This window comes from Psittacula echo, assembly GCF_963264785.1.
Source record: "Psittacula echo genome assembly, chromosome: 3".
NCBI classification, from domain to species: domain Eukaryota; kingdom Metazoa; phylum Chordata; class Aves; order Psittaciformes; family Psittacidae; genus Psittacula; species Psittacula echo.
Window position 1 is genome coordinate 45,135,323 of NC_137736.1, and position 65,957 is coordinate 45,201,279.

Consider the following 65,957-nt stretch of genomic DNA (forward strand, 5'->3'; position numbering starts at 1 on the left):
CTTATGACAAGCATACCCAAAGCTTAAGGCTAGCAAATTAACTGCCATGTTGTCAGCTGGATGCAACAGCATATGCTGGGTGCAGTCCCTAAACAGCATGTTCATGCAGTATGTCAGGTACATGTTACTGCATGCTAAGCTACCTATACTCTGTGGCTTTGGTGTACCCTGTTCATGTGTCGGCATGTAGAGGCCAGAGACTGTCTCTGCTTTCATTAGCACTGCCAAGCTTCAGCTGCAGTCTTAGGCATGCTCAACCATTTCTTCGTTTCATATAGCCAGAGGTCTACCTGATCCCAGCCACCACAGCAGTAAACACGTACAGGGCTTCACTAAGTAGGTCAAGATCTCTAAGAAGTAGACTTGAAGTCAGCAATAAAGGCAACCAGCCTGGCTGAACAGAGAGCTTTGGCTGGAACAGGCTGATCAGGGAAGTGGTTGAGTCACCATCCCTGGACTCAATGATCTTAAAGATATTTTCCAAGCTACATAATTCTATTATTCGTTAAATGGATCTCAATTATAACTTCTTAAGACACATGGCTATCTGAAAACCAACTCCAGAAATCGTGAGCAGGTATCTCCTCTTTCCCTAGTATTTAACTATTATCTATACAGCAAGAATTTTAAAATTGTAGAGAAACATTTTACTACGTGACACAGGTAAAACTTTTAAAAAGGATCCCACCCTTCTTAAAAATAGACATCAGTGCATGTTCCATAACAGAATACAGGGGTTTAAAAAAACTCCATAAGGGTTTAAAAAAAGAATTGTCAAAATCTTCCTGCCTTAAAAAGAACCTTCAGTCATCCTTCCACCCCACATAAATAACCAGTGGTCATAAAACAGCAAAACACTCGAGTATTACTTGAGATGCTAGTCATTAGGAAGCATTTCGCACGATGTCCCACTGTGAAGCGTAAGAGCAGAATTTGGACAAACCAAGGAATAAAATATTTCTTTAAAGAAGCTAAAGCATCTGTTTTGGCAACTAAAGATCAGTTAAATAGGGAAGTGTTAGCAGCTACCAGAACAACAACAAAAAAGCAAGCTTCACATGTACTGACCTTTATTCTCACCTACTAAAACTGTTGTTTTAAAATTCCACTGCTGCTTGTCTTTCTATATACAAAGACCATTCACTAAGATGTTTCCATTATGCACCAACAAAATACTTTTGACTATGGGTCTTTCAACGTAAATCGCACTAAGGCGCTGCACAGGCAATACAGCACAATGTGTTGTGCATTCATCATCAAGGTCATAGAACTTCTCCTCTCAGGTAACATACAACGAAGTTATCTGTGCACTTTGAAGTCACACAGAAATAGCCTGTAATAGCTGTAGCAGTGCTTTATTTTTGGTTTTCATACATTTGCCAGTTCTCACCAGTTTTCCCAATTCCACAAACTGAAGACAGCAGAGATGCTACCAGTATCTTTCTGACTTTCACACTTCCGTGCTCACAATGACAACCCATGACAGCTAAATCCACAGTTCCCTTTCCTTTAAACTTCATAAAGTTTGTGTTTATTTACTTGGGTCCACCCTAAACACTCCTTGATCTGAAGTTTCCTTTTGGTCATAACTTGATTTCCAGCATTCTTTTCCTACTAAAACACTTAGGAGCCATCTTGCAATCAAAACAAAAAAGAACAAACAAACAAAAAAAAAAATCCCTTCAGAAGATAAACTAGGCAGTGTGACCAACGCTCCTTTTTTTTTTATGCCCACAAGTGATCCCCAACACATTTTTGTGCTGCGCTGTTTCTGGTTCCTCCTCCTGGCTCATTCGCAGAGTTCCTTCCTATCTTAACTTGCTCCTGCATCTTTTATTCCCTTGACACTGTACAGAAGTATTTCTCATTCTTCCAAGTTGCGAAGTGCATTTCACCCTGCTCTTTCCTTCCTACTTTCTCTATTTCTACCTCTGAAGCTCAAGTTCACTAAAATATATGACCACTGTACAAACTCATTTGCATGCTTCCGCTGTTCCCATTCCACATTTCTAACAACTTGCTTCCTAAAGCAGTCCACGTTTCAGAAAGGCACTTCTATGTTGCTCGATGCTGCCACTAGTCGCTCCTGCACTCGCTTTCTTTGGTACTTCTCTCACTTGCTCCTTCAGCATCTCTCTTTAATGATTCCAACTACTCCTTTTTTCCTCTGTGGACAAGGTTTGTCATCTTCCTCCTCTCATTACCCTCAGGCAACATCTGCAGTCTCCTATTCTTAAAATAAGAAATTGAGTACTCTTCGTCTCACTTGTCCCCTTGTGTTGTTCCCTTCACCAAGCTGTCAACACCTCAAACTCAAAACAGTAAAAATAAAGCAAATGATACCTATCTTCCCTACTGTGCATGTAGGCGATCTTAAATTGCTCTGTATTCTACACTCAAAGTTTGTATCTAAGGCTTCTTCCCCCCTTAAGTTAAGCCTTCCCAACTCCTTTTTCCAACTATGAAGGCCTTTGCTATCACTGTACCTAGGAGAGATGTAAACACTTCCCCTTCCCAGTCAGCTGGAATTTATGTAAATCTCTCTACAATCTCTTTTAGAAGTCACATTCTTCCATTGTCTGACATGATTCATCTTTCTGAACCAGACCCCAGAGCAACTTCCTTCAGTGTCCACCCTGTCCATGTCCTTCTCCCTCCTCCTTAAACTTGTGCCAAAACTTGCATTGTTCTTAACATCTCAATGTCTCACTTATTTCTCCTATCTTTTTCGTATGCCATCAATGACTCACACTGCCACCCAAAGCCAACCTGCCACTTTAGAACTAAAACTTATACTTAGAGACCTCTAAAGAATCCGCACCTACAGTACTCTCCAAAAAATTAGCTCTTTCTAGATAAGTATCATTGAAGCCTCAAGTGATTCCCCCATGGCAAAAATCAGCATGCTGTTCCATACTACAAAGTATCTTATCTGAGCATATATGTAAAATAACTAAATTTATTAATCTGAGACAGAGAAAGGTACTCAATAAAAGGACCATTAAGTAACTTTTTTTTTTTTGTGACAAGGTGACAAGGAAAAGAGATTGCCATTGTAACACTGTAACTGACTTTCCATGTATTTAACAATTCAAACACACAAGTAATAATAGCGTACCTTTATTTTAACACGTGCACTGCACTGATGCAGTAGATACAATGCCATCAGTCTTCTCTTTGCACAAACTATTATCGATCAAGCTTTGAAATAGTCAGATCACACTTCAAGGTGGCAGCAGCATTTGGTGCAAAGAATTATTAAGAAAACCCTAATGGCAACCAGATCTCATGAACTATTTGCATACATAGTGCAGCAATCATAGCTATTTCCCACTTTCCTTAAACATGGATAATCAACTGTAGCAGTTTGCATTTGAAAATTCTAATACAGAGTCTTTTTTTTCCTTTAGAAATCTACACTACAACAAACAGACAGTGTATATATATTTGCTCAAAATCAATTCAGCAACTTAAAAAATATAATGTTCAGTGTTTACTGAATTGCTTTATACTGCATGTATCACTTAGAGAAAAATCCTACATTAGAAAAGTTTACAGAAAAAAAATCCCTCCAACTCTCTTTATACTTTATCAATTGAAAATGAAAGATTTGCAAGCACTGCTGCCTTTCATCTATGAATATATAATTCAGGTCCCCTCATCATTCTGGGAACTGATCACAGAACATCCTTGCACACCCAGCATCTGTGTTCTGGGAGCCTTGTGCAACAATGCTAAAGAAAGTGCTAGCCTTGGTACAGTAAGCCAGCAAGCATATTAGGTCACCTTCCAGTTCACCAGTTTCTTCACTAGACAACAACCCCCCCACTTGTGACCAATTTCTACCATCTATCAAGTTCACTCAGGAACATATATGCCGTAAACCCCATCCCAGTGAATGCTCATGTGCTTAATTTCACTTACATGAGTAAACACAGTAAGAATCAATGGGAATATTCATGCTTGCAAAGTTAAGGGTACATGTAACTGTTTACAGGATATCTGCTATACAATATACAGATCGCAGTCCTGTATCATAAATGAAGGGTCACTACTAAGTAATAGGCAATAATATCAAGGTATTTTCTGGGAGGTATACAACAGAGCTAAAACATTCGGGGAAATGCAAGATACTTCTCCTGCTTAGAGGGAGGCTCTGCTCTTTGGGAGTACTGAGGGATGCATAAGCTGTAGGGCACAGAAGAACTGCACCTCATGTACATTAACGAATTAACATTAAATGCAATAACATACAACAGTAAGACTGAAGAATACTTCCATTGGCTCTCCAAACTGAAAGTATTTTAATGGCACAATTATATGTCAAATGAAGAGAAAATGTTTTCAAGTTTTCCAGTATCTGGAAATCTACATAAGATACTTGATTTCATGAACAGTTGATACATGTTGGACACGGTAAAATTCTTCTTTATGTATGATTTAAGAATACAGATCTTAGTAGTAGGTTGCTTTGTTTTGTTTTCATTAATAGTATCTTGGGTGGGTGTGGGGGTGTGTGTGTGTGTGTGAGCTCAACTCCCTCTAACAAAACAAAGAAAATGTTCATAGTAGGTGTTAAAGGAAAAAAAAAACAATCATTATGGCCCAGAATTAAAGTGTTTAGGGAAATAGTGCACTTTTTATTCTATCTTGGAAATGCACAGAATGGTTACAGTCCTTCCTATCTCCCTTCAAGTGGGATCTTTTAAACACTGAAAGCAAAGGTTTAGTCAATACATTGGACATTCTTCCAAAAATATAACTTTTCAGACAACATGAGAAAGAGAAAAATGCCTTATCTTTCAGAACAAAACTATAATGCAACCCAGCTTCCATTGATTTTTATACTGCAAGTGGACCTAATTCAGCAAGAGCCCCACACGACACTGTCAACCTGTGGCAATACAACCAGGACTTACCCTACTGAAGTACACATGCTTGCCTCGAAACATTCAGTACTGATGCACATGAATCTAGATCGTACCCACATTTCTTTGTCTTCTAAAGCAACCTTTCTTTCTTCAAAAACCTAGTGCTTCCCATAAGGTTCAGGAACATATGCCCACAAGAATCTCATTACACTCCATTTCTTGCATTTTGTGTGGTGGGATGGAAAACCAGCTTTAACATGCATGCTGATAGTTCAAAGTGCCTCTATAACCTACTGTTAAATCCCTATCAAAAATCTAAATTATCAATATGGCAGCAGCTAAAGAATTGCATGAGGTGAAAGGTCAAAGCTTCTCCTGCAGAAGAGATTACAGCAAATGAAACTAGAGTGAATAAACAAAATTAGAGACTACCTTTATTCCCTTGCAATGAAGGGTTTGGGGTATTCTTTCAGAAGATTTTTTTCCTTATTTAGTTACACCGTTCTCTGTATGGAAGCACTGCAATGTTAATTTTTAAAAATCAAAAACCCCCTCCATCCTTAAAAAGCACCATAAAAAAAATCTGGTAGAAAAACCAAAAATAACCCACAAACAAACTCCATGGACCACCCTTCAGGGGTGAAATGCTAAAGACGTCTTTTTTAATCAGTTTGTGAAGATCTACAAAAAAATAAAAAGGATCACATTCTAAAGGTTCAGTGCATTCAGCAGCTATATAGGTTTGCTGCTTATTCATCTTTAAGTTGACTTTCAAAAATAACACCCTAGCTCATCAAAATATACATTTTCCATTTGCTTTTAAATTAAAATAATAATAAAAACATTTAAAGAATTCACAATCAATAGTATGACTAAGTTTCAGGATCATCTACAGCATATAATTTAAAGGTTCAAGATGACAATACGCAGCACGTGGCAGGCCTATGTGCTCCATGCAGCATGTACATTTAGGATAATCTCAAATAATCTTGATGCTCAGATGTCCGTTTGTTTCTTCCAAATAGTGTAGAACACCCATCTGGAGAAAATAAGAAGTTAAGGAGAAGAAAAAAAAAAAACCCTCAAAGTTTGTAGTACACAGTTAAAAAGGAAGTAGGTTTTTTTTTCCACTTATATTTCAATTCTGAAAACTTCTGGTACCTCACAAAGATGCATTAGGTAAAAAAAATCTCAAAAGGCAAATCTCCCAGGATCCTATTTTTGACTCAGCAGATCAAAAGAGCATCCTGTTTCCACTGCAACTTAAATCCTTTGCAAATCCCTGATTTTCAACTCCTGCTGCAGACTTTCAGGTGGTACATTTTTCTGCATTGCAACCATTGAACAAACTACAGAAATACTTTGAGAAGAGCAATCAAAACTTTCATCAGGAGTTTACCAAGTTGGGATCGCTCTTGCTCATCTTCTCAATTGTGAAGTAGCAAGGAAAAAGACATCTAGCTACCTAATTTGTGAATCCCTAACAGACAGTCAGACATAAAATTAACTTTGAGATGTTCAGCAGCTGAACAATAGGTGCCCAGGTATCTTACTGGGCAAAGACTTAAGTGTCTACTGCCTCTTAATTGCCTCAACAGGGGTTCTGCTGAATGCTTACTTAACAGATGCATCTAAATTGTGCCTAAGATTTTCTCTAGAAGCTTCTATGGTGTTTGCCTTAGGTACCTAAGGAATTTCCAGAAAGCAGACCTTTATGTTGTCCAGACTGAGCCAGAAGCAAATACAGAGCAACTAGCAGTCGTATCAGCTCTTGCCATGTGTCGTGGTTTAAGCCCTGGCTGTAAATTAGAATATGGGCATAAGACAGCAGTCAGAGCTACGTAATTCCATCTGCTTCTGGAGAAGCAGATGAGGGGATGAGACATGAATATAACTTTTTTTAAGAGTACAGCAACAGCTGCAGAGTAAGGCCCAGATTTCTGGAATTTATAACTTAGTAAAATCGGAGAGATATATGTTCTTCTGTTTACACAGTGAGGTCACACATGCTCCAAATGGGAGCCTCCATGTTCATCATAAGGTCTTGGTGGAGACTTCAGAAACACATATGCTTTCCTTAAAATAGAGCTAACTTTTATGTCAACAGCTACTTGAATTTCAGATGACTCCCACAGCAACTCTGGCAAACACCAGAATTTCAAGTAACAATTACTCACAATAACAATTCTTTAAATAGGCAAAACAAATAACAATAAAGTGATAAGCCAGCTTAGTACTTTGGCTAGTCAGGTACCCATGCAGGTTAACTTCTGGTCAGGTTACAGAAATGAATATTTGTGTAAGTGAAAAGATTTGTTCAAATGGCTCAAGAGATTTCGGGCACTTAAATGAATGTCACAAATGTGTCACATTCTTCAGACAGAAATAAAACCCTCATTTTTAATTACCTGTCACAATTCTACTGTAAACCATCACATCTTTCAGTCATCTAAGAAACAGCATTTAGGTATAAACTTCCATTCAGATAAAGATTCCCGAGTATGTAAATTTCAAGAAAAGGGTAAACCTGTACCTGAAATGCACTAAAGGGCTATCAGAAGTCCAAGGCCAAATTAAGCTAGAATACATACTCTGGGCTATTCTGAAGTCATCAAGATGACTTCTTTAAGATTCCGGTACCTATACCACTATATCATTGTTCATTCATTCAGAAAAAGCAAACTTATGAAGTTTGCCCCATTTCTGCAAAAAACTGTTTTCACTTTCAAGTGCTGTTATACTTTAGTGATCAGTTTTAATCAACCTATTGCTAAAAATATTTTGTATTAGTTATCTTACTAGGAATATTTATTAAAAAAAATAGCATTTCTACTTAAATTAAGTTAGAAACATTTTGCATACTTCCGAATAAAAAAAATGCAGTAAGTATTTTGAAGACTTTCTGAGGATGCATACTTCAAATCACATACATGTTGCATTAAGGTCTGGCAGTTGTAAAGGCAAAAATAACCAGTTTTTCTGAAACTGAAAGCTACAAGGGCAAGTATCTTTATATCCTCTTTCACTCTTCCATTTTCATATTAAAAAAATTAAGATCAAATCTGAGTCTCACTGGAGAGATGAAAATAATGAGAAACAGGAGGAGCTTGCTACAGTCAGTATGGAATACAGAACAGCAGGCTACAGCATTGAACAGCATGAAGACTGGAGACAGAGAAGGCAAAATGAACACACAGAAGAAAGACTGTGGCAGTTTCACATGTGTAACGTATTATGAATAAGCAGATCCTGGAAAGATCTCTCCTGTCAAGAGAGGGACAGCCACAGCAGGCATTACCCTGCAAAAGCATTTCCTGGGAGATCACACAGAAGTGGTAAACACTCAAGGCAAACGCAGCCAGCAGAACCACTGTATAGCAGATCAAAATGCCCCTCTAGAGCCAATGCCTTGAAGCTGAAACCCAGCTTCTTGTATATTTGCCTGCCACCCACAGATTTTTAGCAATGCTAACTAGTAACGATTGTTAAGAATCACTTTTTTCTTCCATTAAAAATATGCAGGCTGAGCTATATGTATGTTCAATAGATCCAAGCATATTTAAAGATCTGGGTCGTGCTAATCTGTATTAAGTGAGCCTGGGTGGGTTTTTGGGGAGGGTGAGGGAAGATAGCCTTGCCAGAACTCCCAGGCAGCATTACCCTCATCCTGCAGTTTATCCTACATCACATAAACAATACACTTGGAACACTCAAAAATGTTAACAAAAACATATCTTCAAAGATCTTCAAAGGTGACAACCATTTCACCAGTTGTGAATTTATGGCACCTTTAAAAAAAAAAAACAATTCCTGCAATTATCCTCAAAATAAAACTGCAGTAGTTCACTTACTATGAAAAAACATTAATATTGTTTAAATTAGAACTGCCTTCTTGCACTCGAGTTCATTACCTCCAAGCAATCTAGGCTTGCTCAATTTATTAATACACTCCACTCTTTTTCAGTTTGTAAGGATACAATTCCATGTAGGAGGGAACACACACAGTTTCTTTTGAAAACTCCACAGGACAATAAAGCCTGCTAAGCTGTTCTTCATACAGAGTCAAGGCATCGGTCAGATTGATACAGTTTCCCTGAAGAGAAAAAGAAAGAAATGTCTCAGTTACAATCAGACAAATAAGCAAAACTGCACTGAATATATACATTTTGACATTAATGTAAGGCTCCCACATACTTCAAAACCAGATACATGCTGTTCTTAATATTTACAAGGCAAATTCTGAACAGCTTGTCTTCATTGTGCCTACAGCAAACAACAATTTGTATCTTATCAAGAAAGTAAGTATGGGGGGATATTATCTATCTTCTCATTAGCAGCAGCAACCATTACATTATGGCTTCCAGTTAAAACAGACCACCATGTGTTGTTTACCTATATCATCTACTCAAAAACCATTTTCTTTATGATTGCTTAAATGTATCAGTAAACAGTATTACAACATCCAGATTTTCTCAATTATTTAACATTGTCTGATTCTTACAACATTTAAATGCACTATAAAAACCACTACAACCTATTAATTTTAAACAGAATCTTCCACAGAGCAATATGACAAAATCAACCAGATTACAAAGTATAGCCTGCAGCCGCAGAACTTCTGTCCTGCATGTATCATGCTTCTGAAAAGGAAGTGATTCCCAGGATACTTTTTTCTTGGACCCCCTGTTACCTCATTTAAAAATATTACTTCTTCTGAGCAAAATAAAAATCAGTGCTTATTTTTCTCTAACAGTGCAACTATGAAATACAAGACACATTGAATTCATAACACTCCCAGAAAAATTATTACCCAAATGAATCATTCTTGGAATACAAACAAATCTCAAGGATAATGAATGGTGAGGAATTAATCCCCCCACCAAACAAAACCCAAACCTCCTCCTAATTACAAACACAACTTTATCCAAAGCTAAGTATTTACGAGCATAAGAGTTACTGCAACATACACCTGGGATGCCCCCACAGAGAAAGCTTTAATTAGAAAGTGGCTATCCATAACGGATTTGAAGATTTAGTGGTAACAGTGAGCCCACAGAACACTAAACTGAACACACTACCCAAGCGAGTGTGCAAGTTTTTAATTAAAAAGCTTCTTGTCGAGTTTCTTGCGTACATAACTGAGTAGGGTAGCTGATACTTTACAAGTTATTTGGACACTAATTTAAAATGGAGTAAAGATAAGAACAGTCACCACTGCATGGTCTACAAATTAATCAGCTGTTGTTTTCCAGGTACAAAACACTGAATAAAGACCCACTAAATATGAATATACTGTTGCTGTGGCACAATACAGAGACAAGACACTCTGGGATTCTGATCAAGGGTGACAAGATGTTAGCGGCCCTTGGCACACTGACAGCCAGATGAATTATTTGTGGTCTTCTACCTCCACCACTTGCATGAGGAACCTTCAAGCTCAACCTACAGGCCCCAAACACTATTCCCAACCATGCTGCACACTACACACAACCAGCAAGTTTTATGATAATGATGAATCTACTCTGACCACACAGCATGCACATATCTGGTCATACATGAGGCAGGCTGAGACATCTTCAGGAGATGGGTGTCCCCATCCTTCCCTAACGGTTGGGTTTACTAGCTTATAGTATAAATGCCTTTTTCTTTGGCCAGGCACAAAAGCTTACCTTCTTTTTCCGATTTCTAGTCAGTAGAAACAGAAGCATTAGCTAGCATTTCTCCAGTTACTTTCAACATAAAAATCCTCAGCTTTCCCACACATTTTAACCACTTCTAGTGGAGGAACACCACTTTACCACAGAAGACAAAAACAGGGAACACAGCTCCTAGTAACCTAGTATACAAGCCAGTGTTCCCCCAAAATGAGTGCAAGAGACCCAAGGCACAAAAGTTTGCTATTTATCTCAGATTACAAGAACATTAGTATTGAGGATATAAGGAAATGCATAAGACAGAAAGAGATCTAGTTAAAGAAATAAAATAATAAAAAAATAAAAAGGAAAACAATCATTCACTAATACAGCCAACTTCTTGGTTTCTAGATGACTCTTCCTGTTCATGACAGGACAAGCTAAAAGCCTTCCACCCATAAGCACTGAGCAGAGTACTGATTCTGATCTCTACAAGCCCTGAACTCTGCAAGAGAGAGAGACAAGAACACAAAGCCTAAAGGAACAGACCCCATCTACAGACCAGCAGTGTTTCCCCTCTGCTCTGGATGACTTCTGGAAATGTTTGCGCATTCACACAAATAATTTTGTTGGGGCTTTTGCTGTTGCTACTGTTCCCTCCTTCTCCCCTTTTATTGAGTGACGTTTCTTGTCCCTTTCTGCCCTTAGATGAAGTGTGTAACTGGCATCTGACTGTGAAAGAATGCAGATGGTTCAACCAAGAAAATGGAGCTGGACCCAATTAAAAACTATAGCTCTCTTACAGTCACAGCTTATTCAATATTTTAAGATCTCTAACTTGAAATGAAAGTCAAGTCCTATAGGAACAAAGGGTTTATTCAACACTTCCAAAATGCCTGCACTACCCATGTTTCATATAAGCTCACTGCTCTGCTAACACACTGTGAAGCTTTCAACTCCAAGAGAACAGTTTTTAAGAAAGCTGTGTTCTACTGCTTAACTTTTCAGTGCTCTCAGACGTTTAAAAATGGCCGTAAAATAATGAAGTGCACACAACTAAAAGTTAATTTTCACAAAGCAAGGAACTAAGATGAGTCTGGCCAACAAGTACTACCTGTGCTCTTAAAAACAATGTACAACATGTAGAGTTATTTGAAATCAGTATGTCTGAACAGCTCCAGCTACACTTTTTTCACATGGTATCAGATAATAACTAGAAACAAAGTCTATAATACACATTCTGACTTCAGTATTTAAACTAGCTTTTCCCAGCCTCTTTTTATTGGTAGGATTTTTTTCCACATTGTATTTAAAACATTTCTATTTCTAGAGGATGTGAGAAGAGACTTTAGTCTATTACTGTTCCTCACAATGAATTTTTTGCATTGTGCTTAAGTTTTCACAAGTGGAAAATTCCCATACGTAGCATTCCTAAAAAAAAAAAAAAAAAGAATTCTTGAAAGCTCTCTCTCAAAAGAACTTGCATAGAATGTGCATTTGATTATCATTTTGGTCATATTTCACAAACAAACGTGTACTTGCTTATTTGTTAAAGGAAGATGGTATGCTTTTTATTTACTATATCATAGTTGGTTTTGGGTGTCTGAAAACAAAAGTGGTTTGTAAGAAGTTAAGAGACGAACACTAACTGAGCGTAACTGCATGAAGCACAACAATGAACAGGCTGCTGTAATACTTGTTTAGTAACCTGTTATTATCCAGGGGGACTATAGCAGTTATTTGGTTCAGCCGCCCTTTACCAAACATGTAATTTTGTTTCAACATCAGACTGAATGCAAAAGAAAACTAAAAAACAACCTGTGTGTATAATTTGAGTCATAAATAGAAAGCACTGCTAGGTAATTTATGGTGCATACCACTATTACAGAGGAAGTTTAATGGGATACACAATGAGATAAAAGTATCTACAGTTTCCCAGACTATCACTTCAGTGTTTCATCCTTTCTCCTATTTCCAGCAACAAATCACTGCAGCATGGAAAATTAATTACAATAACAATGAGCATGCCAATAAGCAGTTTTTACTTTTCAAATACACAACCTCCCAAACTCCAAATCAAGATCTTACCTAAAGGTACGTACAGTGTTGATAACAATATCACACACAGATGTTTCTGTATCACTGAAATATGATACATGGAACCAAGCCCAGAATGCAATACAGTGATCAGTCAGATAACCTATGTTAATTTTAACTCCTCCTACCTCATGAAAATAGTTATGTGATAAAGCAATAGAATCATAGAATGGTTTGGCTTAGAAGGGACCTTAAAGATCCATCCAGTTCCAACCCCCATGCTATGGGCAGGGACACTTTCCACTAGACCAGGTTGCTCAAAGCCCCACCCAACCTGGCCTTGAACATTGCCAGCGATGGGGCAGCCACAGCTTCTCTGAGCAACCTGTGCCAGCGCCTCACCACTCTCATAGTGAAGAATTTCTTCCCAGTATCCAACCTGAACCTACCCTCTTTCAGTTTAAAGCCATTCCCACTTTACCTGTTACTACATGCCCTTGTAAAAAGCCCCTCCAGATTTCTTCTAGGCCCCTTCAGGTACTGGAAGGCTGCTATAAGGCCTCCCTGGAGCCTTCTCTTATCCAGGCTGAACAACTCTGATTCTTCTCAGCCTGTCTTCATAGAAAAGGTGCTCCAGCCCTCTGATCGTCTTCATGCTCTCCTCTGGACTTCCTTGAGCAACTCCACATCTCACTTGTGTTAGGGGCCGCGAGAGCTGGACACAATACTCCAGGGTAGGGTCTCATGAGAGCAGAGGGTAGAATCATCTCTCTTGACAAATATATGTTTTGTTCTAAACAGCCACTATATACTCAAACAATAACTAATATTGAACAGTTAGTAAGGTTTAAAACTGATGACTTACCAATCACATTTTTTCAAAGGGAAATAAACAAAAATCAGACTTTTCTCCCACACTGTTCAGTCAATTTGCAACATATAAAAAACACTACAAACTCCTCTGCCTGCCTCCCTTAATCTTTGTTCCATGTCAAGAATCTTGACAGATAAGAATTATTTTATTCTCCTTAACAAGCATCTCTCTCACAAAAGTATTTGAGGTAGTTTAAAACTTTGAGATTAGTCAATTTGTATTTATAAGGCCTTGCTTATATGATCAGTCAATTTAAAACTAAACTCTCAGTAACACAAGGAAATGAAGAGTCTGTCCCTTGGAGTCCCAAACTGCCAAGAAATCACACAGGCTCATACAGGGACCTGTATCCATTCTTCCTCCCTCCTTTCACACTGCAGTCAAGGAGAATCCCTCTTTGGAAGTACATGCTAATTAGAAAACCCACGCAGCAGCCAAAAAAGGGAATGTAACTATGGAACAAGAGTGGTCTGGACATTTAGAGGGCAGGACCATGCTGTATTAGAGGGTAGCCAGGAAGTGACAACTTGGTGAAGGGCCGCATATGCCCGTGGGAGACATCTGATCCCTTGCACCAGTGGTTAGTGCTGTTTACTGCAACCCAAACCCATGAGTGGCCTGAGACTGTTTCTATCCTGTCTGGGTTGGATGACCCAGACTAGGAAGGAGCAAATTCCTGTTCAGAGGTATTTTTAAAGGTTCCACTTCATAAACAGGCTAAAAATGATAGCCTGCTCAACCTCAAAAGATTAGATCAGCAGAGCAAAAACTTAGCATAGAAAAAGGCCTTTTCCTAGCTACGTACAATCCACTGACAGAGACAACATGACCACTGGACTAAACTGCACTAAAGCATAGTTTCACAGCTTTTGGGACAATATTCATGTGCTACTTTAAAGGTGCAGGATGGTGACAGTTCAGAAGAAAGCTACACATGTATCACGCTAGTATAGTATCTAAGCTTACACATACTCCATTTAAGTTAAAAAAAAAAAAACAACCAAAAAAACCCCACTTGAGCAATATAAGATCATACTGGCTTTTAGAAGGTCCAACAGAGTTGAAATAGGACCTTGGGATACATCAAGTTCTTACATCCTCACTGACTCCCACTTTTCTTCCCTGCAATGGTTGGAAACCTGTAACTGCCTCCCCTTGCAGAAGGCAACACTGAGCACCTCACAGACCCAGACCTGTATTACATTACTAAACACTTGAAAGCACCAACTTCAGAAGGAGAAGGAAGAAATATAGCAAGTCATGTGACCCCTCAGCATCAAAATAGTGGTATTACGTTCAACAGTAAGTTTTCACAAGCAAAGTAAAGACTTAAACTTATAGACTTTAAGACTTAAGTCTTAAACTTATAGACAGGGCTGAAAGTTCTGCAGGCTAAGGGCCCTAAAGGTCATCCCTCTCTGTCCAGGTCCTGTGTAGGCTACAATACTCTCAATATGGACCACGCAGCTAAAAACACAGGCATGAAAAGCAAGGCTGCTATTTATACAAGCAAATTGTTGCTCTCACTGTGATTACTGTTTGTGGCTATACAGAGCAAGTATGAAGGTTTTTTCCCCCACAATATATGTAAGTACAGACTCATAGCAGCAAAGAGTAAGACCCATAAAACTGCCCTTTCTATCTTTCCAGTGGTGAAACAAGCAAAAAGTCCCTCCTTCAATCCTAAAACTGGCCACATATGTTCCTGCATCCCCTAAGAATACGAATAAAGAATCTGAAGAAACTTTCACAGGCAGAATCTCTCTAAACTGCCAGGCAATATTAGCTACCAGCCTCCACCTAGTGGTTAAAGTATATTCTGGGTTAGCATTCACAGACTGAGGATCACCATGGCATCCCAGGGGGAACAACCACCTGTGTCACAGTAACATGCCAAAAAAAATAATTATTTTGATAATTTCAGATAAATTATATCTATCTAGAGTTAGACAGCTCTACACCCTGCCTGCTGTCAATTTGTGTGCTGAAAAGAACATTTTCTAAAACTTGTGCAGAGCTCAAAGAAGAGGTGATGAGCATTTCCATTTATTTTTCTCCAGCAGTGGCATTTAGAAAGTCAGGCAGCAATACAGCAAGTGAAAGGCTGGCATTCTGTGAACAGAAATTCACTTCTGGGTAAAGCATTTCTTGAGCACTGAAATAAATTACATTCTCACAAGATGCACAAGGTAACCCCTTCAAGGTGAACTATCAGAGGAAAGGCTACAAACTACAGAAGTTTCAAAAATCTACACAACATAATGCCAAGGCAGAAGCGGCAACTGTAGCTACTCGGCAGTAGCCAGCAGGACAATGACTCTTGCAGCTTCTCTCCTGTGAGACACTCCCATCATCACAAAGGTCAGGCTTTAACAAATCGGTGGACATTTCCCCCCAGTTGCTTTTCTTGATGACATTTAACATATTCTACACTTCAAGTAAGCTGGGAAGGAGGAGGTGGGAGGGAGGGTGAGGATAGGAGCAATAGGACAGTTGGAACAAAAGTAACTTAAATTCCCAGTGTTAACACACAGAAGTAAAAGCCCCAGACATTTAACAGCTAACACAACATTAGAGAATTCAAAACCATCTATGAGTTCCCAGCATGTGACTAATCTCAGCTATGAAAGTCTGTAGCAATCACGTTTCAACTTCTGTTTAACCCAATCCTCTGGATATTCAATTTCAACTAGTTTTATGCAAAACTTACAGGAAGTTGTAGATAGCTGATTTTATTTAAAGCACACCTAAAAGTTTATTTTTCCTATTATCAACCTCGTAAGTTCTGAGGGTTTTTCTCTTTGTTTTTGTTTTCAAATCAGGCCCAACTGGGAAGAAGCTACAAGAACCAAATGGGCTGGGTAATGTATCAGTAGATATACTAAAAAATTATATGTTTGCCCCAATATTAATTTTGCCTTCTCAGCACCCTCAGGAAGACAAAGCTGCCAGAGTACACTATTTCTATACTCCAGCCCTTTCACTGGCTACCAGTTAGCAACAAGTCCAAATACAGGTCACTTCAGTTTTAATACTGTTTGTTTTCCATCCTGACATGTCACACCTTGTTGCTTTGGGATTATGAAACTGATAGTGCAGTTTCACAACAGCTTAAATCTGCCAGAACCAGTTCTACTGCTACCCTTTCTTCCTGTGCAAGCAGAGATGCTGGTGAGTTACCTCTTCCCATCAGGACAGGACAGGCAGCAGAGCTGCACCAGTCTCAGCCTCTGCCGGTTTAAGCTGAGACTGAACAACCTCCCTGTACCCTGGCCACAGCACAGCCATCACTCCACGTTCCAACACAAGCTTCTTCCCAGAGTCCCTCTGCAAAGTCTGACAACTACCAATCTACAGACATACGTTTACGTATGTTCTAATAAAGTCAGCTAGTCTCACTGTGTATGTTACAAGTATGACAACTGCAACACAAATACTTGCTCTGTCCAAAAGCTGCAGTGCCCTTTCAATATGAAAGTCTGCCATAAATATTTCCACTATTACAATAAACACAAAAGCCATTACTATTTACAGTATGATACAAACCATATTACTCATAGCTTACATTTCCACCACAAGATAATTTACCTTGCCCATACAACTCAACAATAAGCATTTTAAAATAAACTAGCACATTAAAGTTGCCAAAAACCTCCTTCTATGCATTTTGCTTTTCTTTATAAATCTGTCCCAATTTTACAGTAAACCAGTTCCTTTACACACCTCAAACTATATGCTGATAGGAACAGAGCTCAAATGCGTAATTTTAATCAGGTTATTTCAGAGCTTACCAAGATTATTTCAAAATGCTGTACTGATGTTCCGTGCATCAGAAGACTAGTTAGGGTACAGGTATGACAAAAGAAATACGGGTTTGGAGACTTTTATTTCACTCGTCTGCTGTATCTCATCACATTTTTGTAGAATTGCACACAACTTTGTGGCATTCTGAATTCAGGATTGCATACAAGAAAAGTGTCTTCAGATGAAAGCTATACCACAATAATATTACCCATGAGTAGCAAGTACACAATCCTTAATAATTTTTTTTTTTAGTAGAGTTGCATTAAAAACTTCATACACAAGGACAAAACCTTATTTATGACTATATATAATACTTCACAAAATGCCAAGTATTGTAACCACCATTCAATTGTTCAAAACCTGTTTCACAGAAGACAAACCAGTGACTTACATTATGAGTGGATAGCAAACAAAAAAGAGTACTTACTCCCAAATGACTAGTTTTCTCATCCCATTGCACCTATTTCAAATTCTTACACCTTTATGGATGACAAATTTTCATGTCTTACACTCTAAAGCCAGAAACATTAGCTTAAAATCCTTGTAGCTGTTTATAAAGTACATCTGTTCTCCTTTTCCAAGAACTGCTTACAGCTAAAATATTCTGTAGTATGCTCAGCTGATTCTTGAAATTATGCTGTTCAATTCAAAGACACAAGTACTACAAATTCAGCTGAAATGATGAAAAAAGACGAGTCAGTCAGACAAAGTCCAATGAGTCGTTAAAAGTAGAAAGCCAGCTAGTAGCTTTTTTTTAATATATATATATACACACACACCTGAAACATGCAGACTGTAAAAAGATATTGCTGTGTATCTATTACATCCAGGTTCATACCTGTGTGAAGTATTTTCCATCTTGTTTCAAAACCTTCATTGACAGGTCAAGAATCAACCGCAGAAATTCCCATGTGGAATCTGCAAGACAGTATGATTTAAAACAGAACTGCACATTATTGACTTGTTCCCTATTACATATTCAAGGCTTGCAACGTATCTACCGTTTAAAAAGTAGCTATCCTACATCTTAAAAACCAAAACTTAAACCAACAAGAAAATGAACAGTTAAAACCCACACACAACCTATACACAACGGAAATAATGGCAGAAGTGTATGTTTTTCTTGACAGTAATTTTCCAGATGCTTCCAAATTTACTGGAGCGTGAACTTCCCAAATACTTCCTCAAGAGTTACATGAGTTCATATATGAGTTTAAAAAAGATCTAGACACTTGCTAGTTTTTTCTTAACATTCAAGAAAAATTCATGAAGAACAGATGTGCTACTATCATTCTTTGCCTCTCAGATTGCTATTAAAAAAGGCAAGAATCAAGTGTTTTTGCTGCAAGCTGCCAACTATTACACAGCAAAAAGCCAGAAACATGGAAAATCCTCAAAGTTTAAGAAAATAAATTAGAAGATTAACCTTCTTCTGGAGATGTGGAGATTGGAACAGCTGTCAGATCATTAATTACGTAATCGAACATCCTTCCTTCTTTGGCATACCTCTTCAATACAGGAATACAGTCTTCAATCAGAACCTGTAAGAATGAAATACTGTAGCTAGTCCTCAAAATACCCTAAAACTGACAAGTAAAAAGGAACAAATGTGGATTCACAGGAATTTCTTGTTAAATATATAGTTATTAAATATATAGTTAAATAATGCATTTAATTTTAGGCTCAATTTTCAACTTCTTATATAAAAAGGAATAGCAGTTGTAGGAATTACAAGGACAACACTGGCAATAAAGGACTGATTTTCCTAGCTCTGGCACTGACTGCTGGGTGACCACTGTTCTATTTACCAAATGGTAACAACAATTAGCAGTCCCCTGACATAAAATAAGGTATTTGTATGAAGGGCCACATGTGAAGTACCATGTTACTTCTCTGTTAATCTTTCACGTGCCTTTTTTTAGCTCACATCTGTAAATAAGTATGAGAGCGCATTAAGGAGCAGTAATGAAAACAAAAAAAAGATTTCCTGTGAAGATGTCAGATTACATCTGGACTAGTTCATAGTGTCTGTCAGATAAAGCACTAACAGACAAATTCAGATATTCTCAACAGCAAAGGACAATGAACTTACACACGCATTTTTCTATCTTTTCATCGGTTTAAGGAATGATGTTTAACACTGCATCCTTTCTGCTACTTCCTCTTTATTTGTAAGCTAGGCAATAAACAGGCTCCCATTTCACATTCCTTAAAAGCTGTATGTAATTATTTTTAAAAGAGTTTGAAAATAGAGTTACAATATTTTGACACCAGTACTTATTTCCAAAGGAGGAAATTCTTCCCGGAATTAAGAAAAATCAGAAAACTTTTCCCCAAAACTTTACTATGACAGGCTTCAAGTCTAGGTGCAACTGTATTTAAAGCATCACTTCTAATGAAAGAAAACAAAAACATTACCTGATAGCACTCTCCATTCAGATTGTCTAAGACATCTCCACATGTTTTACGCATGTATTTTTTACACCCATCGATCACCATTTGGTCAATGTTTGAAGCTGGTTAAGGCATTCTACATTCCAGAAATAATACAGGTAACAGTTTCTACTTCTTCAGAAAGAAATTCTCAAAAAAGATGCCATTCAAAGGAGTAAGAGTAAGATGTGTATCTTGGTATACATATTGCAATAGCCAGCCTTATGTATTCACCTCCAGATTCAGTTAGATGCTTAGGAATGCTTATTTTTATTTTTAATCACTATTTCTGATGCTTTAGGCTACCATTACTGTGAAAGCTTGAAATGTGAACAACAGGATGGTGTACTTAAAAACCCCATAAAGCTAAACTAAGTTAAGATTTTAACCTATATTTTCAAACCAATTCTTTTTAGTTTCTAACAAGGGAATCCCAAAACCTAAGGTGACCATATGGCTAACAGTGGTTTATATTACAAACTATGTGAAATACAGAATGTTGAAAACCTGATTCATATCAGTATGTTTAAGACAGGCCAAGAGTAGGTCATTCTGCCACCAACACAGTTCACTGAGTCCTGACGTTCCTTTTTTGCTTCTAGGTTAACTTTTTTATAGCATTCTTTAGAAAAACAGAAGAACCCAAGAAGGCAGAACTCAGCCGAAATCACAGACTTGACAGACCTGTCTTCTGTTATCAGAGAAAATATCAGCCTGATGACATAAATGTTTCTTTCCAGTTCTATGTGAATTGCCATTCAAGAGTTATAGTATGGATTGAGAACCAGAAAGGTGTTACATAATGATGTAAAATATGTAGTCACTTGGTCTCTCTAAGCTGACAAGAAGAAATTTCATTTTAAATCCTATCTCCTCATGAAAATCTGAACCTGACAGTTAACTGTGCTCAATGCTAGGACGTCAGCAGAAAATGCAGGCTGAAAATGTTGAAATCAATGCTCAGTCATTTGTCAAAGGATATCTCTACCATAGTAACCATCTTTGGCTTCAGTTTGACTATCTCATATAGTATACCTCCATCACCACCTCCTAGGATTAGCACTTCTTTCCCAGTGTAGTCTTCCTTTCCGCTGCCCATTATGGCTTGAGTATATGCCAGGTCACTCTCTGCCAGATCTGGATGAAAGGAAGAGAAAGAGTTGGACAGAAACATTACATCTTTAATTCTCATTAATTAGTATAATAAAGACCAAAGCAAGAGCACCTACAGAAACAACTTAGCTCCCAGAGACAGTCGAGGTAACGAGAGGTTGGTGATTTAACAAAGCTAGTAAGATCCTCCTTAAAATCCCACACAGCATTAATACTGGGACAAACCCAACAATAGCCACTTCACATTAGGAAGTACTGCATGGCAAGAGAAAAAGTTGTAGAGCAAAAACTGCCAGCATTTCAGACATTCGTCCACACTTGATACTTCAGTGAGTTTTTACCTAGGACTAGTGCTGCAAGAAACAAATCACGAGCTTTTTGAAAGCACACTCTGGACACCAACTAAAAAGTGCAACCTAGATGCACCCCTGTAGATCCCTGCACAGAAGTATGACTTAACACGTAACTGCCGAAAAGCCCTGAAGCATAGTTTCTAGTTGACTCACTCTTTATTCACTCCAAAGCAGGCAATAATGTTCCAAAGCTGTAGTAACACATCTGAGCTACAAGGGCAAAGCTTTGTGCAGCAGCACACCATGAAATACCCTATCATTCTGGCTGGCAATCAGCACTTTATTTGTAAGCGTACGATAACAAAATGACACAAAGCAGTATTTTAAAATCCCATGGAAGGTAAATAAATAATGGCATACTTCCCTTTCTATAAGGAACACTGTGACAACATTCAAACAAAACCTCATCTCCATATGAAACTGATAAGTTTCTGGGTAGAAGTATAGAATGCCTAGTTTGGTGATTTCAAATACAATTCTAACTGAATTAGAAAATATCTTGCTAATGAAATTCAGTAACAACACTTCAACTGCCATCTTCACAGAAACCCCCGACAGCTGCAGAAAGCTAAATGAACAGTTAGAGGTATTTCTGGTGATTTTGAAAAGCTATAGTCAAATTTCTTAATTACTCTGCCATTAGCCTGAAATTAGGTATTCTATTCCTAGACAGCAACATGCCTCATTTACATCAGTCAGCACTTCTCAACATAAGTCCTGAGAGAATTAAGCATACCCCTCCTTGATGTCTAGATTTTCTAACAAGCTGCATTCTTACCCAGTCTGAAAGAACAGTAGCTTCTCCCAAGTTCACTTTCAAAATTACAAAGTTGGGCAGACACAGAGTACCACATATATAGACATTCCCATAAGGCTGCGTTATTCTTCTCATTAACTTAAGAGTTTAACTGAGCATTTTGAAGGAGACAAAGTCAGATGATGTTCACCTACAAAGCAGCTAAATGGTTTAAGATACAGCTGTCCTGTACCTCATCAAGTAATTCCTCGAGAGAATCAAGGGAACAGCAGGTTTATACAGACACATCTGCCCCCCACCTCCTACTTCTTCCTATTTCTTTAGAATTCCACTGTATTTTGAAGGCTGACAAAGTAGCTTATTTTACTGTCAAGGATAAGCCCTCAAGAGGTTGGACTTGCAACAAACAAGTAAAAGCTCAAATGAAAGGAGTAGAGTAAGCTCTCCCAGACAACACTGACTTCTACACTCACGACAACTTTGGAAATTTTTTTTGTATTCTAGATTTTACATTGCTCAGATTTTCTGATTAAAATGCTTTATACAGAGAAACATATTTTACTTTATACAGAGGAGCATATATGTGGGTACATGCATGTGTCCCTGCCCATGGCTATTCTATGATTCTATGAATATAGCTTCCAGCATCAGAACCATGACTGCTAGTAATCTATTAAAACTGTCCCATAGTGAGATAGAAAACAACACTTCCTACATTTTCACAAAAAGATCCTGAAATGAGATGATACATACTGACATCCCCACTGAGGATAAGAATATTCCCAAACTGTTTTGAATGTAAGATTTTAATATTTTGAAAGGGTGAATCTTCATCATAAACAACTTCATCTATGTCGTACTCCACCAGGCGCCCATCAGCTGTGGGCCAGTATCTATCGATGACACCTCCCCTCAAAATGGCTGGCAATCTACAAAGAAATAATAAGAAAAAGTATTACAAAACATTTGAGAATGTTTATTAAAAAAAAATCCCTCTAAACATACTGTGGATTCACCATAATAAATACTTAGAAGAGGGATCTAAGAAAACTTGCAAGATTTAACACTCAGCAGATAAGCTTACCAGCCATATGTTAAATATACATAACTTGCTAAGGCACTGATGAAATATTATATGGTTCTTCTTTATGTACAACTTCTACAACATTTACATGAATGTCTCTACCCTTAGAGAGGATATTTACATAACATGGCTAGAAACTGATAAAATACAAAAGCAGACTTCAGACCAAAAAACATGACAAAACCTCTTCCCATCTTCAGCTCAGCTAAGAACGCCATTTCTTTGGGTTAGTGGACCTCACTCTCCTAAAATTGTACTGAGAGTCATTTTAAATACATACACAAACACAAAAAGTGATCTATTACAGTGTTTCAAACCAAGCCAGGTGACCCTGCAGGTTTGTAAGCACAAACCCTGGTGTACGCTGACAGTTTGTGTTACTTTCACAAAGCAGTTCAAGCACCTGCATAGATTGTTTTGGGTTTGTTTTCTGTATGGTTTTTAAATTCCATATAGAGGTATCTTTTTCCAAATCACTACTTCACCTGTAAGGACAAACTACATTTGAAGTGGCAGTGAATGATCAAAATGATTACATTCCATTTCAAGCAAAATGTTCAGGCACAGAGTTAATGAGATTTCCCACACATTTCAAAGCTAAAAGCCGCCTTTCCCCACCCAGCAGGGTGCAGCAGAAGACCAGACAGACGAGATGGTTTTAAATTCACTAGTGATTCTTAGAGAGCATTTCAGAAATATCTTTTACCCTCAGTGAGCCGCCAGATGGCAGCACATGGGGAAAACAAGACCATCTATTCACTACATCAAAACAACTAAAAGGCAGGAAGAACTTTCCCAGCAGCATTAATTCTAGAGCAGCAGTGTGTGTGAAGCTAACACGAGAAGGATGCAAAGACATTTACTTTGACGGGTGTGTGACAAGATCCATACCAGATCCATTGCTGTAGGAGGTTCATCGTCCTATACCAAGGTAACCAAATTTATCTAGATCACTTTAGGCGGACCTTTTTCCTGATCCATTTTTAACAAGTTCCTATCCAACAAACTCTCAATATCGTATTTCAGCATTAAAATACCTTCAGAGAGTGCACTTCTCCCCAGTATACACATACATTTGCAGACTGTGTGCAGGTGAGGATTTACCAGTACAAATAAAGCAAGACAACTACCTTTCTTCTACACACAACTATATTACACCTTGAATATTTTCTGTGTGTAATTACTTTTCAGATCACTACCACTTCACTTATGGTCTTGTACAGCCTTCAGATAACCTTCTACTGCAGTACTGCTTCGCAGTTTTCCCATTCCGTAGTTTGCTCCTTTGCTTTACAGAATCTTGTTGATTTTACACTGCTTTTTACTTTTCTTAAAGTACTTCCACTTCTGTGTTCTTTAAAGCACCTGCTACCCTTTCCAGCAAGTGCATGCCTGCAGTAAGTGCTCTTTGGCTTTGAGTTGCCAGTCACTGCCACTCACCAGGAAGACACCAACATGAACTGTGTTCTTCCAGATCCTGGGAAACTCCAGCATGAATGAACGCTGTTTCAGCAGCAGGCAACAAATCACAATCAGCACCCGTACAGTTCAATGTACAACTTTGTATTCAAAATCAACCAAAATGACAGAAGGCTTGCAAAGCCTCCCTCCTTCAGCTATATTAAAACATTTCTATCTTCTTGACAGGGCCCTAAAGCACAGAGGTTCCACTGGCATTTTTGCCACATGTGCCCAAGGCCAGCACCACAAGGCACAGCAGGGACAGAGCTGTCAGAGAAAAAGCTGTGGGAAACCTTAACAAGGAAGGGCCTTTTCTATGGGCTTGAGCTTTGTTTTAGCTCCAGCCCTCACCCCTGATCCTTGCCCAAGCTACAGTGCAGCTCTGTCCATACCTGCCCAAGTATTTCGCCAGTCCTTGACACCTACTACCTCAGTCTCAGAGCTGCCTCAATACTACAGCCCAGTCTGGCAGTCACAGGGCTGGGGCTGACCCCGGCCATCATCACCAGCCCTGCTCACCTTGTCCACAAGCTATGGGATGTGGCCTAACAGGTACAGTTCATGCCCTGGCCTATCCCCCTGACACCTTTGCACTCCAGCCCTTCCAGCGCAGTCTGCATTCACTTCCAGATTCCATTTTCTCCCACCATTTCATGCAACCACTGCAGCAAATTAAAGAAATAATCCTTGCCCAAAGCAACAATACTGAAGATGAAGCTTACCAATATGAAAAACCTCGCATGATCTTCAATTCTTCAATAAAACAATTTTAAAATAGTGGGGGGAAAACCACATATGCATGAATACATCCTTCAGGCTATTCATCACAGTACAACAAAGCATAATTTGCTTATTATCTTTAGCAACTATGCAGACAAGCCACATATAGAAGTAGACGTCTGAACTTACCGTTTCACCCTTTTTATGTTACCATGAAACAATTCTTTCATTCTCTCTTCTACTTTGTTTAGAAGCTGAAAAAAAATGGCAAACAAGAGGTGGAAATATAGGCAATCATTTGATGTAAAGTATCTGTTAAATTAGGCTACTTGGAAGGCAATAAGTAGGAGCACCTGTACTGAAAGACTGTCAAATGTAACATTAGAAGCCTATGAATAACTAGCTGGGCACCTTAGCCTTATTACTAGCAAGAATGTGCATACTGTAGCAGCTGTCATCACCGCATTTAGTTCCCTTACAGGATAACAGCCAGATCTTTCAGGCACAGCCAAACAAGGAACATGAGAACCCTGTAAGTTACATTCCTGTCAAAGCAGTGGCCTATTCCCTTGCAATGTCCAATTTCTGGAGCCTTCAGATCAGGGAAGATGAAATTATTTTTCTCCATGGGGAAGAACTTACTGTATAGAGACTCCCAATATGTCAGATTAGAGAAGGAAAAAAAATAATCCATTTTACCAGGTTACAGGTTGAGGATCACTTCTGCTGCACTACCCTGGGTACCTGAAGAGACCTGAGCCCTAGCCAAGGCTGGTTATGTCTTTACAACTCTTACAGCAAACAACACCAGGCCTGGGACATGCAAAATAGAGTGTGTGCATTCATATGTGTATGTAACTATAAAAGGTGTAGTGAGGATGAAATTCTTCACAATGAGGGTGGTAAAATACTGGAACATGTTGCCCACAGATGTGATGGATGCTCCACCCCTGAAGACATTTAGGGCCAGGCTGGATGTGGCTCTGGGCAATATGATCTAGTTAAAGATGTCCCTGCTCACTGCAGAGGGGTTGGACTAGATGACTTCTGAAGGTCCCTCCCAACCCAAACTACGATTCTATACTCATCTGTAAGCACTCAGGTTTGAACTAACTAAAATATAACTAAATATACTTTGACAAACCCGAAGACAAGGGGCTACCCATGCAGTTTGAGAAACCTAGTAAGATAAGCATCACTCATACCTGATCAACTTCCTCTCTTCCTTTTGTATAATCACTGTAGCTCTGCAGATCCACCAACACTAATCCATGAGGGTGAATTCTCAAATTGGCGAAACTACAAAATAGAGATATGATTTTATTATTAAAACTTAGAATGAGTAAAGAAAGACTGAAATTGGTTATATTAAATTCAGAATGCATGTTTCTTTTTCCAGCCATCTGTAACTGTCAGCAGGGCCAGCTCCGGTCTTCCTATGCAAGTCACTAAGTAGCAAAGTTGAAAAAGCATACCAGTCACTACATAACTAATAAAATCAGCAGGCAGCAAGGCAGCTCTTTAAATAAGGCTACTTCAGTTGTGTTGGTTTTGATTTTTAATTGAAATCAAGCATCATGAAAACAGCTGAACATTTTCCTTCTCTCTGCCTTCCTTCTCACTCCTTGGGGTTTTGTTTGTTTTTTAACTTTATAGGTACTATACACAGAGTTCACATTCAGAGCCGAACAAAAATTTCTAAGTGAGAAACAGTAAGTGTTCTGGAGCAAACCATGGCTTTGACTGGCAAAGAAATCAGAGCAGCAAACTTTCATTGATGAATACAGATGCAAGATAGACAAAACTCCTACTATATATTGTATTACAGGAACATTTAAAGACCAAAGAGCATGGATGGCTTCACCATGCAACGTGTTGGCTGGACAAAGAGAAGACCTCAAGGAACTTGCAACGAACAAAAAAAGATAAGGACTATGAGGAAGGACACAAGAAAATACAAAGAGTAGCAGAGGTGATATTCTTTTCATACTAGGGAGGGGAGAAGACAATAAGAAACAGGCTACAAGGGCACTACACAGACAGACAAAAGGGGAAGTATACACTGAAAGAGGAGAGCAGAGGGGATAGGAACAGCTGAGCAAAGCAAGCAGGGTATTCAGGGATGGAAATTCCTTAGAACAACACAAAAGAAACCACAGGTAAAGTTGTATATAGTTCTTCGAATGCCCCTTTCTTTGTTTATCTGCTTTCATCACCCCATTCAGCCTCAAAGGCAAACCACAAACCAGCTCCTGTTGAGACAAAAAGTTTAGGTGACCTCTTATCTCCCCACCATTCCCACCTTTCTGTGTCACTTCCAGAGCTCCCTGACTAAACTGTCAGTCTCAATGTGAACACCATCTTTCTCGTGGTGGTTGAAGTTTGACGAGCAAACACGCTTAGCTGCAGAGAGAAAATACTAAATATCCTGTGTTATCTGAAAATTATAAATTTTTGTAACTAAAGTGGTCATGTTGTGAAAGGGACTGAAATGATTCAAGAATAAAAACACTCATGCTGGCTTTTGGGCAGCAGTGATCTGTAGCTGTGATGTGTTTAGCAGTTGACAGAGAAGCTAGAATGTCACCCGCTTCTCTACAAAAGATGAGTCTGGAAAGTCTCAGGCTTTCTAGAAGACTTAATGCATGGATCTTGCCTTAAGGAGGAAAGATTCTTCTACCAAAACGCCGTCAGAATACCGTGCTCACAAAGTGACCCTCCCCACACCTACCCAGCGAATGTCCACTAGGTGTCCTCCCGACAACTGTTTTTGATTAGGAACTACAAAATGCCTGTGCTCCCCATGGGCACTAAGAGAAACCACAGAATAGCCTTAAAATATGCATTCTCCCCGCACTAGGAAATTACTCCTGCACAAAAAAACCCACAGTAATTTACCCTGATGAAAGAATGAACAGATAATAGTCAAGAAGTAAACAAAGACGATTTTTTTCTGCCCCTTTTTTTTTTCCAAATACCCCACAGAGTGGTAGTTGAAAAGGAGACTGGGTTTGTCAGCTAATTAAAAGAATTCAAGACATTTCCAAGGCAGCTTTCTCTCATACAAGCTATATAAGAAAGTGTTTCGGGAGAATCAGCAAATTCATTCTACTGCACTCCTGACAAAACCAAAGTAAAGGAGGAAGCTCTTCTGAACTTCAGCAAACACTTCACCTGCATCTTTTAGAACACTGCACCCCACTTGCTGGTGACTGTCACAGTTCAGTACTTTTGATACATGGGCCACTTCATACTTTGGATAGCAATCACACCATCTTACAGCTTAAGGTGATGTCCCCAGCAGTATTAATAAAACACAAGCAGTACCATTAAAAAATAATAATAAAAAGGCATACTCCCAGTCTTCCTCCCATCTCTATGGGCCTTCAGAGGTTTTAAACACATCTCTCTGAACCAAAGGGACTCAAATTGTGCACTTCTCCTAGAGTCTCTTGGCACTCATCATAGAGGGAATGGCTACTGCACAGGACAGTTCTGGAGAAAGTCCTACCAGGATTTTGTTCATGTACTGTGCCTAACATGAAAGGAAAATAAAATAGCCAGGCATAAGCATAGGAACAAACAGCATTATCATAAGACTCTAGGAGATATCTTTGGTTTGTTTGTTTGAGGTTTTTTTCCTCCATTTTATTAAAGAAAGACAAAAGAGCAGAGCTCATTAGATGGACGCACTGGTCCTTCCAGCAGGTTTTGGATGCAACCATTCACAGTGAAAAGGGATGTTTCTAGTGACATCCGCAGTCCTACTGCAGGCCCGCAGAGCCAAGGCTCTACAGATAGAAATGAATATTTGCACTTCCTTAGACACAACTGCGAACTTTGAAGTTCTCTGATATCTGGCACAGCGTCAGAAATATCTGCAGTGTTAGAAAAACTTTTTATCAGTTTATTCTTGTATTCCAAATAAACAACAGATTGTCCCATCACTTGAGCTCTTTTAAATTCCTTTCCTAACAGAATCACGCACCTGCCGTAAGATTTGACAACTGACATTGTTTTCATCTTCCCCTGTGACTGCATGAAATAGTTTCTCAGTAGGGGATGTTACCACCATTGCTTTGGGTTTTTATTTTTTTGGATGGGAGGCAGAGAGGGGCATTGCTCTGAAAAGTACAACCCCAAAACTTCAGACTTACTGTAAGTGATATGACAGCATTACAGTAGAGCCAGTTAACACTGCAGAACTCATCAAACTGCTACCTCTACCAGAACTGCAAGGTTCTACCTGAGGGTAGAGATGAATAGCAGGCACCAGTCTGAAGTAGGGACAGTGGGACAAAAATTCAAGTTCTGAGTGTTGGGTCAATAGTCTCAGACCGCTAATTTATGGTGAACAACCTTGACTGAAACTCAAAATCCTTAAAGAAGGCAATACAGTTCTAGGTTGGTTATACTTTGGTTAAAAGTCACCCAGGTGGAAATTAACACTCAAAATAACCTAAAATGCCTGTAAAGATTTAAAGACACAGGAAACAGTAGAAGTGTACATTCAAAAAAGTGACCAGTCTAGTAGCATTAAGGCAGCAGCAGCAGGCCAAGGCTGAACCACAAAAGACTTACTGGCTTCAATCAGCAGGGAGCAAAAGGCTATGCTGGCTTTTGTTACTTTACATTTGTCTGCCTGGCAGTAAGCATGTGAATGTGGCTTAGCAGCAGCTCTTTAAACATCTGAATAAGGTTTTTAAGAACCACGATACTACAGTTTCCATTTCTACCTAGGAAAACATAGTGAAGATTACAAATCAAAATGGGGGGGGGGGGAAGTAGTTTTCTTCAAAAGTCTCCCCTCCTGCCTCTTGTCTTACTGAAAAATTTAATTTCCGATTTCAAAATAAACCACCTGCAACACCTTTGGTGTGTGCTCACATGTACCTATCATCAAAGCATCTCTCCATTAGGAGACAAAACCCCCACTTGCTGTTGCACCTGCATACCTATCTTCTAGGGTAGTACTAAAGCTTTCTGTGCTTGGAGTCTCAGCTTAGACATAATTCTAGCACTGCATCTTGCCACCTGAACAACAGATGTCAAGAAATAAATATCAACTGCACGAATCAGAAAGTAACTTTGAAACTGAGAAAGGTTTTGGACAAGCATCCTCTATTTAAAAAGAGCCAGAAGCAGGGAGATCAAAACATTCTAAGCCAACCTGTGTATTCTACTTTGTTACTTGTATTGAGTAAGAAACACTGCAATCCCACATAGTTCAAAACTATTTGGAAAATTATTTCCCCCACACCATACCCAAAGAATAAAATTGTATAGGCAGACAGGTGCCTACAAACTCCCCTTCACCCACCAAAGCTTTTATCTGCTGACAGACTAACTTTGAATCACTACAGAATATAGTTCAAGGATTTGAAAAATAATTTGCCAATAAAAGCATCACCTGTCAAATTACTCAATGAGGGAGGAAATGAGAACCTGCTTATACTGGGAAATTCCCAAATATAAAAATAATTATTGACATGGCATTATGTCAAAGCACACACCAAAAAAAAAAAAAAAAAAAAAAAACAACAAAAAACTGCCCTTCATCAGAGGGACTTAAGGGACCTTAAGGAATTAAGCAACCACAGTTTTTCACTATATCATTATATCTGTTCTCTTTTTACAAAATAAGAAAACTAAATAAATGAAAGCTATCATAGTTCTAAACTGTTGCTGATTCCTAGCAACTGCTTCCTATTCTTCAGCCCGTATTTGCACTCTAGGTAACTCCCTGAATAAACTGCTACATTTCAGCCTGAAACAAAGAGCTGAGGAATGTTCACCCTGCTCCTTTAAAATATACTGACTAGGTTGTAGAGTGGTTAGCAAAAGACTAACAGAGAAAAGTAAAAACACCCCTCCCTTCACAGTGTTAACATGTTCATCATCATCTCAGTGACATACAAACCAGCTTCAACTGGATAAATCTTGCACTGTTGTGAATGCCAGTAGGATTACGCTTCTCTAAACAAGAATTCAGACACAAAACAGAAGCTAAAAATGGATGTATGCATAAGGGAGGTCAAAGCTTTTCTGTAACAGTCTTCCACTCTAAAAACAGTGATTTCAGGTTTCATTTTTGTGGTGTTTTAAAGACCTTTCAAGTTGAACATGATAAAAGAGGGAGCAAGAAAAAAATCTGATAGCTGTACACAGCATATAACAGGAATACTTGCTGACAAGCAATGATGCCATTAGAATATAATATCAGCTGAGAAGATGCCCAACAATTTGCAAAGATTGGCTTTAACAATTTTTTCCTTACCCTAGATTTTATTCTTTTTAATCTGTTAAAATATAATGGAACCTATGACTCTGCACAAAGTATACATTATATATACACATATCATATACATTAAATAAGACATTCCAAACTTTTCTTTTAACTGTCCAGTCTAAGCTAGAATGACACTTCAGTGAAAGCATGCTGCTTCAGGTGACCCTGAAAACATTCTGGAAGTTATATGAAAACACACAGCTCAAGGAAACCAGTGATGGGGCCTTGAAACTCAAGAGACAGAGCTCCTTCTCCTGCACGTTCTCCAACCAGTGCTGGAAAGCCAAATAAAGCATATCCATCCCCAACAGGGATATGGCCCCAGACAGGGACTTGAGTGCCTCAGGTGAGCCATTTCCTGCCCCGCTCTAGAGCTTTGTGTTGACAACCCCATTAATAAATGTTTTCAGCAGAACTTCCCTCAATTAGGTCCTTTGTCAGAGTAAATCACAAAGTAAGTGGACCAGGTAGAGTTGCCACTTGTGACTTTTGTTTGCTTAGCTTCAGACAAAGGAGAACAGGGAGCCGTTGCTTTGGTAATGACAACAGGAAAGCATGGTTTAATCCCCAAATCAAAACCAATTCGTTTAACAGCCCAGGCGTCTGTTCACCCAGTATTTTTGTCAGAGACAAAGTTTTGTTAAATTGTGGGCACTGCTGTTGATAATCTGTAGCACGGGGCACCCTGCAGACCATAGGGGTTATCTTTGCAGACTTTAGAGCGTAGACACTCTTTAGCAACACATTACTATCTCATCTCAACCATTTCTTTTTCCTGGGATTAGTACCTATTTTATTAGGTCAGCTGCACACCTTTGACTTGCAATGGCTCAGTCACCTTCCACTGGTTAAAAAGGTGTTTGTATGTGCACACTCACAAACCCCCTACTCACATACAGAGGGCCGATTTACACATCTTTCATCCTGAGAAACTGCTGGTGACATACCTACTCTCCTTTACATTTCCACCCCCACCTTCTACTACAAATTACTTCATTTCCAGAAGCACCCTGTTTTGCAGGGAAGAAAAAGTCTGCATGCCCTGGTATTTCTTCCTATGTGTGCCAGATAGGGTTTTTTTTAATTAGCTTAAATTCCTTTATATATTAGGTCTCAGAATGCAGACAAAATTGGTAGTACTAAACCAAAGCCCTTTTTAATTATTATCAAATCCTCTGTATGTTGAAGAGTGGTAAGTAAGAATGAACTGGTGAAATGGTGCTGTTTTGTAAAGGTTAACAGTCTGGTCTGTTGGGTTTTTGAGTGTTCACACCGTTATTTATATCAATTAACCAAAACGGCATCAACTGACAATGGAGTACTTTATTTAAGGCTGCCTTAAAGTATATGCAGTTTAAGTGATCTGAAAGCTCAAGAAATCGAAACTCAAGAGATCCCAAAACTCACAAAAAGTTCTGCACATGCTACTGTTCCCAAATTCAGAGTTTAACAAGACAGGCAAAGCACAGAAAAGTACTTTAACTGACAGACAGTAAGTTTTCTAGCTAAAGTGAGTAATTTCCAGGGAAGATGATTCCCTTCTGAGAGGAACAGAGGGCCCGATATGCAGAGTTGACCCTCATCATAGGGAAGTGTGTAGTCTGCCTGGAGCCCGGATCAGGGATATCACCAAGGTGCTCCCCAGCCTGGTGCACCCGACAGACTACTACCCACTGCTGGTCTTCCAGACAGGTGGGGGGGAAGCTGCTTCCCGCAGTCTGAGGGGGATGAAGAAAGACTACAGGGCCTTGGGGCGGATGGTGAAAGAGTCTGGGGCTCAAGTGATCTTCTCCTCACTTCCTCCATCTTCCGGTGATGATGTGGGATTGAATGGGAAAATTCAGTCCGTAAACAATTGGCTACGAGACTGGTGCTTTAGGCAGGGCTTTGGGTTCTTTGATAACAGCTGGTTTTATAAGGCTCCAGTCTGGATGATGGCACGTGGGAAAGGTTTATCTCACAGAGGCAAAAGGATGCTGGGCCATGAATTAGCAGGGCTCATTTGGAGAGCTTTAAACTAGATTCGAAGGGGGATGGGGTTGTAACTGGGCTTGCCCCAGTGGGGCAGCACTCTAGGATTCATGAAGACCGGGAGGCCTCCTATAATCCTAGGGTGAAATTGGTGAGCTCAGCTCCCTCCTTGAAATGCCTGTACACCAATGCGTGCAGCATGGGAAATAAGCAGGAGGAGTTGGAGACCTGTGTTAAGTCAGGAGATTATGACCTGGTGGCAATTACAGAGACGTGGTGGGACAGCTCACATGACTGGAATATACTCATGGAGGGCTATGTCCTTTTCAGGAAAGACAGGCCAGCCAGGCGGGGTGGTGGGGTTGCTCTTTATGTGCGAGAGCAGCTGCAATGTACTGAGTTCTGTCCAGGAACAGGGGATGAGCGAGTTGAGAGTCTGTGGGTGAGAATTAAGGGGCAGGCTGGCAGGGGAGATACTGTTGTGGGTGTCTGTTACAGGCCACCAGATCAGGGTGAGGAAGTTAATGAGGCCTTCTACAGACAGCTGAGAGCAGCCTCACAGTCACAGGCCGTGGTCGTCGTGGGGGATTTTAACTTCCCTGATGTTTGCTGGAAGGACTACTCAGCAACCCAGCCACAGTCCAGGAGGTTCCTCCAGTGTATGGATGATAACTTCCTCATGCAAATGGTGGATCAGCCAACCAGGAGAGGAGCGCTGCTGGATCTCATCCTCACTAACAAAGAGGGTCTGGTCGAAGCAGTAAGGGTTGAGGGCTGCCTTGGTTGCAGCGATCACGAGATGGTGGAATTCAGGATCTTGTGTGGTAGGACCAGTACAATAGCAAGTAGAATTGCAACCCTGGACTTCAGCAGGGCAAACTTTGGCCTTTTCAAGCAATTGCTAGGGGAAGTCCCATGGGCAAGGCTGCTTGAAGGTAAAGGGGCCCAAGATAGTTGGTTGACATTCAAGAATTGCTTATTTCAAGCTCAAGAGCTGAGCATCCCGACACGTAGGAAGTCAAGGAAGAGGGCCAGGAGACCTGCGTGGCTGAATAAGGAACTGCTGGGTATGCTCAAGTGGAAGAGCAGAGTTTATAGGTCATGGAAGGAGGGGCTGGCCACTCGGGAGGAATATAAGGCTGCTGCTAGAGGATGTAGGAAGGCAGCTAGGATGGCTAAGGCCTCCTTAGAATTAAATCTGGCCAGAGGGGTCAAGGACAACAGAAAGAGCTTTTTCAAATACATAGCTGATAAAACTAACACCAGAGGCAAGGTTGGCCCACTGGTGAATGGGATGGGTGCCCTGGTGACAGAAGATCACAGTATCACAGTATCACAGTATGTTAGAGATTGGAAGGGACCTCAAAAGATCATCTAGTCCAATCCCCCTGCCAGAGCAGGAACACCTAGATAAGGTTACACAGGAATGTGTCCAGGCGGGTTTTGAATGTCTCCAGAGAAGGAGACTCCACAACCTCCCTGGGCAGCCTGTTCCAGTGTTCTGTCACCCTCACTGAGAAGAAGTTTCTTCTCAAGTTTAAGTGGAACCTCTTGTGTTCCAGTTTATACCCATTACCCCTTGTCCTATCATTGTTTGCCACTGAGAAGAGCCTGGCTCCATCCTCATGACACTCCCCCTTTATATATTTATATACACTAATAAGGTCCCCCCGCAGTCTCCTCTTCTCCAAACTATAGAGACCCAGCTCCCTCAGCCTTTCCTCATAAGGGAGATGCTCCACTCCCTTAATCATCTTTGTCGCCCTGCGCTGGACTCTCTCCAGCAGGTCCCTGTCCTTCTTGAACTGAGGGGCCCAGAACTGGACACAATATTCCAGATGCGGTCTCACCAGGGCAGAGTAGAGGGGAAGGAGGACCTCTCTCGACCTACTGACCACCCCCCTTCTAATACACCCCAGGATGCCATTGGCCTTCTTGGCCACAAGGGCACAGTGTTGGCTCATTGTCATCCTGCCATCTACTAGGACCCCCAGGTCCCTCTCCCCTACACTGCTCTCTAACAGGTCGTTCCCCAACCTATACTGGAACCTGGGGTTGTTCCTGCCCAGATGCAGGACTCTGCACTTTCCCTTGTTATATTTCATCAAGTTTCTCCCTGCCCAACTCTCCAGCCTGTCCAGGTCTCGCTGGATGGCAGCACAGCCTTCTGGCGTGTCAGCCACTCCTCCCAGCTTAGTGTCATCAGCAAACTTGCTGACAGTACACTCAATTCCCTCATCTAAATCATTGATGAATATATTAAATAATACTGGTCCCAGTACTGACCCTTGAGGCACTCCACTAGATACAGGCCTCCAACTAGACTCCGCCCCATAGACTACAACTCTCTGGCTTCTCTCCTTCAGCCAGTTTGCAGTCCACCTCACTACCTGATCATCCAGGCCACACTTCCTCAATTTAGCTATGAGGATGCTGTGGGAGACTGTGTCAAATGCTTTGCTGAAGTCAAGGTAGACCACATCCACCGCTCTGCCATCATCCATCCACAATGTTATTTCCTCATAAAAGGCTAGGAGGTTGGTCAAGCATGACTTCCCCTTGGTAAAGCCATGTTGACTGCCCCTCATAACCCTCTTATCCTTGACATGCCTTAAGATGGCATCAAGGATAAGGTGTTCCATCACTTTCCCAGGGATGGAGGTGAGGCTGACCGGTCTATAGTTACCCGGGTCCTCCTTCTTGCCCTTTTTGAAGACTGGAGTGACATTTGCTTTCCTCCAGTCCTCAGGCACCTCTCCCGTTTCCCAAGACTTGGTAAAGATGATGGAGAGTGGCCTAGCAATGACTTCCACCAGTTCCCTCAGCACCCGCGGGTGCATCCCATCTGGACCCATGGATTTATGGATGTCCAGATTGCTCAACTGGTCCCTAACCCATTCCTCATGGACTAAGGCAAACTGCTCCAGTGACCTGACTTCATCTGAGGTCTCAGGAGTACAGTGCTCTTCAGGACTGCCTCCGGCAGAGTAGACTGAGACAAAGGCGGCATTCAATAACTCTGCCATCTCAGTATCTTCTGTCACCAGGGCACCCATCCCATTCACCAGTGGGCCAACCTTGCCTCTGTATTAGATGAATTAGAAGATACTGAGATGGCAGAGTTATTGAATGCCTTGTGTCAGTCTACTCTGCCGGAGGCAGTCCTGAAGAACCCTGTACTCCTGAGACCTCAGATGAAGTCAGGTCACTGGAGCGGTTTGCCTTAGTCCATGAGGAATGGGTTAGGGACCAGTTGAGCAATCTGGACATCCATAAATCCATGGGTCCAGATGGGATGCACCCGCGGGTGCTGAGGGAACTGGCGGAAGTCATTGCTAGACCACTCTCCATCATCTTTACCAAGTCTTGGGAAACGGGAGAGGTGCCTGAGGACTGGAGGAAAGCAAATGTCACTCCAGTCTTCAAAAAGGGCAAGAAGGAGGACCCGGGTAACTATAGACCGGTCAGCCTCACCTCCATCCCTGGGAAAGTGATGGAACACCTTATCCTTGATGCCATCTTAAGGCATGTCAAGGATAAGAGGGTTATGAGGGGCAGTCAACATGGCTTTACCAAGGGGAAGTCATGCTTGACCAACCTCCTAGCCTTTTATGAGGAAATAACATTGTGGATGGATGATGGCAGAGCGGTGGATGTGGTCTACCTTGACTTCAGCAAAGCATTTGACACAGTCTCCCACAGCATCCTCATAGCTAAATTGAGGAAGTGTGGCCTGGATGATCAGGTAGTGAGATGGACTGCGAACTGGCTGAAGGAGAGAAGCCAGAGAGTTGTAGCCTATGGGGCGGAGTCCAGTTGGAGGCCTGTATCTAGTGGAGTGCCTCAAGGGTCAGTATTGGGACCAGTATTATTTAATATATTCATCAATGATTTAGATGAGGGAATTGAGTGTACTGTCAGCAAGTTTGCTGATGACACTAAGCTGGGAGGAGTGGCTGACACGCCAGAAGGCTGTGTCCCAGCGGGACCTGGACAGGCTGGAGAGTTGGGCAGGGAGAAACTTGATGAAATATAACAAGGGAAAGTGTAGAGTCCTGCATCTGGGCAGGAACAACCCCAGGTTCCAGTATAGGTTGGGGAACGACCTGTTAGAGAGTAGTGTAGGGGAGAGGGACCTGGGGGTCCTAGTGGACAGCAGGATGACCATGAGCCAACACTGTGCCCTTGTGGCCAAGAAGGCCAATGGCATCCTGGGGTGTATTAGAAGGGGAGTGGTCAGTAGGTCGAGAGAGGTCCTCCTTCCCCTCTACTCTGCCCTGGTGAGACCGCATCTGGAATACTGTGTCCAGTTCTGGGCCCCTCAGTTCAAGAAGGACAGGGACCTGCTGGAGAGAGTCCAGCGCAGGGCGACAAAGATGATTAAGGGAGTGGAGCATCTCCCTTATGAGGAAAGGCTGAGGGAGCTGGGTCTCTATAGTTTGGAGAAGAGGAGACTGCGGGGGGACCTTATTAGTGTATATAAATATATAAAGGGGGAGTGTCATGAGGATGGAGCCAGGCTCTTCTCAATGGCTAACAATGATAAGACAAGGGGTAATGGGTATAAACTGGAACACAAGAGGTTCCACTTAAACTTGAGAAGAAACTTCTTCTCAGTGAGGGTGACAGAACACTGGAACAGGCTGCCCAGGGAGGTTGTGGAGTCTCCTTCTCTGGAGACATTCAAAACCCGCCTGGACACATTCCTGTGTAATCTTATCTAGGTGTTCCTGCTCTGGCAGGGGGATTGGACTAGATGATCTTTTGAGGTCCCTTCCAATCTCTAACATACTGTGATACTGTGATACTGTGAAGATAAACCCAGTATACACTGGAGCTCAGATGCCAATGAATATACCAAGAGAAAGTAACAACCATTCTTTATTAATTTACATTTGACACTGCACCAGAAAAAACAGACACAAAGCAAATAATCTTCTCTTAATGTTCAGCTCTTCCACGCACTCCTGTTCTTTGTTCTTCAGTTTTTGAGGCTGTATCACAAACTGCAATTCCTTATTATATTTAGTATACTTTCCTGGATAGCTTCTATTAACAGCTCAATTATTTCCAGACCTGTATTGTATTAGAACTTTAAGAACTTATTTTGCAAGTATTCAGAGTCTCCACTAGCAAATGCAATTTTGAACTGACAACACTAGTATACATTTTAACATTAATCTGACAACAGCAATTTGAAATTAAAACCAAGCTCATCTAAAACTTTTTAACAGTTAAGCCACATTTCTGCTGGTGGAGTCTATTTGCAGCTGGATTAGTGAGGCAGACAGCGAAGCACAGTACACATAGGTAAGAGGGAAAGCAAGGTTGCAGCACTTGCATGTTAACAGGAAGAAGGGGAGACCACTACACCTGCCTGCTAAAACACATGTCAAAAGGACAGTGACAGAGCAAGTCAGTCAGCCTCCATGAATGAGGCAAGGCAAAAATGGTGCTGAAACCCATGTCTGCCCCAGTGTTTAGGGAATCTTTGAGTCAAAATTTTTCCCTGAAACTCAGTATTCTCTATCATATTTCTGTCAATTATAAAGATGAATGGCATGTCCAGCATATAAGGTTAAAGAGATGAGAACCAGTACTTCACTAAACTTGTTGTGTTCAGGCCAGAAGGCTCAAGGAGCCAAGTATTCCCCAAAAACCTACAGGCCACATCCTTTCTTACATCACTTAGCCCCAGCTCTCCCTGTGGCCCCCATGGTATTCCTGTGGCCCCAAGACAGTAAGTGAGGTTTCTTCCTTAACCCACAAAGTGCAATATCAAAGCATCTGAAGTGATGCAAGGGCTCTGCAGCAGTCACCAGGGAAGTGTTTTTAAGCCAACTGTACACATTGTATGCCCTGCAGTGTGGCATGAGGGTTTTATGTGAAAAAAGGCTACTTGATTACTTGATACAACTGTGAAAGCATAAGCTGCCCAAACTGCGCAGCTTCAGCAACACTGCCTTTTGGAAAAGGACTCTGGAACAAACCAACCCAAGATCCTGCCAGCTGACAAACCATTAATGTAGCCCTAAAGAACTCCAAGCACCAACCTGGCTGTCTGCAGCGGTATAAATACCTGAGTGCTCGCGCTTGCTCAGCAAACAGAGGCAAGAGGTAACCAAGACCCAGCATAACAGACCATCAATTATTTCCTTGCAGGAACGCCATTAGGCCCATCTCTCTTCACCTTCCCACAACAGTAAGAATACTATGAACTATCCTCTGGTGCAAAAGTTTAAGTTGCATTTAACAGTAGTGAAAAGCTGAATGATTCAAAGTGTCTAGCTGCTGGAAGACACAAGATCAACAAAACACACAGGAAAGAATCCATTTAAAAATCAGAATGAGTACTGAGCAATTGCTAAAGCTAATTATTACACATGGCTTCCAGGAAACAGAATTTCATTTTCTTCACCCCTTCCCCATGCTATCTACTCAAGGACAGTTCTGAAAAGTATTAAAAAAAAAAAAAAAAAAGAAAAAAAAAAAAACCACAAAGCAAAAACTGACTGGAGATTGTATTTATAGTTCTCCAGCATGTTGAATTCCCAAGCTTATACTCAGAGCATCTAGGATATCCCCCTCCAGGGCTCTGCTTTACCATGGGGACACTTACTTGACCAACTTATTTCTGCTACAATGACCACAATGTACATCAGGGCACAGGTTTGTCTTTCCCATGAAGTCTTCCCCACCTTTTCTACACAGACACGTCAATTCTTACATACTCCTCTCCCCCTTCAAACATTCATTGGTATTATACACTAGCACTTGAGGAAGACAGTGGAATCTGGAGCAACAAGTATTTTCAGTTGGCAGTGTAGTAAGAGAAATAATACTTTAAAATTCAGAGTCTTGCAAGGCCCTTAGAGATGCTTCTAGATGCCAGTTCAGTTATCTTCTGGAAAGGTTATACAACAGACATCTTTTCTAGAAAGCTCAGAACACAGGTAATTTAACTCTGGAAACTGCTCCTTTAGAAGAGACTGCTTTCCAACAGAGGAATGATCAGATAAGACTGCAAAAAGGAAAGTAAGTTTGAGGATTCAAATCTCATGTCACTTTCAAACTCAAAACACTGGAAAACAAAATGAGGTCACATAATCAAAGAAACCCAACCTTTAAATCTTTTAAGTCCTTTTTACTTCCAAATATAAGTGTCCATAATTAACTAACCCTGACACTGTAAAGCATCTTCAGGAAATAAAGCTAATGTGGCTTTGCTTACCTGTTTATCCCTGCAGATTTTGCTTACGTCACTAATGACACTAACCACCTCTGTCATGCTGTTAGTTACTTCAATAGCTCCTTGAGAATTTTATAGATTCACAGAATTGTTAGGATTGGGAGGGACCTCTTGGAATCATCTAATCCAACCCCCCTGCCAAGGCAGGACCACCTACAGCAGGTTACACAGGAACATATCCAGGTAGGCGTTGAATGTCTCCAGAGAGACTCCACAACATCGCTGGGCAGCCTGTTGCAGTGCTCTTCCACTGTCAACATTAAATGAAGTTCTTCAGGTTGAGGTTGAAACATCTTGTGTTTTAGTTTATGGCCACTGCTCCTTGTCATGGGCATCACTGTAAGGAGTCTGGTACCATCCTCTTGGCACTCACCTTTGAGATAGTCATATGCATTAGTAAGATCCCTTCTCAGTAATCTCTTCTCTAGAATAAACAGGCCCAGCTCCTGCAATCTTTCCTTGTAAGAGAGATGCTCCAGACCCACAATCATCCTTGTGGCCCTCCACCAGACCCTCTCCAGTAGCTCCTTGTCTTTCTCGTACTGAGGAGCCCAGAACTGGACACAGTACTCCACATGCGGCCTCTCCAGGGTCATGTAGAGGGGGAGAACCACCTTCCTCAATCTGCTGGCCACACTCCTCCCAATGCACTCTAGTATACTATTGGCCCTCCTGACCGCAAGGGCACACTGGTTGCTCATAGTTAACTTATCTACCAACACTCCCAGGTCCTACCAAGCTGAACTGCTCTGTAGTAGGTCAGCCCCCAACCTGTACTGGTGCTTGGGGTTGGTTCTTCCTCCCCAGGCGTAGTACCCTACACTTACCCTTCTTGAACCTCATTGGTTTCTCTTTGCCTAATTCTCCAGCCTATTGAGGTCCTGCTGAACAACAGCACAGCTTTCAGGTGTATCCGCCACTTCTCCCAGCTTCATCTCATCAGTAAACTTGCAGCCCTTCACCCAGGTCATCAATAAACAAGTTGAATAAGACCAGACCTGGGGAACACCACTGACTACAGGCCTCCAACTGGCTTCTAATCTGCAGATTGCAATCCTCTGAATTCTTCCATTCAGACAATTTCTGATCCACTTCACTGTCCATTCATCTAACTCACATTTCCTAAGCTTACCTACAAAGATGTAATGGGAGACAGTGTGCAAGTGAAGCATATAAAGTGTTTAAAAAGCATATTCAAAAGGCAGGGACAGAAACATTTTTATTATTCACATGCTGTGGTTAAGACTGAATTTAGACATAATTAACATACTACAAATACCTTCAACTGACTTGAGCTATCCTGCATCTGGAAGGACTGGCCCTGAGACCAAGACACCAAACAATGCTACTGCATCAGTACAGCCCAGACCAACCAATTCAACTATTCTGATAATACAAGCTATAAGATGACACAGGCTGGAGTATCAACAGTATTCTGCTTTATTTCAGTCACTTTATACACAAGACTGGTAAAATAACAGCTTGCCCTGCCTGCACCTCAGAAGGAAATCCAACACAGGGAGAAATAATTGCCTGTAAATGAGGACAGAGGGGACAATCTATAGAAAAACGAAGAAAATCCACTCACCTGCCATTTTTCTTGATGTATGTTGCTAAATAGCCATGGTCTTCCCAGTTATGGACTGTTTCTGTCATTCCCTGCTCCTGAAAAATGGGCTGTAGAGCTTTAAGAACAGCATTGCAATCAGCTGCATGATTGAGAGAAAAAAAAAAAAAATCAGTAAGGATTTTCCATTCAAGTCAGTTTTGTGTGGGTTTTTGGAGGGTGGGTTTTTTTTTGTTTTGTTTTTTTTAAAAATGTCTGACTAGTTTTTACTGGCAGCCTGGGATGCTTTTGAGTTCCATTTGAACAATAGCTTTGATGTACTTTTCCCCATCCCTAGAGATACTCCTCGGTGCAGTTTTCTATTATTTTTTACTCCTAAGTAAAAGTCTTTATGTACAATAGATGGTATAACAGTACTTTAATTATGGCTATAATTTGTCACCTACTGTATCACAGTCCAGGCATGCCCCTACTCATGTAATTATTTTTTTAATCACTTAGAAATAACAGTCCCAGAAGGAAACACTGCACTGGCAAAAGACTTGAGTTGCCCTGTCCTACAGCTAGACATTTTTCTGAAAGGCACTGAAAAACTACACAGGGTAAACTATCCTACCCACTCTGCCCTACCCACAATGAAGCCAAGTGGTCTTGGGGCATCAAAAGTGTAAAAGAAATGGGGCCACAATTCTAGTTTGCAGTCTCTGCAACTTTGCACTGCTCATTTTAAGCTTGCATCAGTCCTCTTTTTGGGGAGGATAGGAGCAGCTGCTCCAAGGCCAGTACATCCACAAGAAATTTTATCACTTCAGACATGTGGTCCCCTCTTCTTACTTGGCATTTGCTTTCCTTGCCACACCCTACTACCTTTTCCCTCATCTTTAACAAAACCCACATTCATTTCCTTCCCTTAATGTCACTAGCACATTAAACAAAAAACAAACAAACAAACCCCCCAAAACAAACAACTCAGTATAATAATGCTTACTATACCCTTCCAAGCCAGAAAATTAGCCCAAACCCCAAACTAAACTAGTATGCAACTAACTCCCCAAACACTTCTGCAGCTTCTACAAGATATTTAAGTAATAAGATGGAGAACAGACCCTGAAGAACTGAAGTGCTCACACCACATTTAGTCTTTCTGCTTTCAATAGCTTCAAGGATTTCTGCTGGGTACATCTTGGCAGAGACTGCAGGACAAATCATCACTGATATTTTTCTGCTCCATAACATACTAATCCCTCACAAACTGCTCATCATTTAGCAGCAGATTTTTTTGCTAAGCAGTCAGGCAGAAGCTTGACCGAGTTCTTCCTATTATGTGGTTAGCTTTAGGAAATTAATAAACATACTCTTTCATCATATCTCCTGGTTACACCACACAAGATTTGCCTCAGAGGGTAATTAATTCCCCAGAGTTGGAGAGTCCTTTATAAAATATTTGAGGCATCAGTGGTTGCCTCAAGGTATCAGGACACTTCAACAATCTCACAATCTCTCACCAAAATCCACTTGCCACCACTTCACTCCAAGCTCAGATATGCAATATCAATCACTGATAAGAAAAAATAATCAATGATGATTAAAACAGTATCAGCACCTTTGAATCCACACCAAAATGTTAATTCAGGTAGTGCTTAATTTTTCGTTATCCAGAAACAAAGTAATCAACTCTGGTTACCAAGCATGAAATACTATTAGAAGGATTTGATAATTACTTGCCAGAAGGAATGAAAAGACCCAGAGTTTCAACTTCAGAACAGAAACAAAACCACTGTGTATAAGATTTGAGAGATACATATTTATCAAGAGTTAATGCCCAGTAAAGCCAAGCAATTCTGGAATCCCAGCACATTTGATGAGATGATTTGCAGCAGTTGCAAATATTCCTCTAAATTTTTAGCAATGAAGAAGCTATTATTTGACAGTCATCTGTAAACAGAAATGCAGCTCAAAGTCCAGCGTTACTGTAAGCATCCAGTCTGGCTTCATGCACAACACTGGCTATTTTCACCGGATACTCCAACGCTGAGCTCAGTAATCTGCTACTGAGCCTATCTCCAAAAATATTCTAGTTTAAGACCTTCTCATACCAGAGGACTGACAAAATCTTAGTAAACTATGGGAACAGATTAACTCTCATTTGAAAATATTCACTCAATTTCAGACTTCCAAGTTTTTCTTCCCCTGATTTTGAATCCTTTCCTCTACGAACTGAGAATGTAACACAAAAAAACACTAGAACACAAAGCAGTTCTATATGCTTCTACATTTGACGTATTTTTCCCTTTGTAGCTATACTTTCAATAGGGAAAGGTGAAGGGGGGGCAGTGTCAAATTAAGTGAACTGCTTCATTAAGAATAAACTGAAGAGTTAGCATATATTAGAAGCCAAAATGCAGAATATGCTAATAGTCAACAGCAGCCTGAATGACCTGCCTAATTTTTCACTTCAGAGCTGTTTAAATTAATAGTTTCACTATACTAAGTTATTGTGTTGTGCAAAATTCTCACACATGAACACTATCTGTCAACTCCAAATCTTCAAAAACCTCACAGGAAAGGGAAATATACAAAGTGGGAGGGTGTCAGATACAAGCAATGAAGGGAACACACCTGAGAAGAGAGTTTAATTTCCAGCCAGGTGAGGTCACAGAGCAGTTCAAGATGAAAGCAGCAGGAGGCTGGGCTTCCAATCAGCTGCAACGGTACATCCGACTGCTCTGGCGCCAAGTTCACCAGAGTCAAGTTAGGCCATTCACAGTGCCCTCTCTCCACTTACTGGAAATACAGCAGTCAGGCTTATAGGTGTACAGGGGTTCTTCTCATTCACAGACTAATCTGAGACTTTCTTCCAATGCCAATACTGTATCTCAATCCTTATAATGATAAAAAACCTCCAGAATTAGAATTTTCCTTCAACAGGAAAATAAATCCACACCTCAAGAACGAAAGCACACCCTGAAGCCCCCACTTTTCTTACTCCAAGGCAAAGACACTAGCTTCTGCCTGACATATTAAGAGATGCAAATGAAAAACAACTGGCTTCAGCAACACATACCTCCCAGGTATTAAGTTTGGAACCGCTGTCAGAACCCCCCAACACGCAAGTAGAATCCTTTGTTTTGCCCTTGCCAACTGGGAGAGCATAGAACATCAGGAAGTGGAAATCTACACTAACATTAGTCCTTTCAATCAATTTGCACTGTGAGAATTAACTTCATCATGTTAACTTATACACAGAATAAATAATGCATTGCATGAGGCTTTAAAAAAAAGCGGACAGCAGGTAGAAAGTCATTACTATTCACCCATCCATGAGGAAACAGATCAAGTTCCCCTGTGCACTTAGTCCATTTCATTATCCTTTATTACAGAAGATTAAGAATAGAAGGCTGCTTTTTCCTAAGGAGTTTCTACAGAATATCCCCAAGCTCCTACTCTGAGGACTTCCAGCTAGACAGTGAACACAGGCAAATCAAATACTGTGCCACAGCAGCAAGTGCATCACCACAGTCAATATAAATCACTCAGTGCATCCAAGTGCTCTTTCAGAAATTATGGGTAAAACAATGACGAATCAGGAAGAGCTCTCAAAGTATTCAAAATACACAGCTACCAATAGGGGAGTTTAACCCTCATTCTTCCCCTGCACCATCATTCTCCATATCAGTTCAGATTTCCAAGAATACACACAAAACACCCACAAGAAAAATCTCTGCCATACACTACAAGTCTTTAATGCAGTATTTGCACCATTTCTGAACACTTAAGTTCTCCCCTTTTAGCCAGATAAGTACATTCTCTTTGCCGTATTCACCTCTTCTCTCTTCCAACATCCTGCACAAGTTAAATGCAACCCACCTCTTCCTTTCCCATACACACTTTACAGCTACCCACCACCTTTTCCCTAAAGGATCCAATCAACTAGGGACTGAACTCATGTTTTTTCTGTGTTGACTGATGCCAAGCTAAAACTGCATGGTCACCAAAGCAAACATTCCTACCCTCTTTCATTCCTGCCTTTACACTCACACACCAGACTTGACAGAGGGTAGGAAGGTGGTGTGGGAAGCATTTAAAGCCAACTCAGTCACATATCATGTCAGTGCTGACATGGAGTGCTTCAGTCAATGACATGACCATACCCCCTAAGCAAGCCAAACCTGTAATTCACCTGAGGTCCAATTTTTCTACTTAAAGACAATTCTGTGTACAGACCTGTGTACAGACTGTTCTGTGCTGGCACAGACAGGTCAGGTAGCTACTACAGAACAGCAGATGTCAGAAACGACCTCTGGAGATTGTCTCATCCAACCCCCTCAGAGCAGGATCAATGACACCAGGCTGCTTAGGGCCACAAGTAGTCATGTTTTTGCTATCTCCATAAACTGAGACTCCACTACATCTGTGGGTGAGCTGCTCCTGTGTTCAGCCACCCTCACAGTTAAGAGTTTTCTTAAGTTCAGATCAAGTTCCATGTGTTTCAATTTATGCCCACTACCTCTTGTCCTGTCACATAAACAGCATCACTCAGGAAAGTTCAGCTCCACCTTATCTAGTCCCCCCACCAGTTATTTGTTGGTTTATTGGGGTTTTTTTAATATATAATTTGACATGGCACTTACAGACATGGTTTAGTGGTGGACTTGCTAGTGTTAGGTTAATGGCTGGACTCAACCTTAAGGGTCTTTTCTAAATTATTCTATAGGAGAAAGATGCCTCCAAGTCTTCTCTACTCCACACTGACGAGTCCTAGCTAGTCCAGCCTCTTCTGACAGGCGCTCCAGTCCTTTAATCATGTTCATGGCCCTACACTGGGCCTACTCAAGCAGGACCAACCCTCTCTTGCACTGGACAGACACAGCACTCCAGATATGCCTCACCAGGACTAGGTTGAGGGGAAGGATCCCTAAGCTGAAAGCAAAGCTGTCTCTATCCTGTATGTGTATACAGGATCATTCTTCCCAGGTGCAAGGCCTGACATTTTCTTTGGTTGAACTTCACTGGGTTCCTGTAGGCCAGGAGTGCCCACACTGCAATCATCTTTCCCAGTTTCGTGTCATCTGCAACCTTGCTGAGGATTCACTCTGTCCCAGTGCCCAGGTTATCAATGAAGATATTAAACTGCATTGGCCACACTGTCTACCTCTCCTTCAGCACAATACCACTGACTGGCTTCCAGGTGGACTTGTTTGCTGATCATAACCTCCTGGGCCCAGCAGCTCCATTTCCAATCAACCTCACTGCAGATTTCTGTAACCTGTACTGCAACACTTTGTGCATGGAGATGTTACTCAGAACAGTGTCAAAACCCCTGCTAAAGTCTAGGTAAACAGCAACTACTAATCTTCCCTCCTCCATGACAACATCTGGTGGTCAAAAAAAACTAACAGGTGGGTCAGGCATGATCACCCCTTTGTAAATCCAGATCCACTACACCCAAACACTTTCAAGCCAAACACAGGTTTGGAAACAATTTCCAAGATTAGTAATAATGGTGACCATAGTAAATAAAGTAATAACATACTTAAGTTTGTGACTAAAGTAACACAAAATACATAGGGACTTTCAGATGACCGTAGCAACAAACACTTTCTAAGACAGCTCATTATGGAATAAGAAATCTCTGTCCAAGTCTCCACAGTTAATGTAAAGAGAACAGACCTATACAGCCACTTTTCCATAGCCTTTCCTATACAACAACAAAAATTCAAGTTCAGGGTGCACAACCAGCAGGTCATTAAACACTAAACAAGAATTCAAACAAAAGCAACTGCATGGACAGTGAACAGGAATGGCTGTGCTTCAACTTCTGCAAGTAGTGTTAAGACATAATTCCCAGAGATGCAGGCCCAGTAACAAAATCACCTTTTCCTACTTCCTCCTCTGAGCTCCAATAAAGAGATTTTTTTTTTTCCTCTTTCTCAGTTCTTTCACAAAACCAAGGTAAGATTCCCTAACCACCTTTAAGGGAAAACTCTACATAAAACCTCAAGTTTTTAGCAACTATAAGCCTATCAGCTCCACCCACTTCCATAATGGAGGAAAAAAAAAAAAAAAAACAACCACAAAACATTAAACAAGTTAATCCTTAACCCTTCCTCTATTTAATTTCTTGTATTAGGACAATCAAAAATTTATTGTACATCTAAAAGCAGGAAGTGTGTACCCCATGTTTTGTGAGTATGAAGCTTTCTGTAAACTCAGCCTCAACAGTTAAGATGCAACATCCCATTACAATTAACAACTTTTTAAATGCCTGTCTGCTGGAATGATGCACAACAGTCTATCAGAAATCCTGACACTTCCAGTAACTGGTAGAGGACAAAGAAGAATACCCAGAACATTTCTAGTCTTCCAAAGTAAGTGGCTGGCATTTTCTAAGACTCATCGCTGTTTACTAATCACACAGAAGTTTAGTGAAAAGAGCTTTTAACTTTTTCCCTCTCCCTAATTGCTACTTGACCCTGTAAGAATTTTAAAGGTTTTTCCACTTCACACAAATTCTCTGTTCTTTAATACAAAAGCAACATTTGGTTATCTAGAGACAGACATGTGAAGTATTTGTCACACTGTTCTGTACCACCCACAAACAATATCTTTTACCTTTCAAATATCTAAGTCTCACAGGAGACTCTTCCTGACTTGCTGCTTGGTGAAGTTCAGTTTTGCTATGGGAAGATTTAGACTTTACCACTTCATCCCCACAGATTATCAGAGCTGAGCAGCAGGCGAACAGGTAAGCCAAAGGCATTTGTCAAATCAACATTTTCATATGCAAGTTCAGCAAGCCACTTTTACAGAGTATTTACGCACTCCAAAAAATTATTTCATATGACATGCAGCTTGAGCCTTAATAACAAATGTGTTTTCAATGCCTTAGCTCTACTAACTTCATTTGTCTCTCCCAATAATGTATACACTGAAGTCCACTAAATGGCATATAAAGACTGCTCAAATTTTAAACATTATCACCTTTTGAAATACCTGTAGCTCTCTCAGTCAAAAAAAAAAAAAAAGTAAAAGAAAATGTACTTGGTAACATAATTTCAGCATGCCCAAATACCACCAGCTTCCTGTGCACTTTCATCATCGGGTATCTGACTATCTTCAAGTTTATTAAGCAGCAGCGATTACTAGTTGTCATATGTACTTCAGTCAGAGATGTGTACCCAAATTTGGAAATACTGATGTGTCAAAAGCAGTATTTATTTCTTGCAGGAATTCGTTCCACAGCCTCAAACTAGACCCTCATGGAAAACATCTCCCATATTCTTAACCCTCTCCTTTTCAGGTGACAATTCCTTCAAGTCTGAGCAAGCAGTCACAGAGTACCTGACATCACACTGGAGAACCAGATAATTATATTTTCAGAGTTCCATTCATAAAGCATTTTAATCTTCAAAACAGGAAACCAACCAAAGCAGGGAATGAGTTCACAGCAGCCCTTACTGCTAAAAATGGAAAGCTATCAATTCCTGTATTAACTCCTCCTGACAAGCCCCATTTGTGCTCCGACACACAGCAGGCTAGCTCCTGGTCCAGGCCTGTCAGAACTAGAACGTGGAGACCTGCAGGGCTCAGCTCAAAACAGCCCAGGCAAGAGCAGAGGTTGGGCCCACACCACTCACAGAGGCTGCTAAGAGCACAATTAAAACAGACCCATTCTCCTGAACTGCAGCTGCAAACTCACCTTTAGCCAAGGTTGATAAGAGCTGCAGGCTTCACTTGAGTAATACCAGAGATATTTACTTGAGTCTTGTTTAATCTTTATGTGGTCTTCACATACAGACCATAGAGTCAGCAGATTTCAGTAACAAACCATAAATCAATATAGTAAAGAAGAGATAAGCACATCAAACACGTTATCAGTGTAATCAGATGTTTCAGCACTTCAGACAATCCAATACTTGACAGAACCAGTCAAACTGAGCTACAAGGCTCAGATGCTATTCCACCCACAACACACTCAAATACACTTAATGTGTTTTTACTAACTGCAGCCAGCTCCAGTCATAGAAATAGAATTTGCCTCTTAAAAACAAAGCCCTAGCATCTCTAGTACATTAGGCAACAGCCAAGCACTCAAAAGTTTTTCTGATGAGTTTTTCACTTATTATCTTCAAAACTGTCAAGTATTTAGAATTGGTTTAAACTTTTCTCCTTCATACACAAGATTGACTTATAGAAAAACTATGCAGAGACACCAAGTTTCCAATGCCAGTCACCTCTTCCTGCTTTCTCTCGTCCACACATGCAGGATGAACCACGACTCAACAGCTAAAACTGCTGATTATCTGTTTATGACACCAAACCAGAACCAATTACAGATTGTCTTCACTACAGCAGGATACAGCTCACCACACACAAGCAGCTGAACTCATGTAGAGCGTTCACAGGTAGAAATTCAGGTAGAGGCTTCAGAGATGGTAAAGAGGAAGAGCCAATGCAGCACCCCTCCCTCATCATTTAGTTCTCCTAAATACTCCTGTTTCTGGGAGGCTGTCTCCTTTGATAGGCTTTTTTTAACTAGTCCTTAAAGTAAGGCAATTCAACAACACAGCTCCAAAGGGATGCAGAACAAAAAGCCTTGTCAACTCTTTCCCCTTGCAAAGTTTAGATCAGCACAGCCAAGAACAAGCATGTAAAATCACAGTCCCGCTCTATGAAGAGCATAAAGATGTCAAATCAAAACAAAAGACAAGGATGAAAATATTAGCTTAACTGCATACAATTCAAATGTTTAACAATTTGATAGACTAGGTAAAAACATCAATATGGAAAGAATATTTAGTAGAGCAACCTAGAACACGTTATAATCAAGATTTTGAGAACACAACATGGGTAATTTACATCTTTGCACCCCTGACTGCTTTACCTTACAGCACTTTGTCTGCTTGAAGCTAGACCAAAAGTCAAAGATACAGGATTGCCAGTAGAGTTAATGGCACTTTCTTACACTTTGATGAATGCTTCAGCCAAGACATTTTATGTATTTTTAATTAACTTGTAAAGCAGTTAGTACTTGAAAAAGACTCCAAAAGAAAAAAAAAAAAAAAATCTGTAAATCAAGTTTGTTTCCAATAAGTGTAGTTACACAGCAAAACACTAATTAAACTAGTTTGTCAAGTCAAATCCAGTACACATGATTCCAGCTAGATTTCTCTTTCACACATTTTATTAGTAAAAAAAATAATTTATGATCTACATCCAGCAACATTTAGACCCAAGCATTGCAGTCATTTTTTATTTACATGTATTCCTACTGATGACAGACTTGATTTTCTCATCAAGATTTCTCCTACATGCAGTGTCAGAATTGAGCAGCAGATCCTGCAGACAGGAACAAAGCCACTGACAAAGGGCCTAAAGAGGTTCAGACCACAAAAGGTACTCCCTCTTCCATCTCCTATGTTTCACATGTCTATAAAAACACTCATTTGAAGACACAGGTACGTGCACACACACATCCACTTCTTTTTCTCAAAAGCCCAAGCATTGCTTTACCTGCCCTACAGCCCTAGCATTCTCACTGCATGCTAACTCACACAAGAGTCCAGTAAGAACTTCAGTAACTGTTTCAGCTCAGGTAATCAATACTAACTCTCTGGTCCACCATCTCAGTCATCTGAGCTCAAGCCCCAAAATGTTGTCAGCACAACAGTCTGTGCAGCTGTACCACAAACTGTGCTGCTATTGAAGGGACATGGTATACACCAAGTAAGTCAGCTTGTGGGAATGTCCTACCAGAATTTACACCATTCTGCAACACAAACAGTTGCTAGCTAATGCTGCACAAGTATCAGCATGTGACAAAACCCCATCTTCCTAACTTGGAGCTGTGTCCTTCAGGTCCTCTCACTGACATTCAAAGGCAGTCTCTCTCCTTTACTCTGAGAACATCAGAAGACTTGAGGATGAAGCCAAGCTACACACAACAGAGCACATAAAGAAACAAACGGATCCCAAGAAAACACTAACATCTCAGGAACACTATCCCATCCTTTATGGTCATGTTCAATCTTGATGCTAGACAGTAACAGTGAAGTCTTTCTTCCCTTCAACATTAGGAGACTATTGAATAGCTACAGTATTAAACACGAATGCTGAGAACTATATTCAAATTATTTCATCAGCCATTTGCAACAACTTTTATATAAGCAGATTCTTAAAGAAAAAGGCATCATAATCATATACAGTTATTGCAAGATGCACTGCAGTGAAACACACTACTGAACAAACTTGCTTTCATAGTCTAAAGTCTTACCTTCCTACAAGCTGGTAAGTTTAATAACTATATTAATACCTACCAAAAATACATATTTCTCAAAAACTGAGGACACAGGTAATGCTTTGAGAAACAGGGAATACGCATTTACCAAGAAGTTAACAAATTCCACATTCTCCAGAATACAAAGATGCAAACAGCTTCAGCTGAGACATAGAGATAACATGTTATCCTCAGGAACCAGGGGGTCCAAAACCACATCTTGTTTTACTCACTACCATTTTATGGCATTACAGACCACTTAGAAACTTTATTGCCCATGTAACTTACAGTAAAGACCTCAACTAGTTGATGATCTGCAATTCAGCATTAAACTTCAACTCCTCTACACAAACTACAAATGTACATTCACCAATTTTCCCCTCTATAGACAATTCTTATGTTCTTTGGGTAATAAACACTACATAAAAGACAAAATGCCACATGGAAAGTATAAGCCAACTTCAGAGCTGCCATGGGTGGAAGAAACTTCTTCACATCTCACTAAAGATGTCTAACGTGCTAAAACAAACTTAAGGGTAAAAGGCTTCTTCCCTCCTTTGATTTACACAGCAAGACTTCTACAGTTGGTCCATCTCCCCACCCCCAATTAGCACACGCACCTTGACTGGAGAAAGATCTAAACATTTCAAAACATTTCAGAAGTAAAGGAAAATGAAATAGAAAACCTAATAAGCACAATACTTACAATCATTGCCACAGTCTCTATTTAATTAATGACAGGGTTTATATCATAGAGCAGCTAACATAACTGCAGCTTATTTTCAGTACAACCTACTCTTTTCTCTGGCAATCCTGACTCTTCTGCAGAAGCCAGTTACTAATGTAACCCTTGAACCCATGATAATTTAGAGAACTAAATGGGCAAAGAGGGGGCTGGATGGTATCTATGAAAATTGCTTCTAGACTGGCTTAGCTTTCCAATTCTGTTCATGCTAGAGGAGTCACAGATGAGGTACAAGAAAAAAGGAAGGACTATCTTGTTCGTCATCAGGTCACCATTTTGGTGGCTATTAAAAAAAAAAAAACCACCCCATTGTAAAAATGGAAACTGGAAGTCTTTCACAATGAAACACAGTAGAATACCCTAAAACATGCTGCTTGGTAACAATTCCACTAATACTTCCCCCTCTCTTGTTCCTAGCTCTCCTAAAAGCAAACGCAGCAAGGCCAAGAAGGGAACAGCACTCAGCAAAGCCCGGGGGCTCAGAAACCTCTCTCTCAAATCAAGCCATCGACAGATTTTATCCGTGGATGGGATGAACCGCCTCCATACCCCCCTCGCTTCAAAAAGGGAAATAAAGGGGGACAACGCATAAGGTCAGACCCCCGGCCACACTCGGGCTCCGGGAAGGACCTGCCCCAGCGAAGGCCAGCCCCGGGTGGCGGCCTTGCTCGGCACACACCTACCGCTTTGCCTCCCATCGCAGCTTCCCCTCACCATGCCCCCCTTGAACCCTTTCACCCATCTTGGCCGTCGAGAAACGTTGTTCCCTCCGCTTCTGGCTCGAACATGCCCCCTACAGATAACTACGGAGTAAAGCTCTGAAATAGCCGATGGCTCATCCAAAGCCGAATCTCATCGCTGATCACTTCCTTCACGCTTCTGCGACGAGGTTAGACAAACATCCAAGGCACAGACACTTGCGCTGCATCCGCACCTCCCTCTGCGGGAGGCACCGGCCCGTTTCAGCGCCCCGTCCTGAAGGGCGCTGCCAGGGCTGCACTGTCAGGAGGGCCGAGCCAAGGCGGGCTGCTTTCGCGGGGACCCCCAGCCCGGCCATTCTGAAACGGCCGGGCCCTCCCTCCCTCCCCGCTAGCCCACAGCGCGGCACCTCTACCAGCCCGTTCACCCTGCCGCCGCCGGGAAAAGCCCGCCTTGATGACCGGCCGGGCTCCGCCGCTGTGATCAGCCGGGGCGGGGGCACCTGCACGGCAGCCTGACCCCAGGCCGGGCTGCCCCCAGCGTGGGGCTGCGGCACGGCGGACACGGGGCAGGAGGCCGCAGCGGGCCGCACGCCTGTTCAAGGCGCGTGCGCCTACATGGCGGCCTCTGGGAGCCCGGGGGGCACCTGCCCGCCGGGGAAGAGGACACTGAGAGGACACGCGGAGCACACAGCTGGGCAGCGGCGCCCCAGGGAGGCCCAGGGGAGGGGGCGCCCGAGCGGGGCCTGGCGGGCGGGCAGGCAGCCGCGCCGTTTCCTCGGTGGTGGCGATGGGAGGTGGGACACACCGCCGAGAGATCGATCGGGGGGGTAAAAGAGATATGGCCCCCTCACTCCCCGCCCGCTCTCTCTGCTCCGCGGCCGCGGCGGTTACCTGTGGCGCCGAGCAGGAAGTCCAGGGTGCTGTGCCGCGCTGCTGCCATAGTGAGGTACAGCCCTGTGCCATGCCTGGAGGAGGCGGCAGCGGCGGCGGCGCGGGCAGTGCGGCGGGGGAGCCTATATGCGCGTGGGGGCTGCAGCGGCGCCGCACAGGGGTGGGCGTGCGCCGCGCGGGGCGGGGACCCAGCCGGTGGGGCGGGGCAATGGCGGCGGGGGCGGAGGGGTAGCGGCCGTTGGCGGCCTCGCTGTCCAGCGGGAGGGAAGTGGAGCGAAGCTAGAGTTAGGCAGGAATGGGAACTGCGGGGGGGCTGTTGGGGTGTTTGGTACCGTTGTTCGGTGCCGGTCTGGTGCGGTGGGCTCGAGAGCGCCGCCGCTGCCCTGCTTCAGTTCCCCCCCCCCCCCCGATGGATGCGGTCGTCAGGATGCGGTGGTCAGTACCCGCGCCGCAAACTCCTGCCTCAGGCCCCCGGCATCGAGCTGGTCTGTACGTCCGCAAAACACATTGCAGAGCCGAAATGTTCGTTAAGAGTCAGCTCACAACCCCTCTCCCCGGGTTAAATCCCGCCCCAGAGCTCAGGGCACGGGTCGGCTTCCCGCAACAATGGTGGCCTCGGCCCAGAGCTGCTCCTCGCCACCCGCTGCCCTTGCTGGGCAGGGCGGGTGCTCCCGCTGCAGCAGAGGGACCAGAGAATCACCAGAGAATCTTCAAAGCCTTTTGTTTGAAGTCATTTTCATCTTGGGCAAAGGATAACTGTAAAGCAGCGTGCAGAAGCCACGAGTGACTTAAGCCACGTGTAATTACAAACCCAGAAAAACACCATCTAGAAGTAGTTAATGATACGACTGATGTTTAACTTCATCGGTTGCTACAAGTTTCTCCAGCTCTTGGTTTGTTTAATTACTTTGCAGGATTGAGATCACATTTTCACAATTACTATGGCATGAGTGATTTCATGTGATCCCACACTTTAAATTTTACAGAGGTTTACAAGTAACCATTGTACAATCTAACGTGCTACCATGATTATTTCTGTAGGTTGCAATAATGTTGCTCAGTGCAAGCTTACAATACTAGTTTTGAGCAGTACAGTTCCACATGTGCATCCTGAGCAAAGCAAAAGCATTCACTGGAGGTGCACATCAAAAGTGGCACAAATTCTGCAGGTCTGTAATAACTACATTTTCATCATCTGGTGTTCATTTGACACAGCCAATCCATGAGAAGCAACTTCTTTTTATGATTAATTACCTAAAATATAGGGCTTTGCAGATTCCCATTAACATCTTTGATCTGATCCTGGATGTTGCAGGGATTGCATGATCCTGTTTGGGTGGATTTGTTGTAATTCTGCTTTTTCTTAGTGCCATGTTTTTGTTGGTTTTGTTTGTTTGGGGTTTTTTTAACCAAAATCAAGGCTTCCTTGCTGCTGTCTCTGATCTCTGCTGGTTCTTTTTCAGACACGCAGCTGCCACAAGATAGCCAGGAAAATCCCTGTACTTTATGATCTCTTACATCTCTCACCTTTGTTTGTGGCAGCTGCAGTTGTTTCAGTTACCTCATTACATAAAGCAATTTAATGGATTGGTTTTTGCTATCTTAAACTTCAATGGGAGTGAGGAGCTAACCAATGCTTTTTGTTCAGTTCAGCCTATTACATTATTTTTCCATTGTGGAATAGTTGGAAGAAGGTAATAGTGATGTTGTCACCTAAGTACCTTCTTATGTATTTGTTCATATGTGCCAGATGACTAAATTATGCCCTTATATACACATGAGAAGCTTTGCTGGGTTTACAGGGGAAAAAAAGAACACCAATTTGTCATGCACACCTTTTCCTGGCATTAATTTTGCTATTTAAGTCTGACCATTCTGAACTGGCACTTGAAGAGAGGTGGAGCATCATCTTTTTAATTAAATTTGCTACAGAAAAGAACAGTTGTCTTACCATGTCCTTTTTTATATAGATGGGGATTTTATGGATTAGAAGTAGACTTCAACTGTAGAGCTGAAAAGGCTAATGAATTATTTCAGAGAACAGTGTGAAATATTTCTTAAACTTTGACTTAAAGGGTAGTAACTAGCCATAAATGGCTTTCACAGCTGTTCACTGGATCAGGTGGAGCTGGAAAGGCTGGCAAAACAGCATGAACATAGTCTAAAAAGGAATATGGGTTGAGGAGGTTCACCTCGGAAATATCGGTAGAGCTGTAGGAAAACATTCAACAAGGAAGAAGTCTGCAATATCAACATGAAGGAGTGAAAAGGGACAGTAAATTCCGTATGGTCTTATGGACCAGCATAATAACAAAGCCTGCAGAATTTAAGCCTCTGTGTGAAGGATCCATTGCTGAGGAAGGAACTAATAGACTTTCTCTTCCGCTTCTTTGGCACGACTACCCTGTGCATGCCACTTAAGTAGGTCATGCCTGGGATATTTTTGGGAATCTTCCTGTTAGAAAATTACACTGAATGGAATTTAAAGAAGAGCAATTAAAATAATTAAAGAGATGGAGGGATTAATTTACGAGATGAGATCAAAAGATCTGGAATATTAAAACATGTTTCACAAATGCTGTGGAGTTTGGATGACATCATATTGTTAAGATTAGCACAGGCTATATGGAAAGAGTTTATTAGCGTAAGATTACATGCATATTTTGAAACCAGTAGAGTCTGCAACAGTGGATGCAACAGGGAAAAAAAGGTTGAGACACCGATGTTTGCAGTTGTGGAAAGTTCTGGGCTGAAAAGTGAGGGCAGAGGCCCTACCCTCTACAGGTAGATTGGACAGATTAGATAAAAGAGACAGGCTGACAGGAACAATCTTTGGAAATCTTTTGGAAAATAGTTGGGACAAAGGCCTTGCATGGTGTGCAGTAACTCGCAGGAGAGGTGCGTTTCAGCCTGCATCACCTCTGTTCTCCATGTAAGACCGTTGTGGGCTGAAGTACCAAGTGTTTCAAGTCTCAAGGTTTTTTAAACAGAGCGCAATAGCACTTCTAATCATAGCCTCCCTATTCATCTTCCCTGGCTACATCTGCCTGTGTTCATTGGTCTGGAAATATATTTCCTACAGCTGCCACAGTACAAAGGTCACCTCAGGAATTAAAGTTAAAACCACTGTTTTTTTTCCACAGACAGCTAAGAAATAGCCTTTAACAAAAAGATTTTTTTCCTCATGTTTATTACCTGTTCAGAAGTTCATTAACTTCGGGTCTTTCTGGGGTGCACTAGGATTGCTTGACTTTAGCAGACTTTTTTTCCTCCTGAATGGCTAAACAAGTTTCTGAAGTAATGACACATTTGAGACAGGAGTTCACACAGGTTGTGTTAGCACTTGTTCAGGAATACCTGTGTATCTCATGGCTTTGCCACTCATAAATAATGTGGTCATTCACAATGTTAATTAAAACCTTGAAATCAAATATACCTATGTCAAATACACATACACAGAGAGGTTCTCTACCCACACCTGATTCTCTATATTCAGATTATTGTCAAATATAATCAATTTGTGCTAAGCGGAAGCATTTATACAGTACAATTAAATAAGCAGCATAACATATGCAAAAATGTAGCCCCATGCTAAAATGACTGCTAGAAGATAGCACCAAAATGGTAAAAGCAGGGACTGCAGACAGAAGAGGACCAGAGCATGGTGCAAAAAAGTACCTGGAGGAAATTATTTGAAGCATGTGGTACCACAATTATGACCAAAGGTGAAGTTCACCATTTTGCAAAACAGTGTTATCTTATTATACAATACAGATTAATGTTTTCTAGAGGTTAACATCTGTTTAATACAGGTAAGAAAAACTGGAACTCAGTATTCAAATGAATTTACTTCTTTCATTCTTATTTCTAATTTTATGTCTGAGCATGTTACTGTTTACTAAAACAAATACAATTTATCTCCCCCTTCTTGGATGCTCACAATCAAATACGTAGGCTTGCTGGGGCATTGCTCTGGAAAATTAAAAAAAAAAAAAACAGATAGCAAACTGTCTCTCTCAAATTAAATTTAGGCAGTGTGGTGTCTACATCTTATTGGAAACCATGAAAAAATCTCAAACTTTGAAAACAAGCCTATTGCATTGAATAAGGAAGCACATTCAAGTACATTGCAAGATGACTAAAGATTTTTTTTTTTTTTTGAAGTTCTGCAAAAAGGGACCCTGGAGAGTCGAATTATATCATAGGATGTAAGACTTCTCACAGAACAAGTGAACAATTTCAGGAAGTTTTAGCAAACTCAGATAAGAGTTAATTGCTTAAATAAGTGCTACCATAAATTACAGCAGCTATTATACTCTCTGCTTTCTGGGAGCCCTCTGCTGGCTTTCAGCCAGAGTGCTGCCTTTGAACCCTTATGATGGGATTTTCTTTGATCCAAATAGCCTTCAGTCTGTCCCTTTTGGGCAGACGAAAATTTTTTTACCAACATTATTTACCAGAGAAGTGAATGGTCCGGTGGCCCCAGGTCGAGTGGGTCCACTGGCCCCAGGATCCTGGTCACCCTGCATACCTTGTTCAGGTATTGCATTAGCGCATTCACTAATCAGATTTGAAGCTTGACAGGAATCAGCAAGTTATTTTGATAACATTGAGAAGTAGCCACGAAAACCACTGACAGACCACTCCTTATCTTTGTTTCCCCACCAGCACTCTCTAAGCTTAGGCTGGGGTCATACATCTAATCTGTACATTGTGTGGGATTTGGGGATTGGTTAGGAGTTATTTTCCCTAATTGCTAAAATGCCACAAGCCTGACAAAGTTTCATTCTATGTTTTTCTATAGATGTTTGACTACACAACAGAATTTCCTAGAATCCCAATTAATATTTCCTCCTCCCCAAACAAAATACAAGGAAAGGTTAGATGAACAGAGCTTTTCCACCCCAACCACAGTTCTATCTGTGAACCCATCACATGATGCAGCAAAACAGGGCCAAGCTTCGCCTTAACATCTGTGTCATCTCAAAACAATTACATCCTATAAGCAGTCCCTTTTAGTGTTTGAAAACAGCCCTAAGAGACTTTTTTTATAACTTCTATCATATGACCTCCCCAACTCTCTCTTCATCCCCAGTCATCATCTGATCCCATGGGCAGCTCATCAGGTGATTCCAGTCCCACATCAGATGATCATTATCTTGGGTAGCAACCAAAGGGCTTGCCTGGTTTGTCCACCTTCTTTATCATGCTTATCATGTAGCCTGGATATACCTCTTCAGACATTGGTAGGGCCTGCTAGTGCTAGTCTTCCTTTATGAGCTATAGGTTACATTTGATACTGCATCAGCTTGTTGGAATATCTTAACCACTCCTAAGTGGTGACTTACAGACCCAGCTGCACGACAGGACCTGTAGTTCACGATCAAAAGAACATAACAGAAAAAATTGGATTCTGATGCCTTGTTTCTTTGCATACAAAACAGAAAGATGGCAAGCTCAGATGAGGTCTGGGATCACAGTCAGGGAGTGGATATGTGCTATATAGTTGGGACTTTAGGATAGCACTCTCATCACTTCCATCACCAACAGAACAAAATCATTTTCTTATTACCATAATCTAGGGGTTTTTTTCTGTTCTGTCTTCTGTTTCCTAATAACTACAGTCACAACTCTAGTAATGCACAGCTTTTCCCAACCCAGTCAAATGACAACGTTTTTCCTATTGATCGATCATTTCCAATGTTATGCAAATGACTTCAGGAAAAGCTTAGCCCCTGGATATTAAAAAAAATACATTGAACAGGTAAATCCCTTGTGGTTTTCATCACAGCATTCTGTATCCAGTGGACAGCATTCTCCTTTCTTCTGATCAATATTAGCAGTTACATTTCTAAAAATTACTGTAAAAATTAAATCAGACCAATTAAATCTCTAAAAATAAAACCCACCCCAAATGGTCAGGAAGAGAGGATTTCTTTTTAAACTTTTTAAAATTCTGCAAATTATGGGAAAATATACATGGGTTGATAATTTTTAGCCCTAGTGTCACATAACATGAAGGAAATGCTATTCTTTCCAATCAAACTGTTTTTAGGGAGGGAGGGAGGGAAGTCCTGCACAAGAAGAATGGATGGTAAATTGATTAAAATTAGAATTATTAACTCATCCAGGCAGCATGAGGAGGCATTAAAATAGATGACCAAAAGAGAGGCAGTGTAAAAAAGGTGGTGAAAAAGATGTTTCACATGAAGTAGAGGCAAGTGATACTTACCTTACTTTGTATACATGTTCTACAATACTGTTTCTCATACTGTTGTTCCTTTTAGTTGTCTTTTCTAATTCCTTTTTGAGTGATGATGCTTCAATGTACGCTCTGTGAGAAATGCTGGTAAATGATAAAGTGATGATTTTTTTTCTTTTATCATATCTGTATTTATGCACTAGATTCAGGGCTTGTTACGTGAAATGCTGTTGGCATCAAAGTCAAAGACAGGCTTACTGCTGAGTTCAGGGGAGCCCGAATTCTGTCTGGTCCTCTGCAGACCAGATTTGACTAATACTCTTTTTGTTACATGGTCATTTGACTTTTCAGGCAGACTTGTATGTAACTGCATTCAAAATATAAAAGCAGGGAAAACGAACAAAATGCTTATATACATGCCGATAAATAAATACAACTAAGTCATAAATATGCTGTTGAACTGTATAAGGGGTATTAGTTTATGTTCACTAGATCAGCTTTTCTGTTACAAGATGAGATACTACCATCTTGTCTGTCATGAGTGAACTTTCTGGTTGCAAGTGTGATACAAGTTCCAAGTAAAAAGATGGCCTCTTCCTCAAAGGGATTTCCGAATTAAATAAAGGTGCCAGTATAAAAGGCCACAGTGTCAGTGCAGAACAGCTGTTCCACATCAGGCTTTTGTCTGAGTCCTGTGCATGAAGCTTGTCTCATCTAATTTCAGATGTCGACAATCCAGAGGCCTGTATTTGATCTGGTTGTCTTGACTGCATTCACAACCAGCAGAGAGCCATTTTTAAGATACTATTCATCTCACCCTGCAGTAGATGTCTAAAACAGATCAGATAAAATGTGCTCTGCTTCTGTCTGTTGACTATGAACTGTTCAGGTGAATTCCACATCAATGGAGCACTTTGCACAGATTAGATTAATTTCCTTCCATTCAGAGATACTCTCAACATGAAACAAGAGTTGCCATGTGGGCAGTTGGAGCCATGATTACTTTTAAAAAGTTTTCACCTTGGCAGAAACTTTTGCACAAACTTCTCCATTCATTTTCTATTATAAATAAGAAAGAATATGTGCTTAGGAAAGAGAAATGAGTTTTCCAAGGGGAAAAACAATACATTAAGATAATACTTATCAACTCAGCAGGCCATGATTTCATTTTATTGGCTGCCAGACCATTTTTGAGTTTATTAAAGGCATCACAGAAAAAAGTTGGAAGGACTATGTGGTTATTCACAGGCAGTTACTCTAAGAAGCTGTCAGGTAACATCTAATTATACATCTGTGTTTTTAAATGCAAGGTAATTAAATATAAATGTAGGGTCAATAATGGAATGCAAAGTGATTGATCTATAGCTCACCTAAATACCTTCACAATTAGAGCTATAATGAATGGACCAAACTTGGATAAACAGACAAAAATATAGTTAACGCTTCAAAGCTTATATAAAAATACTAACCATATTAATAAGGTAAAATATTACAGTATTGTAGTCTGATAGCACAACTTCACCAGAACCCAATAAAGTAATAGCTGGCACTAATTACAGCAACGTAACTCCTGGAACTGACATGAAAAATTTCAATCTAAACCAGCCAGTTGTTGTAAGTATGCAAAAACTTACATGTTATTGCAACCCAGAGGTTTGTCAAATAACGTATGCTTGATTGTGGAGTTTGGTCCTCACTGGTGTCAACTCAGTCTTTACTAAAATGTGTCAGCTGATACTTTAAGAGAAATTAATGTCTTCTAATTAAAGCAGTAGGTTGTGAGTCAAGAGATCAGTGTTTTGCTTCTTAAACTGGTACTGATTATTCTACCTCGGATAAATTAGAACCACTGGAGTGGTGGTAACACTACTTCCTTCTCTATTATTTTATAAACCTGTAAGGACAGAAATTGTTTCAGCTGTGATGTTTTTAAAACTACAAATTCAACAGCTAACTGTAGTTTTCTCTTGTGAACAATGTATATGATATTCAACATAAATTTTCCGTAATACTTCCTTATTACTTGACTCATATTAACTGAATAATTCCTCAGACAGTCTTTATTATATTCTTCAGTTATTTAACCGTTAGGTTAAGAAATTATGGGGTTGTGGGTTTTTTTAAATTTTTCTTCATTACACTGATAATTTTGAACTGAAAGCATCTCTGATGAATACAAAATTATATGTGTAGCTATTGTTAATGATCAGGCAGTTGTTCAGAAGATAACAAGTAGCTTGCTAAGAGGTTTTGGCTGCAATGCTTATAGAACGACTACTGTTGCCAACAACATTAACCTAGAATACAAGAAAATCAGAAAATTCATCAAATAGGAATTCTTACCATGCAAATGCAACTTTTTTTCTTCCCAGCATCAGTATTCTGGAAGGTTTTCTTCAAAGAGGTGAGAGGTGAAAATCTTGAGAGGCAAGATTTTCAGATTCTGAAAGGAATTTCTGATAGCAACTGCAGCTACATCATCCTGATAACATCTGAGCGTAGTTTTCAAAGGCAGGACTTTTGAGTACCATTTCTGTTTTGACTTTCAGGTTGAAAGTGGTGAGAGAAATGCAGACCTCCAAAAAGAATGAGAGGAAAATAATTTCTTATCCAAAAATCACAACATTCATTTCCTCTGTCCAGACTAAATTAGAAGAAAAAGCTCCTCCCTTAATGGGAGTTATGGCAAAGCATGGGCAATGAAGAATGCCAGCTGCTTTGATAAGCAAAGGTTTGTTTGGCTGCCTAAAGGAAGGCTATTCATACAGGGTTCTGTAATTTAAGGACTTAAAATATCTTATGCAATAACTTGCAATTGTATTTTCTTCCTTAAAGTGTATTATTTCAGAGTCTTACTTCTGTGGAAACGTTTTATTTTTTTCAATTAAATCTTGATAGAAAGATTGCTGTTATGACCTAAAGCAAATGCTGGGTAGTATAGTTTTGTCTGGCTTCTCTGCTTTCAGTGTTTTGTTGGAATTGTCACTATGCAGGGGTTCAGTTGTAAGAGGAAAGAATGTATTGTCATACCTTCAGGGCATTAGAAATCATGGCTAGGTTTCTTTTCTGATCTAGGCAGTGATACGGTGTCATTGAGTTTGTACTCTGATGAATTCAAGCAATGCGCTGCTCTGTTCTGAGTGCTCACTTCCTCCTTACTTCTTTTTCTGTTTTGCCCTGTTTTCACATCTATCGTAGTCTACAATACTGTGTCTCATTGTGCCAAATGAGCTCAAGTTGGTGTCTTGCCAATGCCAAAAGGCATTGACTCAAAAAGACCTATGAGAATGCTGAAATGAAACTTCTGGATTATATTTTCTTCTTGATTCCTGTTTTAAAGTATACACTATTGTATTTTTCTTCATCACATACTCAAACTAACACAGCCCCATGTAACAATAAACAATACTGAACTGCCAGCCTTTAACTTTTACTGTTTGCTTAGGAAGTGTGCAAGAGCTAATGCGAAAGCATATTAATCCATTCTATTACCAATGCATGATAAATAACAGATGTTGCAATAACAGTGGTTCAGGGAGAGGCAAGATACATTTTCTGTGTGGCAACCACTTTTGACTATGTCAGACAAAGCCATAAGACATAACTTTAGCTAATATGTCATGCAGACTTCTTAGAACAAGATTATGCAGCTGCCCGACCCCATTCTTTCAGAAATCTTTTCCACAGATTTTATTACACTCTGATGTGGTTACACTATGCCACTGAGAGAGAGCCACTGACACAAGGAGCCTGGGGATGTCCTTTGTGTTATGGGGAGTTATGTGCAGCCAGACTTACTGCAGAGCCTTTGCTGGCTCCAGCACTGTAAGCATAGAAGCATTTACAACTCTGCTTTCCCACACACTGTCCTGCATTGAAACTGTTCAGCTGGATTCAAAGACCTGACCCTAAGAGGTAAAAGCTTATCCTGTAATAAGCCAGACATGAGTAATGATGTTGGAGCTCCTCACGCCTGTCTGATCTGCAGAAACGTTATTTGCTGCAGTGCTTTCTCCATAGGATGACACTGGGAGGACCTGCGGTAGAGTTGCAGGAGGAAGCCAAGATGGTTGTATGAAATATGGTAAGCACCTTACTCTCTAAGTATACAGTTTCCCTGTCAGCATTCCTACTGTTGGATCCTTCCTTACAGTTATGAGACCACATGATTATGATTTTGCAAGGTAAACCTAAGGGATTTTTTTAAAAGTTTCTTAAATTTCTTGACAAGAAGAGCAAGTCTATTATTACTATGTATATAGGACTGTTTTAACTACTGACCACTTGGCAATAAATTTGCTTTACTTTCAATGAGTTTTATTTCCCTATGGCTTTCTTTCTCATTCATGGATAATATCAAACTAAAAATACTTCCTTTTTTCCCCATATGTTTTGTTCAAAAGAAAAATGGCACTATTTGATGGGAAAGAGACCATAGTTTTCTGCTTGTAGTTAATATTTCTAGTCAAATTGTATGTTGTCACTAGCATTAGCTTTAGGCATGCTTCTGTTCGTGAGCCTCACTTCTACCTTTATAATAATTCATGGAGCCTAAGAGATAGTGCATGTGTTATTGGCAGACTAGCCCTATTTGTACGACATACATCATGCATGGCATATTTCATTGCCTGGATTTTATGCTGTCTGTCTGAACGGTGATCACAAGTAATGCATTTACAGTATATCCTTTTGTAGAACACAACTGTTCAGAGCTCTACGTACAAACTGTTTAGTAGTTAAGTGTCTTGTAAATGTTCTTGTCCACTCTTGGAAGAGTTCCCACTTCCAATGTATTAGCGAAATGCACACATTTATTCGCAGAGCAGTCTCTGGACTGGTTTTGTCTATTCTAAAATCCAGCTGAATCAATGAAATTTTTTCTCTTCAGCTGGATTTCTGTCAAGCCCATAATCACTTTCCCTGTGT

The 65,957-nt window shown here is 40.8% G+C and overlaps 1 protein-coding gene across 1 annotated transcript; it reads right to left on the minus strand.

Annotated features, from left to right (window-relative positions):
• Positions 1 to 3,217: 3,217 nt before the first annotated feature.
• On the minus strand, positions 3,218 to 54,944 carry SMS (spermine synthase). Its single transcript, XM_080612941.1, has 11 exons — positions 54,830 to 54,944; positions 42,238 to 42,358; positions 26,346 to 26,439; positions 25,330 to 25,394; positions 22,629 to 22,804; positions 20,633 to 20,789; positions 19,638 to 19,725; positions 18,646 to 18,760; positions 18,058 to 18,137; positions 8,849 to 8,964; positions 3,218 to 5,910 (listed from the first exon to the last, which is right to left on the minus strand). Exons 1-11 carry the CDS (start codon positions 54,876 to 54,878, stop codon positions 5,868 to 5,870), a joined length of 1,104 nt encoding a protein of 367 aa, XP_080469067.1. The 5' UTR covers positions 54,879 to 54,944; the 3' UTR covers positions 3,218 to 5,867.
• Between the last annotated feature and the right edge of the window lie 11,013 nt (positions 54,945 to 65,957).

Excerpts from the sequence above, each read along its gene's own strand:
- SMS (XM_080612941.1), bottom strand. The coding sequence starts at position 54,878 with ATGGCAGCAGCGCGGCACAGCACCCTGGACTTCCTGCTCGGCGCCACA. Across the intron at positions 42,359-54,829 it reads CTTCCTGCTCGGCGCCACAG|CTGATTGCAATGCTGTTCTT; the intron begins GTAACCGCCGCG and ends TCAATCATGCAG. Across the intron at positions 5,911-8,848 it reads GTTCCCTCCTACATGGAATT|ATGGGTGTTCTACACTATTT; the intron begins GTATCCTTACAA and ends TATTTTCTCCAG.